The sequence below is a fragment of the Calidris pugnax genome, unplaced genomic scaffold (genome assembly GCF_001431845.1).
Source record: "Calidris pugnax isolate Ruff unplaced genomic scaffold, ASM143184v1 scaffold41, whole genome shotgun sequence".
Classification (NCBI taxonomy): domain Eukaryota; kingdom Metazoa; phylum Chordata; class Aves; order Charadriiformes; family Scolopacidae; genus Calidris; species Calidris pugnax.
This window is the reverse complement of record NW_015094509.1, coordinates 17,932,660-18,004,748: the sequence shown is the minus strand read 5'-3', so window position 1 is coordinate 18,004,748 and position 72,089 is coordinate 17,932,660. Positions and strand designations below refer to the sequence as shown.

Here is a 72,089-nt window from a genome sequence, read left to right as displayed (position 1 = left end):
ATGGAAGATTATTTGCTTTGCAGATCAACCAGTGTGGTGGTTACAGAGAGCACTAAGATGATGCTGTGTGAGTCAGTTTGGGCCAGGCAAAACTACGGAGTTTAGGCACAATGCCATAATACTGCTCATACCATTGTTCATAAGAACAGTTCAGGTCCAGAAGGAGTGGTGACTGTATTTCTCCTTTGGCTGCTGTATCTCTTAACTCTGCAGAGCGGAGAGTTGATTCTAATAGATTTCTGCAAAGCATTTGGCTTTGTACCTATATATGGGGGGAACAAATTCCACAATGAATGAGAATAAGAAATCCAGGTAAAAATTTGAGTCCCACCTTGTTATACTGGACAGGCATGTTACAAGAGTTTGGGAAGGATGCATGATGCAATTGGGAAAGAGATGGAAGCAAGAGAGAATATACCAAGCTGCCTTTCTGTGGAAAGGAGGAAATAGGGTAAAGAGAAATACATAGGGAACCTACAGAACTGGGATGAGCTTCTCCACTGGGTCTTTGAATGCAAATGAATGAAAAAGCATGACTCTAAGCAGTTTTACAGGTGAATCTTCAGAAAGACAATGAAGAGTTAAAGATCTGTGATGGAGAAATAGAAAAACTCACATTACCTTCCCTGAGTTTGGTACCAAATCCTTTGTGAATTATATAGCATGGAAAATCGAGTGTTTAAATATGACGAACCAAGTCTACCTCTTCACCAGGTTCACTTCAACAGAATGACATAAACTCACAATGGGAACAGGTATATGTAGAAGAACATAAGAATGGACACATGAAAGGTCTTTCTATCCCAAGTGATTGTTTTCGCTTACTTTGGAAAGCAGAAAAAGTACAGGGTGAATTCATATGACAAATAATATGATAAAGATAATGAAACTTATGCAGAAAGGTTTGTATCGCAGATAATTTTGTGCTTTTGCCCAAGAATACAATTTTGTGTCCATAAGTGCTTTCATTTTGGCATGGCTCATCAATCCGTATTAAGTTTGGTTCAGAAGTTTCTAAGGTTTGCAAAAAGGAGAAATCACAAAGAAGAGTTGTTACATTTAATGTTGATGAACAGCTTATCTATTATCAGCATCCCAATGAGGAAGGAAGGAAGGAAGCAATTTATTCTATCACTGCTGGAGAAAAGCTACATGTTGGATTATTCAGTGAATCATGCTGGAGAGCAGTACAATGGGCCATTATTCTCAGTACTTAGTCAAGTACACAGAATTTTACTAATTTGACCTGACTTTTAATTAAGACAGAAAATCTAATAAAAAAGAAAAACCGTCTAAATGCCAGATCTCAACTACAGAATATGTCTGTGTGTGAGAAGATCGGAAATTTTGTACTGTTCCTCCAACTGGAATAATTTTTTTTTAGGTCATAGATTCATTTGCTTACAAAAGGGCTTTTCAGCTCTGACGGAAAATTCCTCACTACAACTATTACAGTTGGTGTCTGTCAGAGAATGTGATGAATGTGAATGTTACTAATAATTCAAAGAATCACCCGAGAGTCAATTGTTTATACGGCTTTATAGATACAAATTTTACAAATTATTATCTTCTATGCAATTTCACAAAGCTGGGCTGTGTCTTCCCTGAGCTTCATGAGAAAATAGACTCTCATCTGCATCAGAGACTGAAACTGCATGCTCTTGACACTCACTTGGGAACTATTAGCATAACCTCTGTTTTTGTGTCTTTTATTTTTGTAATGCTTACTGACTGGAAAAATGAATAAACATGTAACTGTAAATGGCCATTTGGAAAATCCAGAACTTTCACAGAAGAGTCACGTGGATGATCACTTGTTCTCCATCTCTCAACTTTGTGGTGGTCTGGGAGGCAAAAAAGACCTTCCTTGGCAACCCCCAAAGATGGACAAATTAGAAAAATAGTTGTACTTGGGGATTTTGTTTCCTGACATCAAAGCTTCTTGGGAGAGAAATGTGCTATTTCGTGACATTATTCTTTTTTTTTTTTTTCTTCCTGTAAGAGCTGCGGCAGGCACTTAGCATTTGCTTTGTGTGCTCAAAATTCTGATTCATTCAGGGAGAGCAGATAAGAAACCTGCTGGGGGTTCCTCTCATCCTGAAAGCAGTGGTAGCACTTTTATTGGAATAATCTGGACCAGCAACGGGCACCCTATAGGTGGGTATGCACTAAAGGAAAGGAGAAAATGCAGGAGGAAATCCTTCTCCAACCTGGTGCACTGTGGTAGGCTGTATCTTATATTGCTTTAATCATCGGGGAGGCAGCTGGCCTACCTGCACACCTGGGAGCCCTGGCCCATTTCAGCATAAAAGGATCTTGTTATTTCATCCTGAGAAATTTTCACATCTTTGGTGCTTCCAACAGGGCTTTGAAATTCGGCTGTGTGAGGAGTGTGCACATACGTATGTGGCAGGACAAAAAAGAGGGAGCTCTTACTGTAGAAAAAAATACATTTATTTTGTCTCGCAAAATTGTTTTTCCAGAGGGAGCTGTGGCCTCTTGCCAGCACCACGCGCTGACACCAGCGTGCTGGTAGCTCCACTGCAGCCACTCTAGGAGCTCTCTCCACCCCTTCTTCCACCAGTTGACTCCACTGGCAATAAGGTGTCTGTGGCTGGCAGGTGAGGATGTTCATCTGGTTTCTGCAGCAGCTGCCTTCTGTGTGGCTACCGCAGTCAGCATTCATGTCCCGTTGATGATGAAGAGGTGGCTGTGCACGGCTCTCCTTAAAAACTAGTTAGCAACACACACTTGAAACTCACAGTTCATTTTTTAAGGTGGAAAATCAAGTTCTCTGAAGTTGGGAAATGCCAGATATCTGTCTGTCTGGCCAACCCAAATGCAGCCTGGTACAATGTTCATCTGCTTTCGTCATGGTCTCTTTCTTCCCCAGGGCCCTGATTCATATGAAGTTAGATCTGGTTACGAAATCAACACTTTGAAATTGGGAAGTACCAAACCTGGGGTTTCCCAAGTACCCTTCATTCTGCAACGTTGCAGCCTGCCCTTCTCCATTTCATGATTAGGCTGAACACAAAGTGTCAAAATTTAGGCTATCTGGGCACATGCAGATGTGTTATTTCCTAACTTCTGAAAGTTTGATTTTGCCAGTGTTGCAATCTCTTAATGCTCTTTCTTTGGTATGTAATAAAGAGTGTAGAAAACTGCCTATTGTATCCAACAGTCTGACCGGATCAGTGATGTGAATGGACTGTGGGCTCCCAGTAGAGCATTGCTGCACTTAATGGATCCGTTCTTCCATTCATATGTACCTGCCACTTTTCAAGTACTTAAATTAAGGGCTAGTATAAACTCCAAGGCATAGGAAGGAGAAAAACAAATAATGGGTGGGCTGTAAGCAGAAATTCAACCTTTGTACTTAACAGTAGAAAACTGTTGTAAGAAAACTGGAAGATATTTAAAAATCAATAGGAAGATAACCTCTCCAGCCCCCAAAACAAATTATGAAGAAGTTTTAAAAAACAACTTCGGTCATAAAGAAGACTAAATATTATAGACAATTTTTCTTATATTGGGTCTTGCACCAGGTTGCTGAGCTGAGGCTTGGCAAACCTACACCTTGTTTTTGGTTTTGTCACTGACCTGCTGCGTAACACAAGCAGACCCAGACAGTCACTGTTTTGCTTAGTTACCAAGTAGGCTTTTATGGCCAATTGTCCCTTTCCTATGACTTTTCCTCCAAGTGGATGTCTACCCCTAAGATTAATCAAACAATAACAATATATTAAAGTTTTCAGCCCAAATTTATTTTCCTTTTCCACAAAGAATCTTTTCCTGACATTTTGTGTGTTGCGGTGCCAGTGAGGTGAGCAGATGCAGTTGAACTACTGAGACAGAACCCTTCCCCAAGATGTAGTTGGATTGTTTAGACAGAGCCCTTCCCAAATGGCTCTTTTTCGTTGTAACCCGCTAACTAAATATGACACAGTTTTCTGCATCAACAGTGCTTTGCTGTGTCTGAGTGTGCTGACCCCTTCTCAGTAAAAGCTTTTTGACACAAGTGCCCGAAGGCATGTGAGTTCCTGTTGTTTGTAACTATAAACTACTGGTTAAAAGTGACTTAAATTTTGAGAGTATATTACTGTAAAATATTTCTTTGTCTGAAGCAGCACAGCACTTGACAACATTTTCAGACTAAATGTGCTTAAGCACCATTTTGATATATTTCAGTATTAAAGAAAGAGCTTAGTACCTCTAAGGGAAAGCTGTTAGGAGGGGTTTTGTTGGTATGTTTGGTACAAGATGAAAGTTACTCTCTTACTTGGAGAAACATACACCATGGCAAGAGGGGTAGCGCTGCTTCCATGTAATAGGCACCACATGCAAAAAAGCTCTGTGTGACTTTTCCTAAGCCAGCATTTTAAGTGAAATTGGTGCTGAAGTGAAACCCCCTGAGGAAGTGCAGGTGGAAAACCTGCAACACCTTTATTCTACCTAGTTGAGGGAAATAAAAGCTTGTAATCATCATTCCAGTACCACAACTGGCTGATTTCACAGACTGTCAAGGATGGGTTGGTGTGTTCAGCCTTGACCAACTCTTCCTTGTCAGCTTTATTATCTGTTTGGCTCTTACTTTCGGTTTTCCCTTAGCTAAAAAGAAGATTAGCTGAAAAAAATTGATTAGTTATTAAGGTGTCTCTTTCTGTCTTGGAGACCTCCTATAAAAGTTTCTCAGGTGACTCACTTCCCTGAACACCTCTAGTAGACTGTCCAATGAACTAGGAGTCCAATAGGAAACAAGAGCAGATTTAGATAAATTTGTTTTAAATTTCATATTCTTCAGTCTCTCAAGCTTGTAAGTTAAACAAGAAATATGAGTCAATCCTGATATAGTTATAACACAAAAACACAGCACCATAGTCTGGGCGCCCAGCCAGCTTCCCCACCGGTTTCACCTGTGGAGCTACCTCTGTTATTTGCAGCATATCATTTTCTTTTCTTTTTCTATTATTTTTTTTTAAATTTTAAATACTATTTGTCTTAGTTTATTAAAAATTACTTGCCAGCAATTACTACAACTAACCTTTATGGTAATTCAAACCTTGCAGGCCAAACAAATGAAAAAGATTGTTTCAGTAAGGTCTCTGCAAGCTTGATCAAAGCCTGCTAAAATTGATCTTGAAGAGCAGTTTGGCCAGGAGCCGAGTTGGAGAGAACTCTACTTTCCCCAGAAGGCTGCCATCCCGATATACAAAGAACTGGATCATCTCTCTTGGGGAGAAAAAAGAAAAGAAAGGTAAGTTTCAGCATGCCATATTATGTAACAGTTTTGCCACACTATATGGTGATTTTACACTAAAACTGGGCACTTTTAAAAATAACTCAAGGAATGAGATTGAAGCATGAGATCTGATAGATGCAGCGTTCTGAGGAGGGCTGAGAGGAGCAGGTCTGTCTGCAGTCACTTCCTTATTTCACTCAGGAACTAAATATTATACCTACCTGAACGGGGAATTAAAGTGTGCTGTGGTGATTTGATATACTCAGGGTGTTCTTATTCTGATATTTCCATAAACCAAACGGACTGCACATTAAGACAAAGAAAATTGTTGTCAAAATGTGGTTTAATGGATCCTGTTGAAAGTGGGATTTTTGTTTCGTATATGACTGCTACTGTTTATCAGTATGTACAGCTCAATTCAATAGGAGAGATGATAAAATGTTGGTACACTTGCTTGTCAAAACTTTTTTCTTTGATTTCCACAGACATATATTCCTTTGGCCTACAGCCCACTAGATCTGTTGGAAATGGCAGTTTCTTTGAATACAGGATGTCAGTTTGTAGTAACTGCAGTAGAGGATTTAATTAAGAGGCATAAACTCTACAAATAGGTTTAAGACACCTATGGGTCTTTCTTCCTTCATTGGCTTCCGTTTGCTTTTCTATCAATTTCTCTTGATCTCTACTTCTTGCAAGTTCTATAGTTATGATGTTAAAATTCAGGAAATATTTTTTCACTACCTGTTCTGTATCCCATCTCTTAGTTTCATTTTTAAGTTATGATGTGCATTTGTTATGCCTAAAGTTTTTTAGTACTTCTTATACAATTTTTGTAGCTATAGTAGACAAAATCAATATTTTACTATATCCATCAGATATATAATTAGGATTTCAACTATCCTCTTAATAAATAAGAGTTTCAGCTCTTCCTTTAACATACAATATACACAGTAAAATTTGTGTTAGCAAGTAGCTCTATGTATCAGAAGACAATAGTTTCAATTTCGACAAAAGAGATACCATTTTGTGAGCGTGTTAATGAGGGAAGGAACAATTCCTATTGCTGAAATGAGGGATTAGAGTTGTAGCCTCAGCAGACGAATTGCGTATCTACAGAAACATCATTCAGTTTGTCTCTGTGACACGTTAATCTTCTTCCAATAACTGTGATGTATATTAATTTTTCCTATTGTATTTACGTAAGATATTGATACTGGGAGCAGGCAAAAGGAAAATGCATGAGACAGCATTATCAAACCTATCTCCTTCAGATGGTAAGAGACAATTCTCTTTCTTAACTGCTTGACTTTCTTATAGTTAAATTGAACAAGAGCTGAGGGTACAAAGCATGCCTGAAATTCATTACACAACTGAGACGGCACTGTTTTCTGTATTAGGATTGCAATCTTTGTCCTTTCTTCTGTGGGCAGCTGTGACTCTTGCATGAATGCTAGGCATATGTACGGTGTCTATTTACTTATTTCGTCTATTAATTGTTTTTAACAATTAATAATTACTCTGGTCCCTGTGCTTGCTTAATAGAAATATAAAGAAAGCTCTGGAACTCCATGAAATTCCTCAGGTGCATAAAACCAAGCGTTTGACATTCTTCTCAGAATCAATTCCTTTGTCTTTTCCTTGTGTTCTGCTCTGGTATAACAATTTTTGACACTTAAACTCACCTTCCTTCAGAGAATTTGTGCAGAGAGTATATTTCTGCCACAAGAATATGTTTTTACTGCAGTGATAAATCCCTGAAAGAGGAGTTTGCAATGGAAATACTGACTGCTCCTTAAATGACTATGGAACCGGAAGGCTAGGCAACACTTAACAAAAACAAGGGCATGTTTTAAAATTAGACCTACCATTCCTACCTTTGTAAGGACTAGAGGAAATTAAATGGTTCAGCTTCAACCTGGAGGCAAAGCCAGCAATGCTGAGTATATTCAACAGGGCACAAACTTGGTCTGAGACCTTAGATATATTCAGCTTTCTAAAAATCTTAGAATCTATCTAGTATCAGGCAGACAGGGGAATCCTGGAAGGAAAAACAAAGTGCCACAGGAAGTGGCATTGTGATTCAGAAGATGGCATTCTTCAACCTGAGTCACACATGCCTTGCTGGGGTGCCCTCCTGCAGGTGAATCCCAGCCCTGAGGCTCTGACTCCTGACCACTCCATGCCATATAACATTGGATGACACTGGTCACAAGAATAGCAGCATGTATCCTGGCTTTTGGCTACATTACAAGCTGAGTAATTACCTTAAAATTCTGGTTGCTTTAATTGCCTTTGGTTCTTTATTCTCTACTTCCTTCCCCTTGGTCTGTGTCGTGTTGCTGGCGCTGTTATAACAGCTGCTGTGTTTCTAGGGGTGATGGTCTTTGCAGGATGCCCAAGAGGAACCTGGCAAGATTTCAGTGATTTCTGAGCTGCTTCTTCTGTGTTTTGCCTTTTTAGCTTGTGACACTGCTAAAACAAAAGCTGGACTGTCTTTCCTGTTTGGAAAGTGCCCAACCTACTGGGGTTCATGTCCAAGTAAGAATATTGCTAGCCTGAGGAGCACTGGAAATTTATGCTATTCCAGTAAATAAAAATAAATAAATAAAAATAATCTTAACAATCATGACAGGCACCAAAAAGCACATAGTACAATTGGCCGAAGATGCTATAGAAGACATACTTGGCTTGAATCAGTTATTATATTTTATTTCTCGTGCATATTTTAGCATGACCAGCAAATTGTCAGCCACATGTATCTACATCAGGAGTACTTAGCACATACTCATAAAGAATGAGTACTAAAGAATGACTACTCCCTACTCCTTTCCAGGTTATTTTTAAAATAAGGAGGCTTGCTCTTACAATTATGGAATAATAAGCATTGCAATTACTGTTAAGGACCAAAGTTTGCTACGTAATAAAAGCACAAATAAACCTAATTCTCCTAAACTCCAGTTGAATTTTTATTTAGAATGCCATAATAACTGATTTGATTTCTTTTCAATGGAAACTACTTTAGAATACAAATTTTAGAATTACTCTAACGTTCAGAAACTGTACACCAAATATCTGCTTTCAGTAGATTTTTTGGTGGTTTATAATGAAAAAGCTGACAGGACTTTATCCATCGCCTTGCTATCAAATGCTACTGTAATTCCAAATTAACATGCCTCGTTATCTGCTAGCTCAGCTGCTTTCTTTTGCATTCATTACGATATGTGAAATGCTGGTTCCTTGGTAATTTTATTATTTTTTATGTCTGAGAGTGGGTGTTTTGAGGTTCTTCTATTCAAAGCATATAGCACAAAACACTTCGTAACTGATTTGTTAGAAACCTGATCTCGGTAAGTACTGAGTGTCTTTTGACTTGATTCTGTTGATTTCAAATTGCTGAGAGTACGCAGTGACTCACAAGACACGTTGGCACCTGGCAGCATCATGCCCTAATCGATCTGTGTGGTGCTTGGTGGTTTCAGTTGGCAAGGAGTCATGCAGACTATTGCCTTTTATTGTATTATACATTCCAACCTAAGTGGTTTTGCAGGCCTTGAAGTTTGCTTTGAGCTCCTGATTCAAGTGTTTCTGAAGCATTAATGTAAAAATCCTCCAAGGTATCACATTTCCTGACTTTCATTATGAAAACATGCTAACTGTAAATTTCATAAAGTGTTGGTGAAAGAAAACGAAGCAGCGTTATTAAGGTTGCAACTCAGAGCAGGTTCAAAAGCTCTGTGAGTCTTAATGGACCTTTTGATATATGTGCTGTGAGTTAGGGCACTCTTCCTAAGCCCCAAACACAACACACTTCATGTAAAACCTGAAAGAAATACAGTGATATTGCCATAATCAGCAATTATTTCATTCACTTCTGTTTAGTAAGGGGCCAGCCTGCCTTTAGCTTTTGCCAAAACTTCCACTAAAGTCAACAGACTATTTAAGCACTCAGCAAGCATATCCTCTTACTTTACTTCCTTGGTTATTTTGAACATTTACAAGCTTCTATTGCATGTACCTGTGCACTTATACATGTCCTTTGAGTACCTTAATCTGAACTGGTTTTACACTGTTCTTTGGCAACGATAGCACAGCTGTCTAGTTGCTTATTTTGTAGATATAACATACCTAAAGATAACAAAGGATTCAGATGAAACCAGATCTTAAGGCAAGAATTTAAGGAAAGCTTTAAGAATGTCTTAAAATATGCCAGATTTTTAAAATGGAACCTGAGCTCCCATTTCAAGTATATATTCTTTGGAGATGGGGCTTGCCTGCATTGCAGAGCTGATTTCAGTTATCCTTTTATAATTGACTTTAAACCCAAATCTATATTATATTCCTACATTATGCATGATGGTGCTTTTAACTTGAGATATTGATCTGCCAGAGGGGTTAATCTAAGCTTCAGCTAACGCAAGTCTTCACTTATTAACAGGACACAAGCTGCCTCCTCTTCTTTGCTGCAAGTCTTTTACTGTTTGCCCAAAACTTCTCCCTCTCACCAGAAAGGCCTGGAAGTTCCCTCTCAATTCACACAGGAGCATTTCAGCCCCACAGTTCAGCTGTCCAAAGACTGAGGACAGGTAGCACAGCCCCAAAGGGCTTCACACCACGCACAGGTGATTCCAGTTCAAACTAAGCAGTTCAGGTGTCACTTCACAGTGTGGCCACCTCCATTAGCATGAGGCTAAATTGAGCTTAGATAACATAACTCTGAAGTCAAGTTGTTCTCCCATATTCTTCAAAGTGTTACTGAAAAGTCAGTGAGACTTACATCCTTCCGTGCTTTTTGGCACCTATAAATACCAGACCACAGCTCATTTTGTGCATTCATTTGTGCTGGATCAAAATTCAATGTTTTTCAATAGCAACCTCCAAGTGGGGAATGGACACAGGAAAGTATGTGTGCCAGGGCCTCAGCTACAGGTTGCATATTAAACAGTTTATAAATGAAAAGGTGGTTTGCTGTGCTATAAAATAAAGTCATCTTTCTGCAGACCTACAGCCCACCGGAACGAGGGGACAGGATGGAGTGTGCCTTTTCCAGTATTCCCCACCCACTGACCCAGAGCATGAAACCCACAGAGTTCTTGGAACTGCAAACAGTGTTTGAATTCAGACTAAAACTGGAAAACAGAAAAAAACAGAAACTAGCTTTTTTTTTTCTTTTCTTTTTTTTTTTGAGTCACATCAGTCAATGCTATTTACAAAATCGGTTTATGGAGACCACAGGTGGACATTCTGACTCATTACACATGAATACTAAATATATCCAAGACAATCTTGGAAAATCCCATAAAGAAAGAGGGAATAACCGTCTGATTTTTATATTTATAACATTGGGTTTTGGATGCCAGTAATGGAAATTATATTGTTTTCACAAAAAGCAGGTGAGGGACAGTAAGGGACTGAATGATTGCCAGACTGCGTGTGGCTGGAAGGAGAAGAAGGCTCGAAGCCAGACAGGGAGGAAGGTTTGTCATGCTGCCGTAGGTTGCCGTTCGCGTTCGTGGCAGGCTGTGGTGAGGTTAGCAATGCATTCCACAATTGTCAGGAGTTAAGCAAATGTTATGTCCTTTAGCCAGGGTGAAAAGCACACCTGCCCAGGAAGCTGGCGTAAAATTCGGTACTGCCTCAGCCCTACTTCAGTGCTACATGGAGAATTTGAGTAGTACTTTCGGCCTCATATCCTGCCACATATTTTAGTCTCTCTGATCTTGAAAACCAGGGAGGTCCAAGGTCTGTAATACATACAGGAAAGCAGATAATGGATCCCTTTATGTTTGTCATCACTGAATTCTGTTTTGATGGATGTTTCAGTGCCAAGGCTTCTCTTGTTCTCGCCGCTGAAGGAGAGCTATTGCTGGACTCCGTGGAGTCCCTAGCTTAGCCCTGAGAAATGTAACAGGCTGAAACTGAAACAGGACATAGCACTTCTAGCCTGAAAACTTACTTTATACATAAGCTGAGAAACAACAGCTTCTGTTAAGGTGAACTGAGGAATGAGTTAGTGATTCTAATTTATACCCTTTCCTGAATGACCAGTAAAGTGAATAAACTAGATGCCAAAATGCAAATTTTTAACTTATAGATCACCCAAACCTGTATTGGGAGTTTATGATATTTCTGGTTGTTAAGAACCCAACCCAAATTCTGTCTAGGCAGTGTGGGTTCATTCCTCACTACTCCAGTCTTTGAAACAGCCCCAAGACTAGAAAGAACTTCTCTGTCCATACTGTCTTGTTGGAAGTAGCAATATGTGGGTGGCTGTGAACATAGACACAATGATAAACCACTGATGCAAAGCCCAGTTAAGTAATAATTGTTCTGGTTGAAGCTGTATAGCAGAAGCGGTGTCACTTCTTTGTGAAGGCAGTTCCTATCAAGTGGATTGTTGATTGAGCAGAGGTAGTAGGGATTTCCTTGTGGACTTCCTTCCTACTAAAATTGGCTAATTTGGCTCAGTTTACTGATCCTTTAGCAAAATAGACACAACTTCAGAAAAGTCACTCTTCTGGTACCCCGAGTGACTAAAGTTCAGGAGCTGGAGCTGGAAATACCCGACCCAGCATATCTGCTTGGCTCACTGCAGTCAGGCTCTAATGAGCCCTCCATTTGTTCTGTGTGCCTCTGTAATGCTCCTTCCAGCCTGCTACTAAAGTACTTCTAATGGCGATTTTGGTTTCTTCCCTGCTGTCAAAGGAGTTAATCCTTCAGCGTATTATACTCATTTCCATCCATTCATGTTTAGTGCAATCTACTTGAATAGACTTAAACCAAAATAAAATGTTGCTTGAAATGTTCAGGATGTTGTTGTTGTTGTCTGTTGAATTTAACTCATCACCAGTGCAGAAGAGGCAAACAGCACAGCACAAATGGAAAAGTTTATTGCAAAACCAGAAGGATGGCAAAGTAGTATCCTTTTCTTTCCCCCTGGAAGAATGAGCGTCTTTGTTTCAACCTGAGGTCCAGCAATTTCTACCAGCTCACTGTCGGCAAATCTTGATTCTGTGTTGATCATCAAAGTCATATGAAATTATTTAACAGGTATTTTGTTGCCAAGGTCACATGAAATTAGTTAACAAAAACTTAAAAGTGAATTCGCCAGCTCATCTCTCATTGAAGCACTCTTTTGGCGTAAAAGAACCTGCTGAGTTGTAAGAATGAGCAGGATTGGGCACTTTCCCAATAATAAAATGGCAATAACAGAAAGGAATGCTTGGCTATGTTGTATGGTAAGCGAACAATGCATCCATGAATTTTATATGTTTATATTGTTAGACACTTCATGATGACTTAGGTCTGGGTCTAGTTTTAAATTACCCAGTGCAGGAAAATCACATGGGTGGTCTGCAGCCGTCGCTAAGACTTTTGTAAGTATCCCTAACAAAAGTAGAGGGAAATGTAAGACGTTTTCTGGGGGCAGGTAGAAAGGAAACTTTCACGGGGTAAAGGATAATTTTATGAGCCTATGTTTCATTTAAAGCTTTGCAATGGCTCTTCACTTCAACCCAGTTCCACTCAGAGCACACTTTGGTCTCTGTTACAAAGCAGCAGCACTACTGGAAGATTCACTCTTTCATGAGGTAAAAGGGTCAAAAGACAAAAAAAGTTTGAGTGTTTTGATACTGAACACCTGAAAGCTAAGCCCTGCTTCAGAAGCAGAGCTCCCTCACTGCTGAGTTACTAGCTGTAGGTCTCCTCATTGCTGTCTCTCTAGACTCATGCATCTCAAATTCAGGTTGCAGAGTGTCCCCGTTTCAATGAGAAGTGACAGTGTACTCCTTACTCATGGTGTCCTGTGGCTTCATGGTTAGGCTCTCTCCTGTGAAGCAAGAGCTGTGGACTCGGGCTCTATCATCCTAGAAGATCCACAAGCCATCTCTCCTGCATAGGCAAGTACCATAACCTCGGGGTTACTGTGTAACTCACCTCCTCCCGCTATCTTTAAATGAAGGTGGCGGTGGCTGCAGGTCTTGGTGTGAGCACACCCAATGAATGAAGCAGTTTCATCTTGTTTGAATCCCAAACAGCATTGGGCAGGAGAATGGCTTCTAAATGCTGAGCTCAGCCAAGGCAGTGGTTCTTGTGAGCAGAAGTATTAAGTATTTAGAAGTATTATGTGCCCATCCAGCCACAGATGCATATATAGATTAGATGCAGCTTTCCTGCATCACTTGGTTTCAAACCATGCATTTAATTGCATTTTTGGAGTCTTTTTCATTGCAAAGGAGGTTTGTCACTAAGTGTGTGACTTGTTGTACCCGTTCGCCTTGTTTTGGTACTAAAACACAAAACTTTACAGGACTTTACAGGACTTCTGAGGCTCAGAGTTCATCCAAGTGAGTAAGAAAAGTTCTGTATTTTGATAAACTAGGGATGAGGCCTTTCAAGAAAGAATCAAGCCTGTTCTTGTCTTAAAGGCAATTGCTCTTTGACTGCTCTGACTGCTCTGCATCCTTCAAAGGAGACCACACTGTGTCAGCAAAAGGACTGAAAAAATTGATTTTTTACCAGACAGTGTAAAGTTGGACTCTCCAAAGTGTTTTAAACAAAGTTGAGACACCACAAAGCTTCAGTTCAGTACGATTTGTTCTTTGTGCTGCTTCCACTAAGGAAAAACGCACAAGGTATTTCCTTTGCTGAACACAAAAATTCTTCTCACTTTTGCTGCAAGACATTTGGGTTTAGTTCAAAGGTTTTACTTTTTAAACCATAAAAATTTCTTGCTAGACGCTGTGTATGTGAGCCTGTGTATACCTTTATAATTTTAAAATAAATATATTAAAATTTTAACCTTTTAAAATTCCTCACAGCAGCATTCTACTTTAATCCCTTTAGCTCCATTCCCAAACCAGGCCAACCAAAAGTCTTTCTTGACCTGATAAGAACCTGAATAAAGTCCTCATTTGCCTAATTTCATTAAAGCTGGGAGAAGGAAGGTTTGGATTTGTCTTTGTTTTTTTTTTCCCCAATAATAAAACCAGAGTTATTTGGTGACTCAGTTCTTCCTTACATTCCCCAAGGTCATATAGAGACAATGTGGCAGCAATCAAACTTTTCAGTCCTGGTCCCATAATCTGACCATTATGTCACTTGGAGGGAAAAGGGGAAAAACTAACAATTCTTGTAACAGAAGAAGAGCCTTGGGGTGTCTGAGGAACCACCAATATCTATTGACTCCATTATGACAAACAATGTAGACAAGAGAGGACTTGTAACATACCTTCTGGTTGCCTAATCTTCTAAGCAAAGGTTTAGCCACTGAAATTAGTGGGAAAAGGGAAAGGGTGAACATCTATATGTGAACCTGACTGTTCACGGCAGAACATTTAGGTAACTCTCTTTAAAATCTCAAGGGAGTTTGAGAATTGAACTAGTAGGAACCAGAAACCATTTTCTCTGACTTGGGAGATTCAGTTCTCCTATTGTAGAAGACTCCAGCTGCAAAGAAGTCCGTGGCTGACCTCCTTATCAATAAATGCTTAAAGCAGTTGCTGCTGCAATTATTCTCTTGCCCCTCCTGCAGTGAATAATCTTCCCAGGCAGTGCTCCAGGTCCGTAGGAGCACGGCACACTGCCACTGTCTGAAGGAATGTCGAGGCCATCAAAGGCTTCCAGGCTGCACTGGGACCACCTGCTTGGCCTCAGCCGGGTGGGCTTCTCTGCACAGGAGCAGGGTATGGCTGAGCAAAGCAATGCCTCTGGGGTCCTGCCAGCGATGGCCAGTGGGCTGGATCTCCATCGTCTTCTCCAAAGCCAGAACGGGCTCAGCTGTGAGAGGAACACAGTCCGAGCTGGGAGACATTGCTTGCTGTGTTTGTACGAGGCAGCAGCTTCTGCTGGGGCTGGAACGACACCCTCCTTTTTTTCCTCTCTCCACTTAGAGCACTGATCTCAATCCATGAATCAGGAAAAGGACATACTACTGAAAAGCAAAGAGGCTGTGTATGTAACCCATGAACACTGAATTCCAGAAATTCCCTCGGCTCAAATCCTAGCTCCAGTGGTAATGACAAAAAACTAGCACAGCCAAAACCAGAGCCTGAGGACCAGGAAACGAGCTGATCAGATCTGCAGTGGCTGTTGTCCCCCGTTGTTCCCCTCAGGCAGCTATTAATCCCCGTTAGGCTGAAACTCCCAGGGACAGGGCCTGATTAACATTTTTCCAGAATATACAGGTATCTCCTAGGTGGAATATAATAATGTAATGCTGTTCATTCTCACAGAACATACTGAACACTATCTCGTTGAGGATACTGCACACTAAGTTATTTACTCAACTTTATTGGTTATATTTGAGAAATGCTGTACCTTTTTTTTAATCTGATGCATAGCAATGTTTTCATATTTTTGCGTGCGCTGTAGTTAGCAATGATTAACAGCATACATGTCTCAGCAGTTTCTTTTTTCTTCCTTACATTTTAGTTCAAATGCAATGGAAATTCAATACCCTGATCCGTATTCTCCCTTCTACCCATGTAATTTCTCAGAACTGTCAGATCTCATTCGCAAGCCTTCCTTCTTCTGTCATCAGAAAATTATGTCAATATTCCACAGCACCTGATGCATCCTGTCCACACTTTATCTAAAGATCAGAGAAAATGCATGTAAAGTACTAACCAAAGTGTGAACAATTACAACTGTGGTGCCTGGAAACAATGCAGTTTGCAAAACATGTTGTCTTTATTATAACTTACATGAATAGCCTCAAAGTGAAAAGGCTGGGTGTGTACAATGATCTCACACAACAGTTATTACATCTAAAATATAAATATTGACGGAGCTCTGGAAATGTGTTGTTTCCCAAGAGTATTGGAAAGAGTACAAGCATTAAAAAGTCTGAATCCAAGACCACACGTAGGGTTTTCCTGTAAGGTATCTATTACAGAGAACACTGGGAAAGCTGAGAACTTGTATCTGAGCTGATATCTGCGCTGAATTAAGAAAAAACCAAATAAACAAACCAAACCAACAAAAAACCATGAACCAAACCGACAAAAAGGAAAAAAACACCCTCTTAAAATGCAGTGGAATGCATCCTTTGTATTTATTTGTCTCTCCAGTTCCATGGAATGCAGCTCAGTTGATTCAGAATTAAGAGAGTCATCAACTGGGAAGATTGAAGGTCCATTAAGTTTCTTTACTGGAAAACCCTGTCATCAGTCAAAACTCCTCAGAAAAGGAGAAGGCTGTTGTGATTCCACTGTGAATTCCACTGTTTCATGAATTTAAATCTCCAAAGTTACTGATGAAATTTAACCTTGGGATACCTTGTTCAATACTTTTTTTGTAGATAACGAATGTCTGAAGAGAAACATTTTATATGGTGCAGTCTTAATATCTTTAATACCAAATTCACTGTGGTGTGATAGAACTGTGGTGAATGTAGGAAAATATGGGGTCACAGTTGCCCGTCCACTTCTTAGTTGTGGCCATTGGCGGGAACTTGCAATGGCTACAGCAATACTGCCAGCCATTCTTGGAAGAAACACCGCCACAGAGGGCAATTAATACTGCTTGTTTATTTTCTGGCAGCCTGCAATACGTACTGGGCCACTGAGGGAGAGCCAGAGGCTGCTTTAATCTTCAAGAATTAGCAATAACATGCCGTGGCAGAATTTTAGAGATCGGACTGAATCCATTTTAGCTTTATTGCGCTCACAAAACATTGAGACCACATGGCCACTAGTATTTTCCAGTACACTCATAAATGCCACTCAGATTCTGGTGTTGAACATCTGATTTTATCTTATTTTATTTTATTTTATTTTATTTTATTTTATTTCATTTCGTTTCATTTAGTTTCATTTCTTTTTTCATTTCATTATTTTATGTTTTATTGTTTCCCTCCCTGATTTACTTCCCCTCTCCTCAAGCCTGCCCCCTGAATTTCCTGTGACTGAAGAACACATTTCCTTCCATCTCCTGTCTCTGACTGTTTGGTAGAAACAGCCTCAAAATCTCGAGAAACAGACCGATGGACTGTTCTTGGTGTTTCTCCCAGGAATGAAGGTTTGGTTGCCAGTGGCTTTAGTTTCATTGGAAGAGGCAGATGCTATCCTACAGCCAAGTGGGAAGATTAAATGATTTGGGGACAGTGAGTTCACCCAGGAGAGGAGGGGTGGAGAAGACAGTGTTTTGGCACAGCAATACGCTTTTGTGTTGGGAGAGCAAGTGCCTGGACTGGACTGTGCTGGGAGGTTACAGACTAACCGAGAAATGACTAAAACAAATGGTCTTTGAAACATGATTTGGAGCAGAGCCTACAGCACGTCTGCAGTGCACATGAGATAAATCCTAGAAATGGTTGGAAGGGATGTCTGACTGCAACAAAAGACTGAGTCTTACTTTAAAGTGCTCAGAAAGGATGAAAAGGCCCACTAGAAAAATTGCATGCTAAGAATGACAGATGCTAAATGACTGCTGGGAAATTTAGTACCTGATACTGCCTGTGGGATGGGCAGAGGAGGTGCCTTGCTTAGATAAAAGCACTGTGGTGTATTTAAGAGCCTCAACCATCCTTGAACTCTCTTCCTGATTCCCCAGAAGGGATTGGTGGAGCCAGGGAAAAGATTGTTGTTCCAGATGTGCATCTGGGTTTCTCTCAGACTCTCAAGGCCTCCCCTGAACAAAGAGTCTATTAGAAGATGCTCCCCTGCCATTGCAAAGCTGCTGAGAGGATTTAAGCACATTAATTTTACAGTTATAAGAGTCCATAGGTGTATTCCCCCGGTATTGCTCTGTGCTTCCTCCCCTGGTTGGCATGAATACCTCTCCCGCTTTCTTAGAATAGTCATAGAATCATAGAATAATTTGGGTTGGAAGACACCTTTAAAGGCCATCTAGTCCACCCCCTCTGCAATGAGCAGGGACATCTTCAACTAGATCAGGTTGCTCAGATCCCCGTCCAATCTGGCCTTGAATGTTTCCAGGAATGCAGCATCTACCACCTCTCCAGGCAAGCCTCATTGTAAAAAGTTTCATCCTTATATCTAATCTAATTCTACCCTCTTTTAGTTTAAAACCATTAGCCCTTGTCCTATCACAACAGGCCCTGCTAAAAAATCTGTCTCCATCTTTCTTACAAGTTCCCGTTAAGTACTGAAAAGCAGCAATAAGGTCTTCCTGGGTCCTTCTCTTCTCCAGGATCTCCCTGATCATCTTCATGGCCCTCCTCTGGACCTGCTCAAATAGGTCCATGTCTTTCCTGTGCTGAGGGCTCCAGACCTGGACTCAGTACTCCAGGTGGGGTCTCACCAGAGCGGAGTAGAGGAGCAGAATCACCTCCCTCGACCTGCTGACCACGCTGCTTTTGATGTAGCCCAGGACACGGCTGACTTTCTGGGCTGCAAGCAGTTGTTGCTGGGTCATGTTGAGTTTCTCACCCACCAGCACCCCCGGATCCTTCTCCTCAGGGCTGCTCTCAAGCCATTCTTCACCCACCCTGTATTTGTACTTGGCATTGGCTTGACCCAGGCACAGGACCCTGCACTTGGCCTCGTTGAACCTTCATGAGGTTCTTGTAGAGAACCCCAAACTCAGCCCTGTGCTTTAAGCTCCTTGAAAATCTGAGCTTTGCTACTTCCCCCGTATCTAATCAAGCATTTCAAATCTGTGCTGTGCCTACTTGTTGTTTCTTATACCTGACACGCAAGAACTGTCAAGGAGATGGGAAGAGAAGCTCTACCAGGAAAGATTTTTCTTCTCTGTTTTCTGAAAAAAGCCTCTGGCCAGTATTAGGAGAAAGTAATTTTCTGTGTGTAAGCCTTCTTCCTGGTGTTACTGGCAAAAACAAGGGACAGGTTTAAATAGTTTCTGGGCGGATCTCCTTTTGAAACCAACATCCCCAGCTCAAGCTCTCTTGCAGACTGTGTGACCTCCTGATATGCCCCTAAATACAGCACAACTTTGCTGCTAAGTGCCATAATTTATAGGAGACAGGTAGAACTGTATTAGGAAGAAAAGGCACACAGGCAGGAGAAAACAGCAATATGTCTATATGAATGATAAATAAAAAGCTCTCTCCTGGTAACTCTGCCAAGGGTTCGTTAAGTTGGTTTCCTGTCTGCTGGTGTAAACATCCGATAGCAAATGTCCTCTAACCACATGACTTCATCCATCCACCTCTGCTAACCCTCTCTCCCAGTGTGGTGGCAGTGGGTATAATAGGCCTAAAGTCTTCAGGTGTACTTTGAAAGCCTCTCCCTAAACCTTTCGGAAATGTTGCGTGGTTCTCTCCTGAGGCTTTCATACCTACTGCAGTTCTGACTTCAGCTTCCCAGTTGATGGGGAGCAGAAGTGGACAGAGTTTGTTCAGGACTGAAGCTGTTCCCTAGAAAGGACCCTGAGAAGCCAGTGGAGACCTTCTGCTGTCTCCAAATAAAATCAACTGTAGTTGACAAAGGTTTATCTAACCTCTGCTTACACAACCCTACTGACAGTGAGGCCATAGCTTCTCCACATAATCTCTTCCAAGCAGAAAGTATTTGTCCGGAGTGCAGCCTACATCTCTCTTGCTGTCATTTTACTTGATTTCCTCCTCTTCTGTGCTCAACATGGGTAGGGAACAGCTAATTTTGCTGTTACTTTTCACTTTTTTAGGAGACTTGGCCCCTTCTCCAGAGTATGTCATCCCTGTTCTTTCAGTTCTTTCTTTGCATAATGCTGCATTCCTCTCTCATTTGTCCATTTGGTTTTTGGTTTGTGTAGATAAATAGCTATAAAAATGCTCAAAATGACCCTTGAGGGATTCTGAAGAAAAATCTTGTAATCGCTGTAGTCATCATCTCCTTTACCCATACTAATAAGGCAGGATGAGGTATGGGTAAAAAAACAAGCCTAAGGCACAGATAATACAAAACATGTGTAAAGGAGATGGCAAGCCTCTGGTTTGTAGCTGTGGAGTTGTTTTAGATATACAGCTATTTCAGTAAACAGATTTTCACAGAGAAGAGCAGCAACTCTGAAACTGAGTGAGAGCACCTGAGTCTAGCACAACTGGCATGCAGCCTCCACCATGAGCTCTCTGGCACCTCACCACGCTCAAGAGTGAGGGAAAAGTGGGGCTGAGTGCACCCAAAGGTAACTATGAGTAAATGCCATTTCCCATCCTTCATTCATTTTAGCCCAGAGCTTACGTTTGTGTGCAGTGGTGGACAGCTCTGTGGCATCTACCCTTCAGCCCCTCTCAGGGGTAGCTCTGTGTCTTTTAGAGCAACAGACCCAAAACTTCATTGGCCTGCGACAATATTGACTGAAACTATGTTCTGAAGCAACATCATTTATTGTCCTTATCAGCTTGGGTTTTGGTAGCAGCAGTTGTGCCTGGCTGCACGTAACACTGGAAGTTGGCGAGTCTGTAATATGGCCCACAGCCTCTAGAGCTTCAGGCTGCAGAGCTTGCAGAGCATTTGCTAGGATTTCATGGATTTGGCAAGGTGTATTTCTGGTTAAGACTCTGAAGATGCATGTTGTAAAGAATTAAATGCTTTCCAAGCCTGAATACATAAAATGTGCCATGCTGTATTTAGCATAGCTGCGGAGAGGAAGAAAGAACATTTACCAGCAGACTGGGTGAATCAAAATGCCAGGGTAGTTTTTGACAAACATTATTTAACTTGCATCATTGCTTATATGCATTTTCAATGTAGTATGAGAAATGCGAACTGGTCATATTTCAGTGTAACCCTCTATTAGGGAAATCATGTATAATTTCAACCCAGAGTACATGGGTAACAAGATAGCCCTGTTAGCAAGCTGTGTGTCCGAATGAGTCACAAGCCTCTTACACCATCATACGCATCAGAGGGGATGCAAATCGGTGAAGATTTCCCTTTGGATCTGTGGATTTTCTGCAGGTGCATCTTTCTATTTGCATCAGATCTCTACATGGAATGGAAATTTGAGGTTTGTGACCTTCCCCAAAGTGGGCCTTATCTAATAACTTTGCCAGACAGCTATTCCTCTTGAGTCTTTCGAGAGTGATTAAAGAGGTAAGCTTGCTTAGCCGGTCTGAATCTTCTTGTGTAGACATGTACCAGGCAGATATTTACCCTCCTTTGGTCTATACAGCAATATTTACAGTCATATGCTCTTGTTGCCCTGTTTTCTTTCTGATACAGTTGCTTTGGGAAGGGACACAGCGATATGTTCAAATGATCTTTTGAATACAGTTTTATGTGTGAGTTGACTCTTAAATCCCAGAAAGCTGTTACAAAGAAAGGAAGAAATGGAGGAGAAAAAATATTTACAGTATATTTTTATTCTACCTTTATTCTAACATTTTAAAATTGGTTAGCATAACATACAACGCTGGCAACAGAGAGAGAGAGAGAGATGAGTAACTGGGGAAGCCCGGACTCGTGCTTTCTCCAGGACACTCAAGAGTAGTAAAATCCAGCCTGTGCTCAGATGGATATGTCTGCTCAACTGTGATAGAACTGATAGAAGGTTTTCCTCCCTGAGACCGACTGGAAACCAGAATTAACTCTGCTGCCATTCATCCCATTACAGCGTTATAACCTACCCCAAAATAAAGTACTTTGAAATGTGTTGAATACTCACAAGTCTTGTCCCAGACATTTTTTAGCCTTAGTATGGCCAGACTGAAACTTCCCAGTCCTATTTTGACAAAATGGGTAAGTTGTATCATTCATAATGTGTTAAGGGTGAAGTTCCCCTTTCAGTGCAATAACTTCAGGAGTTAACTACCCCCCATCAGAAATAAAGCTTATTTTACATTACGTTGTCATGACTACACCTATAACTATTAAGAAATACCATTGTGGAGTGGAAGCTATTATATTTTTAGAAAGTCTCCATTAAAAAAATATCCTTTGAGTAACACCTGTTGGGAAGATCCATCTGTAAAATTATGATATACTTTGTCAATGAGGCTATAAAATGATGACTGGAAGACAGACAGATATCATCCAGTGAGAAGTGAAGGAGAAATACTCAAAACACTTAAGAGTGAGAGAGATTTAACCTTCACAAACTGCCAAAGGGAGAGAGAAATTCTCTTTCTTGACATTTTCACACCAGTGCTTTCCTGGAGGATTATGTTATAGTCAGACATAACTTATTGGCAGTAATTAAGTGAAATATAAGGACTTGTGTTATGTAGGAGACAAAGCTACATAACCTAATGGTCTATTCTGGCCTATGAATTGTTTAAATAGAACTAGTTATTTTATGCATTTTTTTTTCCAATTCAACATAGTTCAGCAGTTAGTCAAGATAGAATTTTGTTATTCCTAGTAAGGAAGTGATAGATAAATGTGGGTGATGTTTACTTGAAGATTTCAATGGTCTGCACATTTTGATGTGGTTTCTTTCATGGTTTTGCACATGAAGGACTCCGCAGAATGTGGGACATGACTGAGCTCATGGTCTGAGGTTATATGGTATGATAGCCAGTTCTTACCAAAAAATTGGCGGCTTCTTTGAATAGGCTGCAGGAATCCTTTTCCAGGGAGATCACCACAAGAGGTCTTCTCCTTTGATGTCATGCTTTTAATTGTGAAATTTCAATTGGTCATGAAGACAATAAACATCAAATTATCAACTGGGCAGAGAGTGCACATGGAGGGCACAGAAGGCCAACAGCAGCTCTGGTCTTGTGGTTAGCTCTGTAGCTGCCCTGGGTTCTGTGTACACTGCATGTATTGGGTACGCTGGATACGTTCCATACTGCCCAACAGCTACCAAGGACATGTAGGAAGCTTGCAGTCACTTTGTACCTATTTCTGTTCCTTTATACATGCACAGGAGATTACTCATTTGGAGGGAAAAAAGATTCCAGTGATTTGGGTACAGATGAGATGCCTGTTACAAATTTGCCTTTCAGTGCAATAGATAAGAGAACAGATCAGCATATAGCAGCCAAAAAAGATTATTTTTGGTTTTTTAATATATTTTGAGAACACATTCATCCATAAAACCATGAGAGGGCAGCATTCTCTCTAGCATTTATATTCTCTTTCTGCTGGAAAATTAAGAGAGACTTTCTTTAACATTCACCTCATAAACCACAGAGAAGTGTTATATATAATTCAGAGCTTGGTTCAATATTCTTTGTAATCAATAAGAATGTTTCCCTTGATTTAAATAGGTGTTGGACTGAGGCTTCAGTTGTTCAAAATGACATCAGGAAGAACTGTCTGCATAATTTAAATCAGAAGAAACTGAACATAAACAGTCAGGAAATAATTTTGGTGGTGGTTAACCATTGGAACAAAATAGCAAGAATACTGGTGTATTCTTCACTTCTTGATGTCTTTGAATGCAGACTAGATGTCTCTCTGGAAAAAGTGGACAAAGGCTGCTGGGTTCAATACTGAGGTAGTAGATTGGTGTTCTGTGAACTGCATGGCATAAAAGAGAAGTTGATGCTCTATATATGCAGAACAAGATAAACCACACTTTTTATGCTGTTAGTAATTAATCAGTGGAACAATACCTTAAGTTTTAGGGAGTGATTTTACAGACAAAACAAGTTGGATTTCCACACCATCTTCTCTAAGTCAGCTCAGACTTTCAGTGCAAAATTTTAAGCTCTCGTGATCCTTTGAGCAACATGCAATACATTACTGTAGCAATAAAAGACTGGGGTTTTTAGAATAATTAATTGTGCATTTTTTGCAAAATTAGAATAGTTTAAGATGGAGAGGGGTTTCAAAAAGAGGAAGCAGAATTGTTTACCTCCAAATAATTGCTTCAGAAATAACATAGGTCACAAGAAAGTACAGATTTTTAGCCAGATGAATATTTAGACATCTCATAATGTGGTTCCAGTGTAGAGTGGCAAGTGCTAATTAGCATTCTTACTTGCAGCTTCAGCAGAGAGGAGTATTTAATGAACATGGAAACCAAGCTATTCTTCCTATACTGCTTGACATGGTGACCCAACTCCGACCTCGGTGGGTTTGTGATGAAATAGTATTTTCTTATTTGTTTACTTCATCTCCTGCTGGTGAGGGAAATTCCTGTATGTCTCTTATTCACTGTATTTCAGTTATTTCAACACCCCTAAAATGATGCACAAAGTTTTTGCTGTGAATACCCTTAGGAGGTACCACAAGCTGTGGTTTCATAGAGAAGTCATTGGGACAAATGCAATGGTGGGCAAACGTACACGATTCAGAACACGTGACATGCCCCAGGCAAACACCCATCATGTGAGAAAGCAAAGGATCTCCAGAAGGGTCGACAATAAAAGAAACAAAAATGTTATTGGCTGAGAAACCAATCTACCTTTACATTTCACTTGCATATTCTTTCATTGATATGCACGGCTTTAAAAGATTTCCCAGTGTTTCAGGATGAAAGAAGTTGTGCCTATCTGTGATTTTTTATTAGGACCATCATAAAGTAAGATGTTAATTTTCTAGTTATGTTTTGAAGACTAGCAAAGGGTGTTAGCATTTGTTAACTTGAAATATTTTCACATTGTTTCCATAACAAAGAAAAATGTGAGGTATTATTTAATTTCCCGTAACTTGCAGTATAAAAATGAATTCAATAACAAGTGAGCTTTGCCAAGCCGGCTGTATATTTTTTTGGAGAAATAATGTAGCTGCTTCAGACTAGTCCACATTTTACATGGTGTTTGAATTAGCACTTTTTAAATGGTTTTTTCTCTGCTGTTCAACTTAATATGGAAGCTCCAGTTCAGGAAGGTGCTTCATAGTGTGGGTAACCCAGTTCAAAGTAGTGGGCTACTGACACACTTAAGAGCTGGACATGTGCTTATATGCCTCAGGAACAAATGCTTGGCATATAATGAAACTAGTTTGTGTGGGGAGGACCTAAGAGTCTCACCTAAGCTTTGATTTGATGTCCAAGATAATGTCTGCCGCTCTTAATTGGTGTGTGGGATGCTGCTGTCTCATGCTTGGCCTTACCTTGATCTTATTTATTCTGGTAACATCAAGTGTCCTCAGCCCCATTTTAAGTAGTGTTAAACAGGGAAGGATAAAATGCAAATAGTCAAGACCCAAACGAAATATCACAGCACACAAGGAAAATGATTGTAGCAGTAGCAGCAAGCAACATAATAGCTTTATGCCTCTTCCTTTCTGGATGGAAGATGAGGTGAGGTTGGGGAGGGAGGGGTGAGATAAGTCAAAGGCAGCAGAGCTGCTGGAAGATGTCAAGATAGAGGTAAGGAGCGGAAAAAACGCAGCTCTTCACTGTGGGGCAATGGAAATCCACTCAGAAGTGCTCAGAGGTCCTTGATCTGGGTTCTGCTCCAAACAGACGGTTTCACTCTCCCCTTCTCATTAAATCCAGCCTCTATGGCTGCGTGGCAGGGAGAGGGGAGGTGGAGAGATAACCATCGATGTCTGGCTTTTGCTGCTGCCAGAGTGGCTGATGAGTCTCCTTCCCCATCCCTTCTCGTCTGCCTGTCTGGCTTTAGTTTGCTTTTCTCTTTTTTATGCACAGTGCTGTTGTGGAAGGCCGTGGATTTTGACTCATTTTAACAGTCAGCTGATGTATTCAACAGGGAGCTTATTTTGCTAAATAAGCTACAAAGCAAAACACCACGCAGCATATTGCAGTGAAATAGAATACAGACTCAAATTGACACAGTAGTTTTGAATAAATCTTTCCATTGTCACCGTCAGCGCACTAAATGCCAAGGCCTGTCAGCACCACTTCTTAGTTACCTACCCAAGGTAATTATATAGCTCTTCTCACTGCAGAATCCAACTGCATCCCAATTTGAGGTATTAATCTGTTAGCAATCCCAGTTTATGGCTTTTTACCCAAACAGAATAAAAAACCCAGGCAAAAATAAATGACAGGCTCCATCTTGCAAGACAGTCGGATCCCACCTCTGCTTGCAGAGCCAAAATAACTTGGAGATCACAGTAGATGTCTCGCTGGGAGTGCGTGGGCGAGGCGGTGCCACAGCAGAGAACTGAAGCCGGCTCTTTCAAGAGGCTCACACTGGGCGACCCATCCTTTTGTGGAGAAAAGGCCTCAGGGAAGTCGTGTGCAATTTCTGCCTTCTCCTTTTACGTCCATACTCCCAGGCAGCCCCGGTCCCCACGGGCACGAGGCCGAACATTCTATTTACCAAACATTTGCAAACAGCCCAATGCCACCCACATGCGAGGTTTATAAATAGTAAATTTGCTGCGTTTAGTTATGGAACTGTGACGCTTTTCATCCCTCTACAACTTCAAACTCGGCGTGTGAGCGGGAACAGCAGCTGCTTTGTCCTCGGAGCTGCTCGCGTCTCTACAGAAGAGCGGCATCCAATGCAGGCTGCTGCTGAAACTTTACATCTGTCCTTCTGGGTGGCTACCCAACTGTATTTCCACTCTGAACATGTAAAATCACTTTATAGGCAGAATGCAAGGAAAGACAAACCCCCAGTTTATGAGAAACATGAGGCGGAGAGAGCAGAAAAGGGGATGTCATTGATTGCAGCCTTCTGCTATTGCAGGCCAGACATCACATGGTCCCTTTCAGAAAATTAATGGTTTAGTAAAAAAAAAAAAAAGTGTTCTGATACCAGTCTGGCCCCAAACCATGTCCTATGTACCTCATCAACTCCAGCTGGCATCTCTGGGTTGTACGTCAGATTGCAAGTAGGTCTTGAAACTAGAAGAAAAAGAAAGGCCTTTTGTGGTATTTTGTACAGAATAGGGTTAAATGATTTAAGTATTTAGATATTATATTGGGGGGGAAGTCAATTTTTTATTTTCTCAATTTTCTTCTGTTTTTCACAGGTGACCCCTTTCTGTTCTCCTCTTTCGCTAAAGGGCCAAAATCTGTCCTGGCAATTTTATCTGTAAAAAACTATTTTGTTCAAGATTCTCCTATTGTGAAGAAATCCCATTGTATTTAACAAGAAGCATTCAGGCAGGTCCTATGAAAAAGTATTATTCTCCTGCAAAATCTGCCCTTAAAACCTTTTAGAATTCATTTGTGATAGTCTTAGTCTGTAGGGTTTTTTTTTTCCCAAACTACAATATGGCAAGAATATAATTTTGTATTAAATTCTAACAGCTCAAAAAGTGTATGAAAAGATAATAATTTTCTATTAAATGCTAAAGGACTTTCCTCCATGAGGATACAAGCAAGCCCTACAGGAACGGGTAGTTATGCTGCAGAAGGATTTTTCAGGCTTAGCGAGCTTGGGGGAGGGTTTTTGAGTGCATTAGTATTCACTCCACATTCTTGCCTGCTGTTCCACATGCACTGTTTTGTGCCTTCATAAACTGCTCTGGATGCAGATCAAAATTATTTAAAAGAATTCACAGGGAAAAAAAAAAAACAGAGCAGCAGTTTCTATGTATTACCACATTGACTTCATTTTCATTGACATTTACTGTTAGCCTTTTATAGTAATATGAAAAAAGATGGCAGAAGCAGAGAAGGGAAAGGCTTTCTTCGATAAGAAAGGTTTTTTACATTTTAGAAAGAAGTTCTCACAACAAATCAGAGCGTTGCTAGCTTTCCTTGTGCAGTCAGCATCAACAATTTAAAGCATCAGCACTGAATTCTTCAACTGAAAGGGCACTTTACAATTATTATTAATCTTTCTTGTTTGCTGTATCTGCTTTTACATAGGAAAAAGTGTGTTCATCTCTTCTGTGCTAATCCTTTTTAATAGGGTGAAGATTCACTTCCTCTCTTTTTATTTTTCGCTTCCCCAAACTCTGGAGTCCTACTCCAGTCCAACGGCAGACCCAGCCAAGGAGCCGCGCTTCAAATCGTTTCTGCAGGAACACCTATTGCAAAATTTCATCAGTGATCAAGTGGGCAGGATCACCTGCAGTACATGGCTTTACCAATCAAGTTCTGCTTTGCTCCTGCTAAAAAGATAACCACTTCTTACTACAAGCTTTGGGGAGGAGCCTTTAGTTTGTTGGTCACTGAGACAAGCCTGGTTCATGGCCCACCACCACTGACTGTGAGCTCCTTCCTTAATATTTGTCTTGGGAGTGATACTCTCGAATCTTGATTCATAAGGAACGTGGTAATATGCAAACCCATCTCACCGTACACAGTTGTGTTGCCTACTCAGATACCAGACAGAAGAATTCTAGCATCTCTACAAATATGAAAGTGTATGGAGACCTCTATGCAAAACAAAACAAACAAGCAAAAAAGAGCAGAGGCTAGAAAGTTGAGGGAAAGCATTGAAAACAAAATTCCACAAACACTGGGAGCAGACAAGCTTAGAAGAAAGCTGAGGGGGAACCTTAGGGTTTTTTAGAAGGGTTAATAAAGGTAGATTCAGGGAAGAGGTACATCTTGCTCACATACACAGAGAAATCAAACAGCCAATGTTTAAAATTCACATTGCATGAAGTACAGCAAACCAACGATGCTAACTGAGGCACAGTACGGTAGATACAAAATCTTTAAATCAACAGCATTCCCTTGTGAACAATAGTCACTTGTCTCTGAGCAATCTCTTTAAAAGCCCTGGTCCCTGCTGGGTGAAGCGCTGGAATTTGTGTTGTTGCTCTCAGGGTGCCACCCTGCTGTGCATATGGTGATGGAGAATAAATATGTATGAAGTCGACAGCTAGTTTGGCTTCCACCAAAGCTTAATTTAGCTCACTTGTCAGCGCTGAATAAGAGAAATTAATAACAATAATTAATAGTTCTTTTAACACAGTGAGTAAAGAGTGGCATGTGATAAAAATGCTAACTCTGGGGAAACTTCAGAGCTAGGAGACAAGGACTGTGTAATGCACTCCACGTCGCTGAGGAGGTAAAACATACTTTGCAGGCACCAATGGACTAAACAAAAGAAAATGTCTGGTCAGAGGGAACAAAGGAATGTGCTGGAGCATCCAGGGAGGATGTAGCACAGTCCACGACGGCTGGAATGCATCTCCTGAGGAGGCTGAAATTCCTTCCACGTTCTCCCCCCTCCTTTTTTTGGTTTTCAACCTTCTTTGCCAAAAAAAGGACAAAAGCTTTATTATGCCTGAAGTTTGGCAAAAGCAAAAGTACCTAAAAGGTGCTTCAGAGCATTTAGTACATGAGCGTGTGCTATTTCTGCAGGGATGTGGCAAGCTTTCTGAGTGACTTTTGCCATCATCCACAAATTGCATATTCCCTCTGTGTTACTTCATGAAGGTCCCTCCTTTTTTTTCTTGGCTTGGACCACTGCATTTCTTTTGAAGCCAGAAGCTGAAGAGCTGACATTGTACAAGGAATTTCAAATTAATTCTGATAGCTGTTTTGGGGAGGAAATATTGGGTGTTCATTATTGATTTTTTTTATTTTATTGTGATTGTTTCTGTGTATAATCACAAGCAGAGCTTTTTATGGGTGGTACTGCACAAAGTCCGGGGAAGGCAGCATATTTTCTTAAGAAACTTTAAAATGTTTTTTAAAGTCCAGCAAGCAGAGGGCAGAGAAGTGCATTCCATTTTTATAATTTTTTCATACTAGCCTGGCCTGCCCCTCAGACACTCATCTCACATGGGCAGTGGGTTGCTCCCAGAGAGGGTGGAAGGACTAGAAATTATAGTCTTCAAACTTCATTCAAGAAGGGTGACCTATGAACAGAGGACAATACTGAAGAAGCCCTAGATGGTTGTGGGGAAATGGGCAAGCTGAGGCTGGCCTAAGTGGCCTGGTGAATGGAACAGGCCACATGAAAAGAAACATGAAGATAATCAGGAAGGGAAAGGACCATGTATCTCTCAAGGGTGTGGACAAGATGTTTTAACTCAGTTCAATAGGAAAAGGAGAGGCTGTTGGAGAAGTTCAAAGGAGGACAGTGGTGATATGCCAGAGGGCAAAGTCAGAAACTTTTTATACATAAGGGCAAAAGCAATGCTTTATGTGTCTGAAATTAATTTGTAATGCTATCTACATACCTAAAGGGACTGACATACAGATTGCTTGATATTTGCAGCTGCTATGATACCCAGTATTCTTACTTTGGTTGATTCCCTTAAAAGGCAACACTCCCTCGCAGTGCTTTTTCTGTCTAACCTCGGTAAAGTCTACACTTGAGGTTCTGGTCTCTTACCTCACCTGTGTTTGAGATTCTTCAGCATTCAAAGTCCCTGCTGTGCTGTGGAGGTTTACTGCCACAAGAAGCAGCCAAGGTCCTGTACCAAGGATCAGTCAGCTGTTTCTCCTGGACCTTAACTGCCTTTAACTGCTTTCCTGGTTGGATGTGGAGAGCCAAGCAATCCACAGGTGGTGAAACCATTTGGATGTAAATGATACAGGCTGTCTATCAAGCTGCACAAGCCAATAGCCAGTTCACAGTTGAGTGAACCCAGTGTTTGAGAAATTTAAATTCAGAGCACATAGCAAAAAAACCTCAGATGTCCATGCAAAATTCATTGAAGGCCGAGCACAGCATCGTTGCTGGCCTGACATCCTTGTGTATGTGGAAAACCAGAAGGAGGGAAAATTGGTGCTATGTTAATACCACCCAAATATACACAATGAAGTCAGACTGAAAGCAATGAAATTACAGCCGCTCCTCATGAGCTAACAGGACCATTTTCCTTAACCAGTGACCTTCAATTACAGAGTAGCAAGCAAATTAGTAGAGACAAAAAAGAAAAACCTGTTAGCCAGAAAATCTTACTGGCTAAAGCTTGTCTTGTTTCAGTTCCAGTTTCCGTAGCTTTCGGTAAAGTATGTGCTGTCTCTTTTGGAGTACTGGTGTTAACTGGAAATGTTGATTCTGGGAACAATAAATTTTTTCTTATCAAATGGTTGGGGTTTACAACTGAGTTTTATCAGAAGACCCTGAAACTTTCTGAGTGTGTGAATATTCTGGATCATTTCAAGAAGCCTCCTGATGCCACAGAGATCAAGTTAGGAACAAATTCAAGGCCAAAAAAGGCTAAGGCAGGAATGACTAGATGAAACAGCCATTCCTCAGTTCACAGCCCTCCAGCGTCCTTTCTGCTCAAGGTTGTTTCCCTGTAGGTCAGAGTGACTGTGAAGCAGGCTGGGGTGCAAATTTACAGTGCTCCAGTTTGGTGGCCCCAATAAAGAGGTAAAGAGCTTACTCACGACTACAGCCATCTGAAAGTTAGGAGTCTGATCCTACCCTGAAAAATTCACAAATCCAGATGAGTGATGTGGTATGAATTCACCTTGAAAGGGGACTGGAGAAGATAATGTTATCTGCAAGCTCAGGGTGTCCACACAGGAAACCAGCACTTCTCAGATTCACAAGCTGACTTAATTCCCTAGGTAGGCAAACCCTGAACAGTAAAGAATACATGGCCTTCTTAATTTTGAAGTTGGAGGAGCTGTTTGTGTTTAATTGCTTATGGCTGGTAACTTTATACATTCTGTTACTCTAATTTTTCAGTTCTTTCATTGCAACCTTCAAATCCTCTAATCCAAATTGAGCTCTGTTTTGACAGGACAAGCTCTGTCTTTCCTTCTCTGGATACATAGTTTGACAAGTGAGGTTTTCCTTATGGTATATTAGCACCTCGAACCTGTCTCAGATTTACAAAATGAGCCAAGGTCTCAATCAAAAAAAATGAGGCAAAACCATTTATAAGATAAAACAAGCCATACAGTTAAAACAAAGATAACCACTTAGGTATAAGTTTTCTTTTGACATTACTAGCTAAATACCTTTTCTTTTCCTTCAGTATATGTTGGCATGAACTCTCTTCCCTAGGGTTTCTGAGTTATATGACAGAAAAGGGATGGGGAAATATCACAGAGGGTTTTCATCTACTTCAGCAAAATCTGAAACGTACTTTCCTGCTACCTGCACACCTACACTGTCCAGAGCTTACCAGGTTTCCTTAAGCCTCCATTTTCAAAGTTTTCTCAGATAGTTCAGATCATCAGCTCTTACAATTTAAACAGAGAGATTAAGTTCTAAGGGACTGTGGTAACAGCATGGTAGAATGCCAGATTGCTTCATTTGTGCAGCTACTAACATGTTTGCTTTGAGGCGATCGATCCTTTCCAGATCCCTCTTACCTCTAGTTTGACAGAAATCTGTTAATGACAAAGCTCTGAGTGTTCTCTAAATGCAATGTGTGGTGAACTTTGAGTCCCAAACCTGAAGCCACAGTCTTCCCACTGTTGTTGCTTGGGCTCAAAAAACATCACACTGATATATTGAGGTGACTCAGCTACACAGCATTCACCTGCCAGCACCAACTCACTGGTCTGGACTTGTGAGTTTTTCCAGATAGCAGACAGGCTGAAAGAGCAAAGTCATTTATAGACCTGGTGATTATAATGATGCATGGGAACAAAAATAGATTTATAACAATCATAACATCCAGGACAGCAATACAAATAGTGAGGATAAAAACCAGGGAAAGATAAATACCTGTCTGGAAACATGACTACTACTGAATCAATAAGCTGATGTCCTACCAAAAGCACGTCATTACAGATTGAAGGCAATGTGGTATCAGTAACTTTCAGTCTTCCCAGTGAAAGTGATCCTTTTTCTCCGGTTTTATGTAGTGTTACAAGTTGCAGTGAACCATGTTAACCTGTTAACTAGAGGGCTGTCTCTGCATTACTTTTAATTAATGATTTTTAAAACAAGCTATTCATAGTCCTATAACATGGAACCGACTACTTAATGTCTATATCCACCACTTTAGGTTTGTTAGCAAAAGAAGAAATCCTGATTTATTTTTTTATATTTCTTATTATATCTTGTAAACTATGTTACGGATAATAAATAATTAAAGGAACTTAACTTTTAAAATACAATTTCAGGCTGTTTCCCTTCCCTGTAATGGCATGTAATCACAAACTTGGTTGTTTTAAACATTGCTGAGAACAACTTGGTTGTAGCACGGACAAGTGTTTATTACAGGGTTTACTGCCTTGTCCTATGATTCCATGCTCTGCAAAGCACATCTTAACTAATTCCCAAAGGCAAAGTGGCAACACTGCAAAGCACTTGTGAAAACATTCAAGCTGCAGTTTAAACCTTGTTAAAGCACAGTTCTTCTCTGAAAAGCGATACTAAAAATGGCAGTGTGGGATCCTGTATTTATTGTCCATTTGTGATTTCCAGATCAAACATGCTAAGTACAACTACATCCTTCCTTCCTAACATCCACAGCCAGCTCCACAGGCTCCAATGAGATTAGATAGTTGAAATTTTCATGTTCGTGTATCATTAAGACAATGGTCTCCTTAGCATCTGTCCAAACCTGCTGTCCTCACTGAAACAGATACACCTTGGCCCCCTTCCATTAACTGAATGAGCTCAAGGAGGATCTGTTTTCTTCTCATTAACCTGTGTGAGTTTTTTCACTGCTTATGGGAGTAAAATGTCTTTTCAGGCAAGTCTAATTCTGAACAAAAATATACGCAAAGAAGATGTGTTGAAGAAGATGCCACTTCTTAACCACAGCCACATTTTCAGCTTAAGAATTTGAATGGCTTTTTAATTTGTCTTCTGGTCTGTTTCACGGTATAAAATATTTCAATCTCTAGAAAATTCTGATATGAACAATATTCTCCCTACACATTAACCTGTTTGAACACAGGCTTATGAGCTACATTTATATTTCTCTAAGAACCAGCTGTTGTGTATTTATAGCTGGCACCGGCAATGAGAAGACACAGCCCTATCCAAGACCCATTGAAATTCAGTTACACTGATCAATTCATCACGGAGAGTTTGCTATAGGTTTGGTGCTTTTCTGTCTGCTGTATCTATCTGAGCAGGAAGCAATCAGCCTCAGCCACTTCCCGGGCACCTCTGAGTTGACACTGAAACTTGCTGTTCCCAATCAGGAGAAGAGACACAATGCTATGTCCAGCTCTGAGGGAATAAAGCTAGTTTGACTTAAATAACTTCTGCTGATGGAGTTTATAAAGCATTCTGGTTGACACCTAAAGTTGGTCCCTATATGGAGAATATGATACTCACACAAAGCTACCCTGACATAATCAAAGATGGCCATTTCAAAAACAGTCCTTCCCCCTACCCCACAACAAAAATATAGAAATATAGAGGTAGATCCTGTTTATTGGTACTACCATCCCTTTACCTGCGCAGTACATTCATAAGTATATCTAAGAATAGATGCTAAAGCACTAAAAGGCTCTGAAAAGATTACAGGGACAGTTAGAGCACCCATTCAAGGTGCAACAGTAATCGAGTGGTGACTACTACCCAGCAGATGCCAGCAATACTCCCTCGGGTGGTAAGGTTTCTGTGCTAGTTCTCACATCACCTCTTACAAAGAACTCATCACTAATTCAGGTGTCTAGAATTTTTATGATCCTGATGAGTGTAATCAGCATCTGTTTCAATCTTAGGCTATGCTTGATGGGTGTTCAAACGGTTACAGATGTGTAAGGAGGAATGCGCCTAGGCTGTCCTTCTTTAAGACGATGGTTTCCTGACTTAGCGTAGCTGAATTCTTCTGAAAAAACATGCAGGCTTTTTCCACCTCACTCTTTTGCCAATCCCGCACAGTCTTGTGACTCAAAGGGGCAAAACTGCGCAACCCAGAGCCAACGTGGGCCCCAGATTTCAAATGCTCGAGAGCTGGAATATCCAGAGCTGAGGTTTTGGTCTGGCCTGTGAAAAGGGAGAGAAAACCATCTGTGAAAACTGGAGGCACATCTGGGTTTGGCTTCTACCCCAGGATCCCACAGCCTCCCATAATCACTTTCTGAACATCTGCAGGTTGGGAGAAGAAATCCTTTCTCCGCACCTTTGCTTGGGCAGTCACGCTCAGCTCTGTGCCTGGCACATGCTAGCTGCCTGGGGCTTCCAGGGAGGCCTCTGAGAAATCCAGGGAGGCAAGACCAGCAGGGTTTGATCATTATGGCTATAGAAAAATGCTCTTTTCTAACTAAAAGCACTGACTGGTAGGTGGGGGAAGGAAGAACAGGCCCCTGTGGGGCCTGTACTGTGGACAAGGGCTTGCTGAAAACGCTAAGACTTCCTTTTTTCCGGACACTGGATGTCCCTGGAAAATCACAACCGCACGTGCAAAAGCCCCATATCGTTCCCCCAGGTCTCTCCTCCTCACAAAGCCCTGTGGGGCTGGGGCTGGTCAGCGGTGGCCCAGGCAGCTGGACACCCGTGGTGTTGCACAGGCCTGCCCTGGCAGAAGGCAGGGGCAACGGGGCCATTCCTTGCATTCCTGCCTCAGCAGGAAAGGGAAACCGGCAGGGATCCTCCTTCCCCTCAGCCTCCCCCTGCCTGGCCTTTGCTTCCCAGCCAGCCCCGCTCCTGGAAACCCCTGGGGAGCCGAGCCAAAAGCAGCCCTTTTCCTCACAGGGAAATGGCGGCCCCGGGTGTGCTGGAGAGCCCTGTGAGCAGGCGGCCGTGCTGCCCTGGGGCTGGGGCTAGAATTTTTAAACCATGTCTCCAGTGAGCTTGGGGCGCTGAGAGAGCTGCTGTCACCCCCGGGGCACACGTGTCCTGGCCAGTTCTTGGACTAGATGACCTTTAAAGGTCCCTTCCGACTCAAACTATTCTATGATTCTATAAGCCAGCTGCTGAGGGAAGAGGGGGGGGGGACAGACAGACAGCCAGACAGAGCCCAATTAAACCCTCCCCTGGCCAGCCCCTGACACTCCCTCCTGCATTTTCCAGTCTGTGGTTACAGCACTCAAAGGGTTCCATTAAGTCATCAAGTTTTACAGGTTCCTTAAAAAAAAAAAAAAGAGGGGGAGAGAGAGAGTGCGAGAGAGAAAAGTTTGGTCATGGTAGGGAATGAGTGATCAAAGCTGAGCCAAAGCTTCCTGTTACACCGGGACTATATATATATCGTGTCTTTAATGTTGGGGGATGTAAGCAGGCTGCTAGGAGACTGGAGCGGGCGCTGACTCTCTGCCTGATTTCCCAGCTCGCTGAGGTTTCTTCCACCGACCACAATGAACAAGTTCCTGTGCTGCACGCTTGTGGTAAGTCCCTTCAGAGAGGTAGATAGGCTTTACGATGCATTACAGCTTCAGAGATCAGGCTGTAAAGACAGACGGCTTTTCTTAGGGGTTTTTTGTTTTGTTTTGTTTTGTTTTTTCCCTTGTGTTTTTTTTTTTTTTGTTTTGGGCATTTTTTTTTGCCTTCTCTCCGTTTTCTTGGTAAACCCTTTTCATTTCATCATGCCGAGCTTTCCTGGTGAGGTTTGGAGTGCGATGGACACATCCAGCTCCAGGGAGGCAGCAGGGATTTTGATTCCATTCTTAAGGTAGTGACATGATTTGCTTTTCTTTTGCCTTTTTCCCTATCTCTCTCCTTCTATAAGGTTTCATTATAACGTGCTGACACAAAGCACTGTGTCTAGGAATGGATTTAGAAACTGTAGGCTGGGATGTTTGTTTTTGATTTACAAAAGCTCCATCTCTGCCTGCCTCTGTAATCTCTGCTGCACTGGCACTGGTCAGTATCTCAGATACTGGGCTGGCTTTCCTACCCGGGAAAACCACGGTGAACTCCAGCAAAAAGCACAAGCATGTGGTGCTTGTTTTTGCTTGCTTAGAAAATTCAGCTTCAAGTGCGAGAAAGTGATGAATTAGTTGCTCTGTCAGTAGCTATTACAGAAAAAGTTGTTACTAATTTCGGTGTAAGCCCTCACTTTAATAAGTTTTTGTTTACTTGGTGATTTAGCGAGATAGTTCCAGATGAAAATTTAGAGATGTTAGCAGTGCAGTAAATCTTTCAAAGTGTCATTTAGCCATATGGAATTGTGTATGGTGTCAGAGTAATTAAAACCTGTGTACAGACAAATACTGTGTAACATCTATTTGGAGGCTATTAATCTTTTGGAGAAGAAAGCATTCAAAGAAAAACATTAAAAAATAATATCCAGAACAGGCTGTCAGGCATATCTGCACGGTAGCTTCTTCCTGGGTTGTTTTGGTGAGTACAGTGGCATTAATGTTGTGGCAGCGCATTAGCACTGAGATCCATTTATTTTGAAGGCTCTTTATAAATGCAGTGAGATTTCCAGGATCCGATGAGTAATGCGTGTTTATTACTCTCTGCACAACTTTTTGAAAGAGCTTTTTGAGAAACAGACCCAAAGTAATTAATGGTGCAAGGGAAGCAAAAATTGTCACGCTTGTGGTCAGCAAATTGAAACAGGACAATTTTTTCATCTTGTATTTGATGTTGTGCCTTCTTTGTCTATATGAAAGTACAGGAAGTTAATCTGGGAATTTCAGCAATAGCCTGTTACAGGCTTGGCTTCTTATCTGTGTCTGTCATAAAATAATCACATCAGCATTTTGATTTTGATTAAATGTAATGTGCCTGTTTATGTTCTTCCATAAAGTAATAGTGTTTGGTGAAGTTCAGCATAATCCTCTGGCAGATGAGTCCCAGGGCTGAAATATGTCAGTGGCAGGAGTACATACCAGAGAGCTTCATCATTCAACTCTTTCTTTAAATTATTATTTAAAAGCAATTTATTTAAAGTTATTGTGAAGTTTAAGTACTGTCAGATGTGCTAGAACTCAGAAAAGTAGTTTTAGTACCTGTTTTATAAGAACACTTGTAAGAGGCATAGCAGCAGTTCAAAAGTTGTGTGTGTTTGGCTTACATACCTTAAGGCCAGTTCGGAGACACCATAGCTAAAAAAGGTTCTTTGGACATGATGTATTTTCAGCCTTCGCCTTTTTGCTAAGGTTTCAGAAAGGGACCTGCTGTAGTGGTGCACACATGTACATGTTGTTTGCTGGAACACTAAAACTGCTTGCAAACAGACAAGTGTTATGAAATCAGACTGAATTGAAAGAAATTCCCCAGAGCTGGATCTCGTTACTTGTCACGTAACTATCTTGACCCTTAAACTTGACCTTTCTCTATTTTGGATCTCTGGTTGCATGTGACATTCTTTTTCTGGCCTGCCTGTTGGGTTTGCTGTGTGTAGGCAGCAGTGGCTTTGCAGCCCGCGAGGGTAGGAGTTATCTTTCTGTCTGACTTGCTTTCTGTCTGTCTGCATGTGTCTTGGTTAAAAATAAAACACCAAGGTTACCAGAAGGATTTTTAAAAGATATTGACATAATTTAAGTAACACCCACTGTTCAAATCTCACAGAAACTTTAATTTTGTTCCTTCTATATTTAACTTTCATCCTAGTAGATTTACTACTCGGATGGTCTTCCTGGAGAAAAACACCTGTTTGTACATAATACTGGACATACTGTTTCTCTAGCTAGATGGTCAGTTGTTAGTAATTCTGTTTAGTGCAAAGACAGACTGTAGTCATGGTGGTAACATCCCAGGTTTGGATTCTCTCTAAATCCCACTGTCACTCTAGTGAATAACATTCCAAAATATGAGTTATAAGACACATCTTTTGGTGAGTAGCTCATTTGTCTTTTCTTCTTTCCACAAGCTTCCAGGCAAATGAAGCTCACATAAACAAAAACTTTCAATTTAACATTTCTTTTATAAGATGCAAAACTCCTCTTCAGTTGAATGTAATTTTCCTACCACTGAAAATGAAATAATATGGTAGATCCTTAAATTGCTTTGTGAGACCTAAGTTGCTTTGTGAGTGGCAACTAACTGCGTCACAAAGTCTCTAAAACATTTGAATTGTTGACGTATTGCTCTGCTGGTAGAGAAATGGAGACAGCGGTTGGTATCCTCAGTTATGAATACAGGTTGCTCTAAACAGTCACTAGTTATATTTGTGATATAAAAGAGCAGCCTGCACTTCACAAAGACCATACAGAAGTAGGTCTTGTTATGTCCAAGGTGAGCAGGTTGCATTGAAGCTGTTGGTGGAGTGGCGGAACAGCTTCATAAGAGAAGCTCAAAACAGCAAAAAAGGCTCTGATTTAGCTTTTGTCGTGCACCTGATGGTCAGCTGTGGTCTGCCCAAAGGTGCTTCCTCTTGGCTGTGCTCTCAGAGAGCCTGCAGCGACTCACGGGTTAGGCCATTCTGCTCGGCTGTCAGCCCAAAGAGGTTAAATTTGGTGATTGCATGGGGCCCCCTCAACAGCAAGGTGAGGACAATGAGATTTGAGCATCTCCCAGGAGGATAGGAGCCATTTCTCTCTAGACGACAAATATTTTATGATGGCTATTTGAAATAGACAACCGTGGATCTGATTGAGCATCACACTGTCATGTATTGAATCTAGAGATAGTGTTTTGATTTGACAAGCTATTGATTAGGAGGACCTCTTCAATATGATCGGTGCTATATTTTGTCACTGAGATTTCTTTGAAGACTGTGCATGATTTCAATGAGGTATTCTGCCTAAGGGCTGAGGGCAAGTGAAGGCCTCCTGCCTTAGCTTTCTCCAAATACTTTGTGTAGAAATCAAAGTAGGAGAGTTGTGAGGTTTTACTTTGAACCCAATGCAAACACTAGGAGCGATCTGACAGATGCCTTGAATGATTATTTATCACGCAGGAAAATATGCTTCAGAATAGTTGTGGAATGCAAAACAGAAACAGATTTATCTTTCTCAGCAAATTAAACATTCTCCTTTGGTCTACAACCCAAAACCGCAAACCCAAGCTATATAATAATATTTTCATATGCTGAAAAGCCACTTTCATTTCTCGCACAAAGCAGTGATTTAAGGGGATGATGCTTGAAGGATTTTTGCTTTATATGCTTTGTCTTCCAGTTCATTTTAATTCAACAAGAAAAAGCAAGTGGCTCTTTGCCTTACATTTAAAGATGAAAGAAAAGGGTGTGTACTTTTTTCATGCCCAAGATCTGAAATGAAATTTTACTATCACATTATTTCTCTTTCAAAAGCATCTTCTAAGGAGGGCTCAAATAAATGGACTGCACAGGCCTTTTATGTTAGCATTGACAATTTTGTGTATGCTGACATAAAGATGGTACAGAAAAATACAGCTTTAGGCCTGATGTGTTGAGTGACACAATCAAAGAATTACTTTTTAACCTAGGGTAACTTATTTTTTAATAATTTCTCAGTATTTACTTGCATGACAGTAACTTACGCTAGAGTTATATTTCAGTACTTACAGTTTATCCCAACTTCTGTCATGGATATGGCCATCCTGAGAGGTACTCAGGATTTAGCCCAAGGAGATGGACAGGGACTGAGTTTTTCAGTCCTTTCAGAACTGAGCCCATGACACTAGATGTAAATTTCATCCAATGAGGTGGTAGATAGATGCAGTTAATGATCGTAGGTTTTGTTTTGGTTTACTAATTATCTTGTGATAGTATTTCATTTCAATACTTATGATAGTATTTCATATTCATAGGGGAAAAAATACCACAACACATTAAAACATTCAGGATTTTTTTTAAAATTAATCTTTGTATTTCAGTACCCCTAGGAAAACCCTTCGCAATTGCGTGCGCTCTGAATCAGAGTAACAGCTAGTTTGTTGAGATGAACAAGATGAACAAGGCTTCCATTGGTATTGGGATATAAAAGATGTGTTTAGGGTTCAAAACTGAAAGAAACTTATTCCAGGAAACCAAATGGCTTTCAGAAATGTGTTGGGAGCTATATTTAAACTACTTGAGTTTCTTGCACCTGCTTCTCAGTAAAAGGCTGCTCCCAAACTTCCTCTGCTGCGAGAATCCCCTTTTCGTTTGACGGCATTATCCTTTAACAGACAAAGTTCTCTCTGTGTGTGTTCATGTCTACCTGTACTGAATATATAGGCACTGCTTTGAATTGCCAAGATACTGAACAAGTGAAGATCCTCTTAAAGGTGAAGCTCTCTGTATCCTTCCAATATTTCTTGATACCTCTTCTGGGCTGAAATAAACTTTCCTAAACAAGGATGAACAGAATTCTGTGCAATCATCTGAATGACAGATCCATAACTTGGCCAAGTGTAGAACTGGGAGACTCCAGCTTTGGTTTTTTTCGGGTTAAAGGGTGAACATGCTTATTCCAGCAAACTGAAGCTATACTTGTTTCTTTCTCCTTTAAAACCAGAATGTGCCACCTTCTCTAGCAAGTGCAAAAAGGCCAGTACCAGCAGGATTAGGGAGAAATCCTGCTTTCTGTGAAGCTTTGAGGAAGACCAATGATCATAAGATTATAGAATTGTCTAGGTTGGAAGGGACTTTTAAGGTCATCTAGTCCAACCTAACTCTGATAAAAACCATCACTAAACCATGTCTCTAAGCACTATGTCTACCCAGTCAGAACTAGATCATGGCATTTTCATGTATTCAAATAGTGCTATTCCTCACAGCAGAGATTAAGGTGTTTAGTAAATTGCCCATCTTTAAATATGGGCATTCAGGTCAATCAGAGGTTTTATGTGACTGAGAATTTGCTAACAAGTTGGTCCTAGCATGGCTTAGGAGGAGAAATGTCAGGAAAGACACAAAATGCATTGAATTAGCATTTTAATGTGATTCAGGAACATGCTTTTGAAGGGCCTTTTCTGATCATCCTTATTTACTGTATTTTAGTCTGCACGTTGGAGCAGACTTGAAGTGCACAAAGTGGATTTACAAAAGTAAACTGGATTGATGAAAGTAAATCCAGAGACAGACTCCAGAGACGCACCAGATGCACTGTAAGCACTAATGCATGCTCAGTCCATGAGAACAGACTGAAGTTAGTCCAAAATAACCCCCCTGAATCACGCATAATGTGGGTGTCAGGTGCTCAGCACCATCTGTTTTGCTCTACAAATCTGCTGTAACAGGTGACCCAACTTGCTAATCTAAGCACAAATTCAGTGGGTGTTAGACCAGTAGAAAGGACAATTTAGAGATGTCCCCCTCTAGCTTATTCTGTGAGCTCGGGGACAAGAAAAGGCTTTTCATGCTGTTCATGTCAAGTTGCTGCAGTAAAACTAGTGAAATTTATACTTAATTACCTTCCATCATTCTTCCTGCATTTTTGCAAAACTTCTGAAAAATAGATTGCTTCTACTTCGGCACTTGACATAGGTTCAAGGATAACTTTTGATTTTCAAGTTTCATATTAATATTCAGAATACTCCTGTGTTTTTAGTCTACATAGAATACAATCTTGCTGCTCTAATCTGTAAGTATTATTAAGTGACCTACAGTAGTCTTATGAAAAAATGTGGTGTTGGAGATCGGATTCTAGAAATGTGGTTAACAACATACTGATGGATGTACTGGATCTAAGAAAAAATGAATGCAGACAAACAGCCCTAAAAAGCCCCATATGCTGTCTATGGCAGGGGTTGAGAACTGGTGCATAGAGGAGATGGAAGAAAAAGGCAGAAAAATAACGATATTTTTCCAAAATACTCCTCCAGACTCAAGCAATTTGTGGTTTGGGATTTCCTGATCTAAAAGTGATGTTTATTTTTAATAGCCCTTTATTAGAATTTTCCTTCATCACTTTGTCCAGTTGCATTTTGAACTCAACTGTTTACAATGTCCTGTGGCAATGAGTTGCATAGCTCCCTGTACTAATAGGATTGTAGTAGTCAAACAGCAGTAGTAATGGCAATCTGGCTCTATGTTAAAAATTATGTATAAAGTGCTCTGGTAAAATACTGGAATATTAATTGCATTTATAGCTTTAGTTTGACTGAAGAGCTTTTTCTCATACTTGTTTACTAAATAAAAGAGTTGGATCCTGCTCAGCCACTGGTAGGTGGACGGATGGATTATAGCAGCTCCATAATGTGTGTTTCTGGGAAGGAAGGGAAGACAGGTGTGATGTGCTTTTCTTTTAAAAACACAAAACCAAAAATCAAATGCAAAGGCTGATCATCCTTTTAGTGATACTTATTTATTGATCCTATTGTTATGGTTATTGGTTATGCTTATTTAGATTAATAGTATTCTGGTTGCCATTAATAGTTCATAGCTATTGGTACTTCTAAAGGCAAAACTTTGCATGGTCTCAAACATATATTGTCCAAGTATGGTTTTGTTCAGTTTTTAAAATCAGTTCTTTTCAAATTGTGTTGAATTATTTCCAATTTTTATTGGCATGCTTCACATAGCTGTAGGTTCTTCAGGAAGCAAGTGCCTCCATTTTTCTTTACAAAACCCCGTGTTCTTGTACTCTGATCACTGGATCTGAATTATTTCTAATCCTGAATCATCTCCTGCAGCAAAACTTCTCACTTGCCTCATACGTGATTTCCAATGTAAATTGCTGAGTCAGGAAAATAGAGAAAATATTCTTGTTTTTACTCCTGCATGTTGCAGAGAGGACTTGGGCAGTCCTGAAATGGTCCACCTAACCATTTGGGACGTGAAAATGTGTGACCAAGGGCAGAGGCATGACCCAGAGGAGCAGATTCTGCTGCAGTGGCAGCTTTGGGTTCGCTGTGGGTTGTGCATTGCAGAAAAGGAAAACTGGCATTTCTGCACAAGGATGTGCTGTCTGTATCTCTCCTTGCTGTCCCTAATCATTTTCACGGTGTCAGATTTTCATCTGTGCTGGGTATTGTCTTGGGTTTCCACGGACGTCTGCATGAAATATGGGTTGATTCTTGTCTTTGTAGCTTCTGTGCCACATGTTACAGTCTGTTCTGCAAAGGGAATGTGTGTGTCCATGCAAGTCTTGGACTCTGGGATGCTATATTATCTGTTACACAATAAAAACTGTAGTAGAAAACCTGACCACATCAAAAATTAATGGGATTACCAGGAATTCCTTATTACTAGAGCAACAGCTGTAGATTTACCAAAGGTGGGTGTATTTTTCATCAATGGAAAGCCATTCACCATTAAAAAATGTGCTCCACCCTCTTGTTAAATAGATGGCATGAAACAGATCCAGTCATTTAAGAAAAATGGAGTGGTGCATTGCACTTCAATGAGTAATAAGGAATTTCTCACAGTGGAAGAGATTGTGCATTGAGACCACATGAAAAAGTGGGATCTCCACCTCTAGAAATCACAGATCGGACAAGTTACAGGGTTTAGTCCAGGGTAACTGGAAGAGGCTTTGAGGAATAGCCATACTATCTGCATTTTGTGCTTCAGCGTGTCTAAGTATAGCTGTATAAAAAGTGGATTCATAGACAGGCTACAGGACAATGCACTAAAGAATATTTTCTGAACCAGTAAGAGTTCCTAATTTAGATACCCAATATTACTTGGTGCAAACTCTGTGACTTGTGTTAATGCAGATGTAAATTAAATTGTCCTTTTCAACCTTAGTAAGACTATCACTTAAAAACTGCCATGCTGTGGCACAAGTGATGCCGTTAGAAAGAATCATAGAATGGTTTGGGTTGGAAGAGACCTTAAAGACCATCTTGTTCCAACCCCCTGCCATGGGCAAGGACACCTCCCACTAGATCAGGTTGCTCAAAGCCCCATCCAGCCTGGCCTTGAACACCTCCAGGGATGGGGCATCCACAGCTTCCCTGGGCAACCTGTTCCAGTGTCTCACCACCCTCACAGGAAAGAATTTCTTCCTAATATCTAATGTAAATCTCCCCCCTTTCAGTTTAAAACCATTACCCGTCTTCCTGTCGCTATACTCCCTCAAGACGAAACCTCTTTAAGAAACATAGAGTCTGAATGAATAAAAAGAGTTAATTCCAGTTACACTTTGGGGACATATGCATTGAAAAAGAGGAAAATATGTTCTTGCAATTGATTTGGCAACTTCGTATTATCTGGCTGGGATTAAAAAAGCAACAAAGACAAGTCAGCTGGATCTACAATTTGAATAGATACATTAAAAAAAAATCTTCAGTCAGAGCCAGTTTACTTCATCTTTATAAAACGTACAGGTTTTAGAAGAGAAGTGGCCCATCAGTAATGCAGCACTGGGACAGATCCGGGTTCTCAGTGGGGAGAGTGACCTGCAGGCAGACCCCCTGGGGCTCAGGGCAGTACGTAGGGGGTAAACCCAAGAGGGGTTTTTTTGATAGGTTCATGGAATCATGGAAACAAATTGTAAGGTACAAGACCAAAATGATGTGACAGGGAGGTTGTTTCTACAGAAGGACAGGACCACCTCAGCTCCTTAGATCGTACCAGCAAAGTGGACTGTTGCAGGAAGCAGAGCAAGGGTAGGGTCATGACATGTGCAGGTACTGAATCAGGTCCTCACGGCAGCCCTAAATCTATGATTTTAGATAGAAAGGGAAAGCATTAGCCTGGCCTCTGCCAGTTCACGCTATTAAGTCCTTAATATTCCCTTCCTAAACTGCAGCATTCTTTACCTCTGCATGAAGATGCATATTCAAACTCAATGTAGCTGCCACGTTTTATCCCCGGAGCTGCTGCATTTCAGTGCAAGATCAAATGAAAGGCATTAAAAAGGAACCTATATTGTTCTAACCATTCATTGCTAGTAAAAAAGAATATTGTAAGGAATCAGCTTTAAAGATATCCGTGGTAGTGGTGCAATACACTGGACAGATTTGTAAGTTCAGGTACCTTTTCTTTTGCATCTGATGTGGTACTTAAAAACACAGTCATGCATAATCCCTGCCTTGCTGTTCATCAAGCATGTTGCCAATGATATTAATAGGCCAGATCCTGTGGTGCCAGGCAGTAATATTAAAAGTGATATTAAAAGGGTAAATGGGAGAAGAACAGGATCTAAAAGTCTGGAAGAACAAGGATGTGCTTATGCTGGGAAGATCCTAAAATTTTCCCATTCTAAGACAGACATGGGAGAGTCCAGAAGCTGGGTAATATTTTAAAAATTTCTAACACAAACATTTTTTTGAAGATAATGATATGATTAGACTCATAAACTCATTAAAGCGTAGGTTTCTTCGTGACTGTGGTGCTCCCCGGAACTAAAGCGAGCGATGGTTTGTTTCCCTGTTGCTAGCTCTTGGACATTTCGGTGAGGTGGACCATCCAGGCCGACTCTCCCCACAAGTATTCCCACTATGACCCAGGGACCTCTCGCCAGCTGCTGTGCGACCAGTGCCCTCCCGGGAGCTACGTGAAGCGGCACTGCACGGCCAGCAGCCCCACGCAGTGTGCCCCGTGCCCGGATGAGTACTACGCCGAGGAGTGGAACAGCAACGAGGAGTGCCAGTACTGCAGCGCCGTCTGCAAGGAGCTGCAGTACGTCAAGCAGGAGTGCACCAGCACGCAGGACCGCCTCTGCCAGTGCGTCGAAGGCAGGTACCTGGAGCTGGAGTTCTGCTTGAAGCACACGGAGTGTCCTCCCGGGTTCGGCGTGGCCCAGCCAGGTACGTACCCCTTGTCAATACACCCAGGCTTCATTTAGAGCTCTGCCGCGTGGCGGCTGCTCGTGTGGCAGTTGCAAGATTAGAAAAGAGGCTCCTCCAGATGAAATTACAGGACAGTAAATTGTAAAGCCAATTGAACCTGTTCCTAGCCTGCATCATTTGGACTGTAGCCAAAGGAACATTTCTCAGTGGAATATCCTGCTCCTACAGTAATATATAACTTAATGGCAGTAGCAAATGTAGCAAATTGCACTCTAATGAGAAACATGATGGATTACCTCTTTTAAAGGAACATTATCTGGAATGTAGTATTTCTCTGTGTGATAAATAATAATGTTTTTTCATTTTGAAATCTGCTGTTTCAAGCAACTGTATATCTTGACAAACACCAGGAGCACTACGTGTTTGACACCAAGTGTATAATTACAACAATATTAATATAGCTCTAGCATCACAGCAATATGTGGTAATAATTAATTATCAGCATCCTAAGTGGAACTCTGAGGGAAACAGTTACTATTATCAAACAAACAACCATTTCTTTGTCAAGCGGGCTGGCATTGTGCTGTAGGTCTGGTGGGGTTACAGAGCGAAGCGGTGCTTTTCAGCAGAGTGTATTCTTCATTTAAGACAACATAAATTGTTAAACCAATAATAAATTCTTCTCTCAAAACAAAATACATCATTTCTCATTTGGCAAGTGTCATGGGCCAGTTTAGCTTCCATATTTAATACAGCCTGAAAGAATTGTAAGCTGTCATTGTAGCGGAGATTGATAACTGCCCGGAGAAGAGCAGTGAGGAAGGGAATCAAAGTACCTCAGCCATGAACCCATAGGCAACCAGTCTCCAAGCTGCAGAATTACTTCTCTAGGAATTATGTATACACAGTGAGAAACACTACAGCTGGCCTGTACAATTTAGACCTACTATGAATGACAGGCCAGGAATCCTTTCTTGGGTGATGAACATCTCTTTGCAGAACAACTTTTGACGTAAGGAGTAACGTTGCTGCTGTAGCTGCTCACTAGTCCCCGAGTAATTGGTTAGCTAAGCATTACTCTAATGCCCTTGCCACTGTTAAGCATTTCCACTGGCAGCTACCACATTTCCATATTATAAACCTTCATTAACCTAAATCGTTATACCCAGGAGCTTGGGTTAATGTGTTCCGCTGTACCTCAGCAGCAAGTCAAACGGGGATAGAAACAAAGTTCTCAGAAAGACATTTGGGAGACGAACAAAGTATAAACTGTCTGAGCAACCAGCCTGCTGCATCCCCGTGAGCACAGTGAAACCCTGGCAGACAAATTTGAATCCTCATTTCAAAATGAAACAAACTTTGGAAGAAGATAAATTGTCTGATCGTGTAATTTATTGGAAAGTTGGTTTCTAAAAGACCATCAGAATGAAGCAGCTAAACCCAAGCAGACCTCGAAGAAGAAATGAAAACATTGTAAAAATAATTGCATCCCTCTGTGTCAATAGCGAGTTTTTGAGATGAGGCATCGACTAAGAATTTAATAATCATGGCCCATAATGTGTTCCGGGTTTCTGCCATATGATAGCCTTGAACTTTGCAACAATGTAAATTCAGGTGAAATAAAACCCAAGTGTAGAGAAACATGCTTCCAGCACCACACAGGGAGATGGTGAGCTCCAGTGTCTCATTCAAAGCTTAAAACATTAGCAATCCGTTTCCCCACTGCCGGTCACTCGTGATTGCACTGGGCAGATGGCTTTATTTTGGCAGTCCCCTTTTGTGAGTGCAGATTAAGGTTCTGTTCCTTTCTGCCACGGTGGGCCCTGTGCATGTTGAGAGTTTTTAGCAGCACTGTGCTGGGGAAGCAGAGCCGCTACGGGGCTGCACCAGCTCCCCGGCGGCGGCTGCCGGTTCCCTGGGGAGGATGGGGGATTCCAGGAGAACTGGAGGGAGCGGCAGAAGGGCCCCGAACAAGAGTGGCCAGATAAGCAGAAGCTGGCAAAGCTGGGAGGTGACTTTATGCTCGACCCTGAGAACACTCGATGGATTATCCGGGTTATTTCCCTCTCGTGCCGCAAAGGTTATAGAAGGAAGCTCTGAGCGGAACGACGCACCGTTTGCAGGGACTCTCCTTTCTTCCCCTTCCTCGCTGCCAGAACACAACAGCGGCGTGTCTGTAGCAGGGAAAGTTGCTAAAAATTCAGACTTCTCAGCAAAGCTAATTGCTGCCCACTCAGGTGCAGGTGCAGGCTGGAGTTTCGTACAGCCCAGGGCTGCAGCAGCGCACGTTGGGCAACAAAATGCAAGGGCAGAGGTTGCTGCTGCTGGTTGGGTGCTGGCTGCAGAGGGTGGAGGATTTCCAGGGTCTGGCAGTATACAGGGTCTGTGATTTTCAGACACACAACTGAAAAATTCTCCTTTGTTTCCACTTGATGTCTGATGAAAGAAGTGCTAGGTTGGGTGTATGCAAGTATTACACTTTATTTCACGGCTGGTTGAAAACTGGAGATTGATACTCTTTTTCTCTAAGGAAATGCCCCAAATAAATAAAATTTACTTAAAAGCTAACATTAAAATAATCATCCACATGTAAATACTTCCAAAATACACTAGATGGAGGCATTTTCTTATTCAAATATAATTTCCAATTTTTTCCAAAAAATTTTGAGCACATGCTTAAGTTCATGTTCAATAATGAAATATTAGCTATTAGACTTTAGACACTTGCTTAAATGTTGGCTGAATAATGATTAATTAAGAGTGAATATACAGCATTTCTTGGTGCTGTTATTTTCCTGCCGCTGGTGATTTGACTGTTTGCATTGTTTCAGATTTCATGCATTTATTTTCTTCCTCTTTGTCAATGCAATAGAAAGATATACTGTTATTCTATTGTTATATCATATATTTGATTCTGAAGCAAAACTATGCGTAATTAAAACACCAAGTAAAACATATATATATATTTTAAATATTTTTGCTTATTGGACCATGTACTTTCTTTGCTTTTAATAATATTTTATTCAAGCCCAGAAAAAAGTTCAAAAATGTTACTGAAATTCTGTTTTCCTGTATAATTTAATATTTGAGTAGAGAAAATACTTTTCATAGGTTCTTTAGTCGATACTTAGTTGAGTTATATTTTTAGCTCAAAATAAACCCATTTGAGTAAGGTTCTGAGCAGGTATTAGAGCACAATTTAGAGCAGTTTCTTTTGCTATTTAATTATTTTGTGGAATATTTGTACAGTTGCAGGATGAAGGTCAGACATCATGTAATGTCTGAGTAGACTCAAGTAATTACTGATTTAAGGATATTACCTTACTAAATTACTGATTTAATCGGCAATTACTGATTTTAAACTTGGTAACAAGTGTATGTAAGCATGCTATTTACTTTCTTACTCCAGCAGGAACATCATTCTCTTAAAGAATCATTTTTGATTTTAAAGATTAAAGTGTTTATTTTTTTTCCTAAATGTGATTCCTTCATAAATCAGAAATGTGAAAAGAAGCAGCACGATAATTTTGAGAGGAATATTTTCTTTTATTTTTGTGGTGGTGCATTTTTTTTAAAGTTGAAGTTATGCGTAATTGAATGCATTGTTCTCCTGTTTCCACAGGTACCCCTGAGAGTGACACTGTATGTAAGAGATGTCCAGAAGGATTTTTCTCAAATGAAACATCGTCCAAAGCAGCCTGTCTAAAGCACACCAACTGTAGTGCACTGGGTTTCAAAACAGCCTTGAAGGGAAATGCAGTTCGTGACAATGTCTGTCAGGAAAATACAGATACAACACCTCAAAAATGTGGAATAGGTATGTATCATATTAAGGAAGAGCGCACTGAAAACATACCTTTAATTACAGCTAAAAACAATGTATCAGCATTTATGATAAAAATATCTAGGTTCGTAACCATTTGACTGCTGTGGTGATGGCCACAATAGAGTTTTAATTATTGTAGGTCGGACCAAACGCATCTCAAGCACAGAGATCAACAGTGCTGTAAAGACCACTTTGCTTTTTAAGCACGTTTTGCTTATCAACCTTGCTACTTGCCTTTTTTTTTCTTTTTTCAGAGAGAAGCAGGGTAACAGAGATCAGAACAATTGACGTACTCTTTTTTCTCATTTCAGATGTAACCCTGTGCGAGGAGGCTTTTTTCAGGTTTGCTGTTCCTACTTTTCTCACACCTAACTGGCTGAACATACTAGCAGACAGTTTGCCTGGGACAAAGGTTAGCACAGAAAATATCGAAAGGATTAAACAAAGGCACGGAACCCAAGAGCAGACCTTCCAGCTATTGAAATTATGGAAGCAGCAAAACAAAGAGCAGGATATGGTCAAGAAGATTATTCAAGGTACCTTGTTTTGATAGCACATATATTAAAAGCAACATTCTAAATGGCATTTTAAAAATTGTTTGGGATTAAATACCTCCTGGTGATACGTTATGCTCTGAAGAGGACTGCAGGGCCTAATTGAGATTTATTGATGCATTAAGCACAGTGAAGCTGAGGCGAAGCAGGAAGAGAATTCAGCTCCTCCTGATCCGTGGAGAACTGAATTCTTCCCATACTTGTAGCCCCCTTGGAAGCATGTGTGGTGTCACATCCGAGATCCTCTTTTGAGACTGCACAATATATGAAGAATTTTGATCAAGTTGGGAAACTGTTATATCTGAGCAGTGGCTGTTCAAGTTAGAGGCAGCTGGATGCCTGCAGCTGAGGGTGCAATTTCTTTTTCTATAAAGTGGAGACTGACAGCTCGGACTAGGACTAGGTCCCCATTCATGGAATGGGGACGCATGGGAGTGAGGAATACGCAGACAGGCTTTCCCTTCTTTTTCCCTTCTGGTACCTATTTGTCATGCCAATTCACCTCTTTGCTTGTGCTGAATCTGCCAAGACAGGTGTCAAAGGTGAAATAGTGCTGCAATGTTAGCACTGAGGTTTTTGTGAGAGTCACTGAATTTTCACTGAATTTCACTGAATTTCTAGAGTTGGAAGGGACCATAGAGATCATCTAGTCCAACTCCCCTGCTGAAGCAGGATTGCCTAGAGCTAGAGCATGTTACTCAGGACTACATCCAGGCGGGTTTTGAAAATCTCCAAAGAAGGGGACTCCACAACCTCCCTGGGCAGCCTGTTCCAGGGTTCCGTCACCCTCACCGTGAAGAAGTTTCTCCTCATATTTGAGTGGAACCTCTTATGTTCCAACTTGTGCCCGTTGCCCCTCGTCCTCTCGGTGGGAACCACTGAAAAGAGTCTGGCTCCCTCCTCCTTCAACCCTCCCTTGAGATACTTGTAGGCGTTGATAAGGTCTCCCCTCAGCCTTCTCTTCTCCAGACTAAAGAGTCCCAGCTCTCTCAGTCTCTCCTCATAAGGGAGATGCTCCAATCCCTGAATCATCTTTGTAGCCCTACGCTGGACTCTTTCTAGTAGTTCCCTGTCCCTCTTGAACTGGGGAGCCCAGAACTGGACACAGTACTCCAGTTGTGGCCTCACCAGTGCAGAGTAGAGGGGGAGAATGACTTCCCTTGACCTGCTGGCTACACTCTTCCCTATACAACCCAAGATACCATTGGCCTTCCTGGCCGCAAGAGCACACTGTTTACTCATTGCCATTTTACTGTCCACCAGGACCCCTAGATCTTTCTCTTCAGTAGTTGCCTCTAGCGGGTCCACCCCTAACCTGTATTGGTGCCTGACATTCTTCTTCCCCAGGTGCAGGACCCTACACTTTTCCCTGTTGAACCTCATGAGGTTCTTCTTTGCCCAGCCCTCCAGCCTGTCCAAGTCTCGCTGGATGGCAGCACAGCCCTCCGGGGTGTCAGCCACTCCTCCCAGTTTGGTATCATCAGCAAACTTGCTGAGGATACACTCTGTCCCCTCGTCCAGGTCACTGATGAATATATTAAACAGCACGGGTCCAAGTATTGACCCCTGGGGGACTCCACTGGTTACAGGCTTCCAACTTGAACCTGCTCCATTAATAATTACCCTTTGGGTCCTGTCACACAGCCAGTTCTCAATCCACCTCACTGTCCCCTCATCCAGCCCATACTGCCTCAGTTTCCCAATGAGGATGTTATGGGAGACAGTGTCAAAAGCCTTGCTGAAGTCAAGGTAGATGACATCTGCTGCCCTCCCCTCATCCAACCAACCGGTTATGGCATCATAGAAGGCTATCAGATTGGTCATACATGATTTACCCTTGGTAAACCCGTGTTGCCCACTTCCAATAACCCCCCACTCTTCAACTTGTTTGGAGATGACATCTAGTATGAGTCTCTCCATCACCTTCCCAGGGACAGAGGTGAGACTAACTGGTCTGTAGTTCCCAGGGTCCTCCTTCTTGCCCTTTTTGAAGACTGGAGTGATGTTGGCCTTCCTCCAGTCCTCAGGCACCTCTCCTGTTCTCCACGACTTCTCAAAGATGATCGAGAGTGGTCCAGCGATAACGTCTGCCAGCTCCCTCAGCACTCGTGGGTGCAACCCATCAGGCCCCATGGACTTATGAATGTCCAGTTTGGCCAAGTGGTCCCGAACCTGGCCCTCCTCTACTAGAGGAAAAATTTCCTCTCTCCATACCATCCCCCTTGCCTCTAAGGCCACAGATTCATGAGGGGTAGTCCTAACAGTGAAGACTGAAGAAGAGTCAGGCCAACTCTTTTCATGTAAGCCACTATCAACAACTGCCACATTAGAATGACCTTTTGTCCACTTGGAATAGATTTGAAGATGCTACAGAAATTGTTTTTTCTCCCTCTTCTTTTTTAATATGCGTGCTTATGGTAGACTCTGAAGCGTCTAGAATACTTCAAAACCAAAAATTACTATTTTAGAAAACCTTGCCTGGACATTTCTGAAGAAGAAAACCAAGTATTAGGATTCTCATCACATAGCATTTTACAACATAGATGAAACAAGCATATACCAGTAAATACTTGCTGCTAACTTTGTTCGTAATTTGGGGTTGTTTGCATTTGCAAAGTTAATTAAATTTTCAAGTGCTTTTCATCTGCTTAGAAAAAAGCATTGCTAAGAGAATTACTTGAAATAACGTGAAAAAGGAAAGAATATTCACCTTGAAATGTGGATTTTTTTTGCAGGCCGTGCAGGTTGTAGTGCATTCTACTTATCTCTCTTGTCTTTTCACTTCCTGTAGATATTGATCTCTGCGAAAATAGTGTCTTAAGGCACATTGGCCACCCGAATCTCACCTATGAACACCTCAATACGCTCATGGCAAGCTTACCAGGCAAGAAAGTGGGAAAAGAAGACATTGAGCGCACAATGAAGCTATGTCAACCTACAGAGCAAGTTCTGAAGCTTCTCAGTCTGTGGAGAATAAAGAATGGTGACCAAGACACCATTAAAGGTTTAACGTATGGACTGAAGCACTTGAAAACATACCACTTTCCAAAACCAACTATCCAAAGTATGAAGAAGGTGATTAAGTTTCTTCACAGATTTACAATGTATAGATTACACCAGAAACTCCTTTTAGAAATGGTAAGGAACCAAGTTAAATCAGTGAAAGTAAGATGTGTCTAATTTAAGGTGTTTTTCATTCTCCACTGACTATTTTTCCCTAATTACTGCCAGCAGTAATTAAACTGGAACGTTGTTTTCCTACATTATGTCTTACTATTTATAGAAATGCCTGACTGGAATAGCTCTAAGTCTTTTGCAGTGTTTTTGGAAGTTTTTTTTTAATAAAATCACTTTTGTAAAAGCTGTTAACCTGTTGATAACACTAAGAGCCTGATTCTGTATTTTTGCACATTCAGAGTTGAAAAGCCCCACTATAGTCACTGGATGAGAAAAGAATGCCGGACCAGGCTCTACTACAGTATTTGCTATTTATATTCTTTGAGGTATAAACATTTTTGTTGTATATATTTATTAAGTTAAATGGAAATTGTATGAGACTGAATTTTAGGAAGAGAAATGAAAAGCACACTGTATATTTTCTAGTTAAACAAAAATGATCCCATATATTTTTCTGGCAAAATTTTGTAGCATGCTCTAAGAGTTATTAATTTCTTTACATTTTGTATTTAAAAAAAATATTATTGCTTAGTTTTATTTGTATAAGTTGTGGTATCTTTTGGTAGGGATGTTTTAATTTATCCAATGATTTTAATTCAAATATGGTGAAAATATAGCATAAGTGACCTGAATATTTAAATATTCTGTGAGGAAGTGAATGTACCATATTTAAGAAGCTGGATTTTTACATAGAATTTCATAATCTTATTTTATAAAACAATTAAATTTTTCAGTTTACTTTTTGACTGTTGTTCTACTCTTGACTCAGAAGCGGGAACTAATAACAAAGGCAGACCATGTGGATTTCAGTCCTTATCTTGGGCTTGGCTTCTCTGCTACTCCCTGTCTGGTCTAGGAATTAATATGTGAGCCAAGTAAACAATGACCAGCACGGGGTTTTCACGGTCACTGCACAGGTGTAAAAGAAGGTAAAAAGTATTAAAGGTTCTAGTTCAGGGGGCCCAGGCAGTTGGGATACAACTGATTATAGCTCCATAGACACATTTGGCCCAGCATCACTCTTGGCCCAGTGTCATTCTTGGAGAGCTCACAACCTTTGCCCTAACCACAGCTTGTAATTTCATGGAGAAAAGATGATGCAGGACCCGGCCGGACTTGGAAAGCCTCACATATTGCCACTGTGTTTAAAGGAAGGGAGCACAGAGAGGTCACATAAAAAAAAAAAAAAATCATTTACCATTGCTCTCAGCTGCAGAATGAGGCACCTGCAAAGACATGGGCCCCCAAAAAAGGGAACAGAGAGTTTATGAGCGTTGTTATCAGAAGGTCACATAATTTTAAGGACCGGTGATCATTCACTGTACACCAAAGGCTTCAGTGGCTGCAGAGAGACACCGTGCTCTTGCTTTTTGTTTAAATCACGTGAACAGAGCTGAAGTATTCAACGTATTCTTTTCCCTTGTGTAAAGGATGGAAAAGCCATCAGCATTTAGCCTTGTATGACAAATACTCTTCTGTTACAGCTGAGAGGATCTTAAGTAAAGAATGAGAAAAAGATTCCTGGTATATATAGGTGCTCATCAGAAGTGCTCTCCTTACAGAGAGTATAAATGGGTCTACTTTAAAATACTCGGGTTTCATTTTTCACTGAATTCTCACATCACTTTTTGTATCAAAAGGAATGGACTCCCTTTTATATTTCACATCCTATATATTACCACCTCATTTATCAATGTAGCTGAGAAATGGTGCTGAACACACACAAAAAATTCCTAGTTTTGTGTTGATTCATTTGAAGTATTTTAAATATTTTTACAACAGAAACTGGTTTTACATATAATTAAAGGGCTTAAAAGATGATAACAACAGAGTCTCAAATCTGCAAAATAGAGACCAGATGTTTCCATGACTCTGCCTGGTGTGGAGGTTTGGGGTGTTGGAGGTATTAAAATGAGAATAATAATCTTACAGGCAGCGAAAAGAAGAGGAATCCCACATACTTCTTATAAACATTTCCATCCTAATCCTTTCTACATTAGCTCCGCTTAATACAACAATTTAGCAATTGGTGGCACAATTACAGTATCAAGTAGTAGTATAGTTAAAATATGTATCGGTGGAATCACTTCAACAGAGCTGCTGTCTAGGGAAAAGCACAGCTGCTTCTTAGTACATGACACTGCTTTTTAATTTATACATTTTGGCTTCCATATTCCAAATAATTCTATGTAAGTCTCATTGCGAGCAACACCTTGAATGTGGTCCTTCATGAATGATAGTACTGAAGAAGGTGCTCAGAGCCACAGCCATGGCCACAGTATGAACATGCCGTATTTCACTGCAGTAGAGCATAGCCTTGACTGGATTTCCTCTGAAACTTTAGCATTAAACTATTACCTGTGCCTTTTAAAGTAGGAATACTTCTTTTTTCCTAAACATGAAGTTACACCTGTTCAATTAATTATGCCTTTTAAAGCTGATTCAGCTAACCAAGTGCCCACGCTCAGGTAGACACTTCTCAGCCAGTTTATGCCTCATTTATCAGTTCGGCTTTGCTCAGCTGGAAGGAATCGAACACTTCACATCCTGAGCAGGCAGCGCTTAAACCGTATTCCCTTCCCCAAAGAGCCTCTGGCCCAAAATAGCCAAGACAAACAAAAGCGAGACCCGGGATAATGAGGGAGAGGGTGAGGCAAACAGAAAGTGGGAGGGTTGCTTGGAAAAAATGTGGGTTTGGGGGTGGAGGTTTGTTTTTCAGGGAAGGCTGCAGGAGGAAAGAAGAGTTGTGCGGTGGCAGCAGGTGGGAGAGGGGTCCCCGTGTCCAAGGCATGGAGGAAATGCTGCTGCGGGAGGGACGGAGGGAGGCACAAGGGCTGGGGACAACCAGCCAGAGCTGGGCGACAGGAAGAGGGATGCTGTGCTCAGGGGACCCCGACCTGCCAGGGTACCGGTCCCTGACCTCTTCCCAGCCTGGCTGTGGACCAGAATCAGGGGAAGGCAACCATTTTGCCAGCCCCTGGCTAGCGGCGAGGCTGCCCCTGCCTTGGGGTGGAAAGGAACAGGGAGAGTGTGCTGCCTCCTCTGCCTCTGCAGCCTCGGCTGCCCCGGGCAGGGGCAGGGGTTGTCCCACTGTGTCGGCTTCCCCTTTGCTGAGAAAAAGGAAAGGCAGTTTCAGGAATATTTGAGGGAAGTGGTGAGATTGGCTTTAAGGCAGGCTCTTCAGCTGTCATCTGCCCAACCACGCTCTCAAAGAGTGGAAACAACCCTCAGCCACCAAAAAACACCATGGGTTTAAAGCAGAACCTTAACGGTTTCAAAATCTTCTACAGCGCTGTTTTTCAGATCTTTTTTCATACGCACTTGTCCTCCAGGGAAGCGCTCTCTCAGGTCCCAGAAAATACACGATGTTTTGGAGTAGGAGGGAAATTAAAGAAGAAAGTAGATATTAAGCTCTTTAATCATCTTTCTTTACGCTATGCACATCACCAAGCACAATAGAAGCCTGGTTCCTGACTGTGACTCATGGATGCTCTCGTATAAAATTACCAATCAATAATATAGTCTGCTGTAGACTGAACGTTTTGAAATAAAACCTGCTATTATTTAGTTTTTTAAATGTTTAGAGAGCTGGATAATGAAGGTTAAAAGAATTGGTTAGGAATGCACACGTCTGTAACTGACCACCACACTCACACTTGCACACACGCACGCACTCACGCACTGTACACCAGGAATATAGCTTGTACCGGGGACTTGGACAGGCTGTGGTGAGGAACTCAATTCAACCAAACCCTTCATTGCCCTCAGACACCCGTCCTGCCCATCCCCAGCATTGTACGGGTCAACATCACCTCCTCCTAGGCAGAGGTGTCTGGTTTGCTAGTGAATCGCCTTCCAAGTGCCCGGATTTTCAGCCTTGAAGTAATTCAAAATTGTGGCTCAGAAATAAGTAAATATTTTTAGAAAAAAAGAATGAGCAATTTCTGCAGAATATCAGAAACTGTTCAATTTTGGACAAATGTCAAATATAGGAAATACCCACCCTCCAAAATATATCTTTGTTGAAATATTGTGGAGAAGCAAAAAAAAAAAAAAAGGACAAAAATAACTGAAAAAAAGAAGGTTTTCATTTTTCTTCCTTCACCTTAAATAGATGGTAGAACCAATATTGGCAATAAGCTCAGTAGTGAAGATGGATAAAAATATCTACAAAGCTAAGTCTGCAGTCATTGTGTGACTACTCCCAGTAGAGTCAAAGGATAAATCTATGGGAAAGGGCTATAAGAGTGGACTCAGAATTGCAATTAATTGAGAAATTCTATTTTTGTACTGGAGTGTTGAACTGAACAAAACTCAAGTCAAAGTAAAGCAGGTGAGTGCAATGTGAACGCAGTTTATTCCACTCATCATCATCCTCATCCCTTGTATTTATAGTAAGTTTGCGTAGGATTCCTCTGTTTGTCTTTTTGCATTTAAAAAAAGTTCTTTCATACTACCAGGTTATTTTTTTAAAATCATCCTGACCTTTAGTACCTAGGAGGTTATTTAAAAGGAACCACATGATGAAAGATTGTGGCTTTGGCAATATTTCTTATATGAAGAGGACAGGGCGTGGTTGAATAACGGTGAAGACAGAACTTTCTGGAGAATATTTTTCTCCTTTTTTCTTTCTTTATCTATGAACATAAGTCTACATCCACTTTTAAATAAATAAATAAATAAACTTCTGGCAACTAGGACGTATGTCATGCTGGATGTGCAGAACTTTGTCAGCACACAAACCAAGATTTCTGTCTGTTGATAGTATCGACGGTCGGGAGTTGGTATTGTGCTTCAGCTCTTCCTTATGGCACTTAAGATGAGTGAAATGATACATCCTAAAGGATGTAAAGTAATGGAAACTCAGTTTCGGTAAGAGATGGATCAGGCCCTTGTGTTCTTTGAAGGGGAGAGTCATCAAAGATCAAGGTGACTAAATACCAGCAGGGTTGCAGGAGCCTCCCTTGGCCGGAGTTAGGGAAGACGAACATAGACCTGCGTTTTCGGGAAGGGTGTCCACACTCAGGAGATGTGTCAATGCTTGAAGGAGGGTGTGTTTTTTGGATTGCAACAAAATAAGCTGAGAGTGGCTGGCAGGCCGGTGAAGCCAGCGGGAAACCGGGCTATTCCCGTCTGCCGGAGGTAGAGAAGAGCAGCTTGGTTTTATGCCGCGTGGGTTGGGAGCCAGCTCAACTACCCATACAAGGAATGGGTAGTTACTGGTGTTGAGACGTGTTTTGAAAGCCTAAGAAGACTGACATGCAGAAACCTCAAGAAGTCAGAAGAATGATGCAGGAAAACTACACTTTGTGCCTCAAAATCAGACTTTGTCTCTTGAAATAATCACCAAAGCCAAGTAGCCAGAAAACAAATCTCTCGTCTTTGAAAGGAAGATTTCTTTAATGAGCAAGATGCCATAGCAGTATTTGGGTGGCTTTGTGTTGAGAGAGGATGCTCACAGGCAAGTGATGGCAGCACCACAGCAGTGACCCAGTGATGCTCCCAGGCTCTCAATGTACCTTGCAAGGGCTTGGACACCTGAGACTCAGCACAAGGATGCTCAGACCCACCAAGGAAATTGCTAGAAAGGCCTGTGTGCTGAAACTGGATCCCACCCTCCCTACCCCGTAACTGGCTTAGATGTCTCTGTGAAACACAGTCTGATAGCCTGGCTCTCCTTCGTGGTACGATGCACCCAAGTCATCCCTTTGGATGCAGACAATTGCTTCACTTTCCTGCCATGCCTGGAGCTGCTGGTCCCCACCTCTCCTTGCCCAACAGTGCGCACAGGCAGGGAGGCAGCAGCAGGGGTGGACTCCCTCCTCCCCAGCCTCAGGGGCTCCTACCCACCAGCTGCCGGGAAGAGGCCCTGAATCAGTGTGGAGACAGGACAGGATGCACCAGCCTCCAGCCTCCGACCTGGAACAGGGCCATGCCAGCAGCTGAGTGTGTATTAAACAGTGAAATGGGCAGGCAGGGACTGCATTTGCATTAAACAGGAATAGAAAAAAGTGTGGGCAGAGGCTGCATTTGTAGTATACAGGCATAGAAAGAAGCTCCTGCTAGGACAGAAAATGATGGCCAAGACCCTCTCTCCTCTTCCCCAGGCTCTGAGGAAAGCAGACTACAAGATGTCCCACCCCACATGACCCACCACTTGGGCATGTACTGCCTCTGCAGTGGTTCAGCCTCCAAGAAGGAGGATGGAGGGCTGTGGCTGGTGACCCCATGCTGAGGACATGGTGTTCTACCCCTGCAGCCCAAGGATGGACTGGAGCCATGGGGCTGGTGGAGCCATGAGCTGAGCGAGCTCGTGCAGGGGCCATGGGTACATGGGGCAACATGTGCATCTCCAGGACAGTATTTCTCACCCCCTGGCTGCAGCCAGAGGCCGTGGCCTAGTTGCCCCACGGTTTGTGTCTTCACAAATCAGGGTGACTCCGCACAAGTCAATGGAATAAGAAAAACACATGAAGCAGAAATCTTATCCCAGGGAACCCAGCAGCCAGTGGTTCTTCAGAAGCAGGAAGGATACCTTTCACTCAAGGAGGGGTGGATTCAGTTATCAGCCAGAGTAAACAGTTGATTCTGTAGCTAATTTTGTAACCCTAATATGACAGGAAACCTGAAACTACCCCACATATTCAATTTTAATTAATAATTCCATGACATAAAGCATATCCTTTTCAAGGGAGCCTGTGAAGTTGTATTCAACATACAGAGTTTTTATATCCTAACTTAGGGGTTTGCAGCAGGGTGGGCAAATGCTATATTTTACAAAACTGCACAAATCTGGAAGGATTTTAAGGCCTACAAGTTTGCCCTTTTTTAAAAAAAATATGAAGGGAAAAAAACCCATCTCTTTTTATTTTAACCATAGTAACCTCAGAATAACTCCAGAAAGCTCTTAGAAGAACCTTTCCCTGCAATAATGTGGGACATCAAACTGATACCAGCGCAATCTGCAGGGAGTTGTCTGACAGACTAAGCAAGCAGTCCTGGGAGAGTCTGTAATGAGGCCTGAGGTTTAATTGAAGGAGTTCTGCCCGAGGAAGTATCAAAACCCCTCTGTACAGCACTGCAAATTCAAACCGAGAGTCAGCTACCGTTAATTTAGGGTTCTCTTCAATTAAACTAATTGTAGAGTGTTTCTACGTGCACAAAGAGAAGCATTTCAAAAAGAACAACATCAGGTGAAACACACACAGGTCTGACTGTTCACGTCCCATCCTTCTGGTTCCCTTACAACCGTTGTGATCACACAATGGCCCACTTACTGCTGTTTCTGCTTTGTTGCAGTCCACAGGTTATTGATGTCATTTCTTCCTCCAATCTGATGGAGTAAATGGCTCTGCCCTTACCCTTCGTTTCACCCCTCTCCCTTACAGCCACATTGTCTTCCTCCTGTCACCATGCAGAAAACCTGCAAGGCACAAACTGAGAGTGCAAGGAGCAGCTTTAGCCCCAGAGCCACCCCACCTGAAATAACTGACCCTACTCAAAATATTTTGTCAGTGCAAAGGCTCCATCAGCGGTGAACAGGACGGTGAAGCACCCGTGCTATTGTTCTGTGCTACGCTGTACTTACAGAAATTGCACCTAGTCCCACACAAATCTCCCTCTGACACCACGGTAAGAGGGTGGTTGCTGCAACATCCCACAATATAATCCTGAAGTGTATAGGACAAACTCAAACACCCACAGAATACAGAATAAAAGAATTCTGACAACCAAAAAGCCTGGGTTATATGAAGGGTAATGACTAGGAAAACCCTTAAGCTAGGAAAATACAGTCCTGTGAAGAATCATCATTGCTCCCACGGTGCAGGTATTATAAGACACATGCTCCAGTTTTGCTGGAGCAACAATAAATCTGACACACACACGCACACACACACACACACAAAAGCATCAGTCCCATTGCCTGGTTAGCCTTGCTTAAGGCTAAAATACCTACAAGCCCATTCAGCATGGGAAGTACTTAATCAGCAGTTTCCTGGGTTTGCTCTCATGCCCCAGAGACACCATTCATACGAAAGTTTAACTGTAGAAATAAATGTATACTTCCAGAGTTGGCTAATTAAAGAGTAAATTAAAATAATTACAATAATAAGACTAAAAATTTCTACAGTTCTTTAAGAGCTACTTGAGTTCCTCTTTTGTAGGAGAACATCAGATTTCAGATTCAGCCCTGGATATACTACTCACTCTTGCTTCAGAGTAAGTTAATGTTCAATTCAGAGATGCCTGGAGGCAACCTCTTGCCAACACTGGAGGAGGCTTAGAGTAATTTCCCCACCTCCTGAGCAGTTTACTACCTTCTTGGTAAGGTATCCTTTGGGGAGATAATGGGTCTTTGGCCATCGTCTACATAATGCTTAGCGGTGTATTTTTTTTATGTTCCAAATGTAAGGTGTTTTCCAAAAAAATTCCCATTGAGGCATAACAAGCTGGCAGCATTTCCCTGAAAAATCCCAAGTACTGAATCTTGTGGGAAAGGGTGCTGACTCACCAATACTGATGGCTCAATATTGAGCTCTAGTACAAAGAAGCAGGACAGTTGTATTATTCAGGCAGGAAGAAGAAAGGAATAGAAAGGGAAAGCAAAAGGGAGGAAAAGACAATTTTATGTTTCCTTATGATTGAAGACATACTGTAAGAAGGGTGAGTTTAGGCTCATTTGTCATACACAAGTTTATCTGATCTGCATGAATGTGTTTTATTCAGATTCTCTGTGTCGTGCTTAAGTTCAACCTTAAATTTTAATTTGTGGGGCATCTAGCTCTGCTCTTAACCCAACCCATGAAGAAAGTCTTTCTTTCCTTTTTCTCCACCAGACTTTGAAACCCATGTAATCCTCCTTTCTCTGAGTAAAACCCAAAAAGGATGAGAAAACACTTATATATAATGGACATTTTAGAGCTGCCCTTTCTGGGAGGGCATCTGATTTATGAAGTATGTCACTTCTGACTTCAGTTGAACAGCTTATGCCCAAAAGTATATGTCTTACTTATTACATTCTTTTACATTATGATTTAAGGTTTATGCCTGGTATTCTTCATATGTCCAAGGCTTATATGTTTCTGTTGGATTTCTAAATGCTTTAAAGAAAAGAGCTACTGAAAAATTAAATTGCCACAGGCAAGTAAAATAGAGTCAGTCTGCACCACTGTCAGCATAGATAGTCATTGCTGCAGAAGGAAATACTTTCAGTATGACAGCTACAGTCTTCTTCAGACAAAGAATTATAAGGAAAAATGCTATTTCGGTGTTTATTCAGAGTAAGAAAATCTTGCTTCTGGAAAGATGGGCTGAGGAGAAATGAATACAACTTCTTTTTAGTGCAGCTATACTGTGCGGGATTACCCGAGGAAGAACCGCAGCCGCCGGGAGCCAACCCAGCCACCCCACATCCTGTCTCCCAGCCATTCTAATCCCCCCAATACAACACTGAGCACCAACCAGAGAAATTCTTGTGGAAGCTCAGATTTCAGATCCACTGGCTTTTCACTCCTCCCTCCCAGGCAAGCGTTTGCTGGTTGTGCTGGAGGGGAATTTTGAGCCCACAGAGACTGGCACCTGATTGCCCGAAGACTTTCTGGGTTACGCTGATGTGTCTGGTTTCAGTCTGGTCTCCACAGATTTTCTGAGAACCCTGTTTCAGTTCCTCTTTTCTTGTGAATTTCTCTGGGAAGAGAAATTGAATTTCTCGGTGGACAGTTGATTCTGGTCTTGCTTGGACTGGTGTTGCGTAGCTCTGTATCTTAATTTGGAGTTTTATTTTATTTACTGAAAGCGTAAGAAAATGATGGGTCTCTGCAGCCTACCCCAGACCAAACTCTCTCTTCACATGGCTACAGCTCCACCAGTGGAAAGGGGCCACAGACAGTATGAAAGAGTAGGAAACGAGATACATAGTTCCTGAAGATGCATTTCCAGCTAGAGGAGAAATCTGGGGTTACTGCTCGAAGCAGCAAACTGGGAAATCCTATTACCAAGGCTTACTTGCTACTGGAAACAGCAGGAAGCTCAAATGAAATGGTTAGTGCCTGCTTGCTGATGGCAAGAGCAGAGAAAAATAAAATCAAATCAAATCTCAGATTAAGTCCATGGGTCACTTCTCCAGCGCTACTTTGAGACAAGTTTGGTTTCCTTTTAAATGCTTGATTAAAATAATACCAATGCGCTGCAAAGAGAAGAAGCAAAGTATTTCATATTGTCACTGTCAACTACCGTGTCCAATGCCTTTGTGCTCAGGAAGATTTGGCACCGTGGTTTGTTTGAATATGGCAAGAGAGAGAGCTTTGGCATGGTTGTTGGCGAAGTGCCTCTGTCTGGCAGGATGCTCCCTTCCTCTCCCACGGCCACAAAGCCACCTCCCTCGCGGAGCCTGCTGCCGCCACGGGCGGTGAGCCTGAGGGGCCTTCAGCATTTCATCCCATGTGAAGCTTCCCCTTATTCTGTCAGGAACCCCAGCTGAGAAAGTCAGAGGGTTTAGATAATTCACATGGGAACATTTGAGAACACTCTCAAACTCAAAGCCAGGGGGTTAAACTAAGCTTTTCCTTCTGAAGAGACTCATTTATTTGAAGTCAAGCAGGCAATTCTGTCTTCCCCCTTCCCAAACCAAACAAAAGCAGATGTAATATGTTCAATTTAAAGCATTTTAAATTAAAACAAAAGAAAAAATATTCTTTTCATAATCCTGTTTTTATTTTCTAAGCGTAAAAGAGCTGAACTTACATGGATGTCAACCCCACTTGACTGCAATAAGTGGAGTGGTTCCAGTTCACACAAAAGCTGTATATGCCTGTAAAATCAGGGGAAAACCATGTATTTAAACCTTCAGAAATAATTAAATCATGTGTTTATGATTATACAACAAATGGTTAGATCTGATTGCTTAGAAGGCTGGGGGACAGAAAATAAAGTGTTATCTTACACTGTGTATAAATATATTGTGGATATATTTTCTGAGATTAAATGGATGCAGAAAACATTTCCTGTAGCAGGCACTGTCACAAATAATTTGTGGGGCAGGGACAGAATCACTTAGTTCCTCTGTGTAAAAAGGACAAAAAGTACTGGCCTCAAATTCCCTGCTATGAAGAACGACTAAAGAAAAAAGGGACTGAGAGAATGTCTAGGTTCCTGACTGTAGCAGCCCTTTTCTATCAGTTGCCTCCATCTTCTGCCTGAGACCATGGTAGGGAACAAAACGTATCTTATTTTCCCATTGGTTTAGATCTGTTTTTTTAAAAAGGCCCCAATTTGTTATGTTATGGTACATTTAACTTGTATAGTCCCCCTTTCTACCCTGGTGCATCCCTGTCTTTCTCTGCCTTGCAGGCTGCTCTTTGTGGGATAGCTCTGTACAGCCCCTTAATAAAGTCAGATTAGCAAATCAAACACACTAATCATCACATCCAAAACAAACAGGGCCCAATGTTGCAAAGTAAGAAGGATTTTGCCTGCACTCCTTCATCTCTTCAGAAGAGAAGCCAAACTTTTGAGTTGGCAGAAAATATTAAAAGGAGCTTTTTTTACCAAGTGAGAGCAGCAAGCGGGTGTTGAAGTGATTGCCTTCAAAACAGCTCAAAGACAGACATACTTATTTGGCTTTTTTTCACCTGGGTTATCCATTACTTTTTTTCAGACAAAAATTACTTGATTCATGTTCAACAAACAGTGAAAGCGGCTTTTATTTGGCATTGTACAAGATTGTCTGTTACTCAGAAGTGTAGTTCTTTTTTATGGCACAAATGAATAATTGTGACTTCTGTGGAAATTCTGGAAGGAGCATGCAGGGAGGAAATCAGTTATTTAGCTCTTTCTGGGAGAAAGGCCCTTCATTTCTTAATAATTGCTGATGTTCCTGCTTGAGCAGCCAATGTGCATTCGTATGGCCCTGAATCAAAAAGGGCCTTTGCACTTGGGGAGTGTAACTTGTCCTTCCTGTGGGGCTGGAATAGGTGGTGAGGAATGATGTAATGAGGAAAAGCTTCAGAAGAGCCGACACACTAAAGAGAGTTGACCCCAGACCTGTATCCTGGATCTGAGCCACCTTTTGATTCTGGTGCAACTGCGATTAGGGACAAGGCTTTCAGCTCTACCCCCATGCCTATGACTGGGAACACCAAACCATCTCCCTTTTGTCTCCTACTCATCCTCTCCTCAGTGTGGGGAAAGAACAAAATCCATATTTCTAATCTGGAGCCTCATTCAATTCACAGACAGGGAAAAACAGTGTGAAACATGTCTTCTGCAGGCACTTCATCCAACTGCCCATGTTGAGCAGCAGCTCCATGGCTAAATAATCTCCCATTATAAAATGGCCGAGAAGCAAAAGAGGTCTGAGGGAAGTTGGGGTGTGTAGGACCACAAAAAGAGGGACTAAGAAAGAGGAGTAGGCAATGGTGAAGGAGTAAGTAGGATAAAATAGAAAACAGTATTGGTAAAGGAGCAGTTTGGTGTAGCATGTTGTGTCCTAACACTCACAAGGTACATCTCATGTGTGTTAGATACCCTGCGTTTCCATGTACATACCCTGCATTTCTATGTCTGGTTTTATGTTGGCCATAAAAGCGCTCTTCCTAAGGGGGTTGTTGGTGACCTGCATGCTTAGAGCTGAAGACAACAACTATACCCCAAGAAGGAAAATCTGGAAGAAAGCAGAAGTGGCACATACTGACAAACTGAAATAGAATCCAACCAGAAGGAAGAAAGCAGCAAATTTCACCTTCTTTCACCAAAAATATACAAGCTGAACATGTATTGACTTTATACCTACCCATTTAGGATATGACTCCTGGGTTTCTGAAGGCTTAGCATCCACTCAGGAAATTAGAAAAGCTGTTTATTGCCCTACAGTGTGTCAAACATCAGGAATCATCTTCCATTAATAGCTGAGATTAGTGAAAGTCTTCTCAATAGCAAAATACCAGACAGACTGTCCCAGTGGGCAACAGGCACAAACTGAAACACAGGAGGTTCCCTCTGAACATCAGGAAACACGTTTTTTTACGGTTACCCACAAATGCCTCCATTTTTGGAGGCATTTGAAACATGTCTGGACACAGTCCAGGACAACTGGCTCTAGGTGGCCCTGTTTGAGCAGGGAGGTTGGACCAGGTGATCTCCAGAGATCCCTTTCAACCTCAATCATCCTGTGATTCTGTGATCCTGTGTATGCCAGTAGGTATGTTCGTGCTCTGAAACCTATTGGACCTTGACCAGAAGAAGCAGAGGCTGTAGAGGGTGTACGGCAATGTCATCAGGGCCTGTATCACCTGGGACTATCTCTGAAGAGATTGTGGCACGTGTTTCAGAGCCCCCATTCTGCTGTGGAAGCAGCAGTACAAGGCATTGAAGGTGTCTGCACTCCCTTTTCCTCTGCCTTTCTGAGATCGGTTTTCCCTTCCTCAGGAAAGCCACCTGCATTTGCTTTTAAAGTCTGCACTTGAGGAAAAATTCATCTGTTTATTATAACAAAGCGGACTTGAAAATAGATGATGTGCACATATGCTTAGGTCAGAAGTGCACTTGCCTCAGCTGATAATTACTCTGTATTTTTAGCATCAGGGTGGACAAATCTTTCTATTTTCTCCATTGGACAAAAAAAAAATATATTTATTTCCTTCCTGTTACACACCCAGAACTCACAATGATTGCTATGCTGACGGCACTGTCTACTTCGTTAACGCATGCATGAAAGTTGCTTTAAAGCAGATGGATAAATACAGCCTGGCTTTCTTTTTTTTTTTTTTTAAGCTTCTCACTTTCTTACTAATGTGAAATTTCAGCTCTGTTAGAGTGATTGCTAAACTTTGCAGTCCGTAATCCTTCAGTTCAAATGCTGCAGTTCTAATGTAGAGCTAATGTGTTCAGCTCAACATTCACAAATACACACTCAGGTATATTCAGAATATGCTATTGTTTGTCTTGATTTTACTGTTAAATAATCCTCAATTTTTCAATTTTCGTGAGCATAATTTACAAGAAAATCCCTCATTTACTTACATAAAACAAGATTAAGTATATATCTATAAACTATTTTTGTGTTTTCTTTATTTTATTAAGATAAAGTAGTGATAAAAATGAATTAAGAATTAAATAATTCCCCACAAAAGCCTTTTTTCCAGACAGTAGAAGCTTCCAGAGATTTAAGATGAAGGGATTCTACCTTATTAGGCCGCTAAGTCTTGCCAATCTGTTTACAATGAGAACAAATGAAATACAAGAACTAAGATGGTTTAAAAATTCAAGTGAAACAGCTCTGTAAGATGTTACACAAAGCAACGCAGTTGGAGTTTTTGTTGGAATTCCTATTATTAAGACGTGACAAATCCTGTTATCTGGCAAAGTGACCCCAAATCCCAAGCTCTCCAGTCTGGTGGTAGGGATTTCTCCCACTTATCCAGCTGTGGCATGTGTGACCTTTACCAGACCGAAGCCCTCCGCAACAGCTGTGGGACAGCGCTGAATGACCACACGGCTCATGCCAGCTCTTTGGTGGGCACACAAGGACCAGGTGGACATGAGGGGTCTGGAGCTCTGCCCTGTCCTGCCTACAGGCTCAGACATCGGAAGAGAATTAGGTCACTTCCCCCTTCCCCCAGGTATATTAGTCTTTCCTCCATTTCTCACCAGCTCTCTTTATGAGTTGTATTTAATAACACCCCTGGATAGTTTTTAAAAACATGCTGTTTTAATGTTTCTTTAAGAAAACACAAATTCCCATCAGACATAATTTTATGGTCCTATTACTCATACAAATGTTGAATTCCCCTCATTATTCCTATTGACCTTGGCTTTACTTAAATCCTGTGGCTGTGCATTAGTGCTTCTGCATAATATAAAATCATTTCCCTTTGGTAAGATTTACACTACTCTGCTTTAAATATGATTGAATATCTCCTTGTTCTTGCAAGAAAGCAAATAAGGTGTCCTTTACCTGACTGTCCATTCTTATTTGTTTCCAAATTAAACAGTCCTCTGATTATTTGCTCTTATGCTGTAGTGCTTTGCATAGCCCATGAAGATCATTTGCAGATTAGAGCAGTGGAGCCAGGCAGGAGAAGAGAAAAATGGACTGGAGAGAGATGGAGTGTGGAGGAGACAGGCTACAACTGTCCCTTGAAACTATTTTTCCCCGTATGTTCTTTTGGCATAAAATTGGTTTCTAGATGTCTGTGCATAGACGCTCCCAACCCAAGCAGCAGGTAACCTCCAGAGAGGGGGACAGAGAAGCAGACCAAAAAAAAATTGGATCAGGAATTTGAAAATTTGGAAATCAAAAAGTGAGGGCAGAAAGATCTGTTGCCTGCCTGGTGCAGAAGGATGTAAGTATCTGGTCACCAAACAGTTGCAAAGGGACCCCTGACAAATAAGGGTGGGAACAGACCAACACTATGTGATTTTGTTCATCAGAAGTGAGCGTGAAGTTCAGACAGAAATGTGACTCGACACCTTGTCTTACTCTTTGACCACAATGCTCTTGGCTCTGCGTGTTATGAATGCTGCATCTGCATTTCATTTTTGTTTTGTTTTTTTTTGAGTTTTGTTTGTGTTTTTTTTTTTTTTTTTTTTTTGTAATTCTTCTCATTTTCTTAAGGCACTGGACACTAGTCCCCTGTCTACTCATGCGAACTGTGCTCAAGTGGCATCTCTGCAAGTACAGGACAGGCATGGAATTTTCCATTTTGTTAGAAAGTGTGTATTTGTCAGAAACAGCCAATTTCAGTGGGAGCACACTCGCCAGCTTCCTCAGGAAGAATTTTGCAGCACCTACCCAGAATTTCCAGTGAAAACAGCCTGCTCTGTCTCCATGACAGCCTGTTTGTCAAGGCGCATACTTGGGGTGTGAGAGATCCAGAGTCAAGTTCTTGGCTTCAAAAAAGATACCACTGGTGATATAAACCTAAATTGCTCTGAAAGGAGAGACTGACAGAGCCTTAACTGAAGAAAGACAATAATGTGGCATGAAGGCACTTGCAATGGGGAAGAACAAGGTTCAATTCCATGGTTTGAATACAAAATACAGACTTCAATGAAGTCTGCTCCATCTCATGTGTGCTTCCTAGGCTCTAAGGTGTTGAATTATGGTAGTCCATTTCAGCAAAGAACATTAAAAAAATTTCAACACCCCCTATAATTCGGGATTAACTGGCTTCCGTGGGCATTACTAGCATGAAAAATAATGTTTGAGCCATGCAAAGTGATGGTATTAACACAATTCTACACTACAAATGCAACCTTCCTCAACATTCCTTGATGGTGCTACCATGCACTACCACTTTGGGATTTATTGTCTTTTCTATGCAAGAATAGAACTCAAGTGAGCAACAAAACAGACTACAGTTGAAATTACTCCTGCCTGGTAAGGCAAGACTTCAGAAACAATATAAGCTGAGAGCCAAGAGTTAGATATATTTGTGATGACAAAGCTTTTATGTCAGCCTTGATGTTACTAACATCGTCTTTTTAGTTAGGAAGTCCTTAAACAGCGTGCTTCACAAAGAACTGATTTAAATTTAATTGAACTTAATGGCATAGCTGCCACTGAACAGTAGTGATGTTCATTTAGTTTCTATTGAGATGCCCTCAAGAAATGCAACATGGCTTAATTTACTGTGCCCGTCTCAGTCTGGGTTGGTTGTGTCTGCATGTTTCTCAGCTCCTTCCAAAAGATAATTCAGTCAGCTCTTCCAACAGCCAAGCCATCCAGAGGCCATGATGCTACCTTTCACGCTTGTGCTACTGTACTCAGCTCCCAGGAAAGTACTGATTCCTGTTGTCAAAGTGCCACGTGCCTGCACAGAGACACAAATAACTTGTTGCAGATCCATTTATTGCAACAGCAACGCAGAGGTCTATGAAATTTTCTTCACGTGCAAATGATTATCTACTCATCATCACAAAATTTTCCTTTAACATGAAGGGCTACACAATCTGTTGACTCCACCATGTTGTCCACTGCATTATCTCCTTAAAATAGTCATATCTGAATGCTCAGAGAAGCAAGTGGGTGCTGCAACCACTGAAGGTAAACATCAAGTTTGTTTCCTGAGAAGATCCGAAACAATGAGTTGGAGTCTTTTGCAATTTCTTGCTTTCACTCATTTCTCTCACCCTCCTTTTGCTGCTTCTGTCTATATCTCATCCACTTTGTCAGATTCTTTGAAAGAACAGAATTTCTACAGCATGAAGGAATCCAATAAAACCACTTTCTCAGCTGCTGACAGCTCTGTTCCTCGGTGGACCTGGAAAAATCAAGCTCTCCCCACATTCTTTCTTTGTCCTCTTGATAGTCAAAACTGGTGTTTACAGTCTATACAGACTACACCAATTACTATTGCATGAAGGTCTGATGACAAAGTCATGGTTTGAGCCATCCTGCAAAACAAATCTCCCTTCTCCCAGGAAGAAAGTATGTATTTCTTCCAACTGATTCTCTCTCTTGGTCTCATATCATGCCAAAATCTTCTCTTTGAAAAGATATAGAAGGTGCATCTTTCTGGGAGTGTTTGGACCACACTGGAATCAAGATACGCTCCTGGCACCAGACAACAATTTCTCCCACTCTGTGGCTTCCATCAGCAATTAGAGACAGGTTTGAACATCAACTTAAACTGTATTTCAGAACTATAATGGAGAGTAACACTGATTTTCTTAATCGCATGTCATACTCATCTATGACTGAGTATCATATTGCAAGCAGACTGAATGATGTTCCTTGAAGCATCCCCAAAATATGACTAAATACCCTCTTTCCCTGTATTTCCTGAAATACAAATGGGCTTAGTTATGTTTTCCCTGTAAGTCACCAGTAGCACTACTGGAATCATTGCGATAAGACCCTAAAGGAGAAGATGCTGTGTTAATAATGTACGTCACCTGTCTCATCCTTTTTCCAGAAAGCCCTCTTCTGTAAATGAAAACCCCTGTAATAGCATAATCTCCTACTCATATAATTTCCTTTGCTTGCATTGCAGTGCGCCTGGACTTAACAGTGGTGGGAGAGGATATGGTAAGCTTTTAACCTTACTGAACCTAATGTAAGACTGACATTGAAACACTGAGTTACTCAACTTGCCCATTAACTGAGGAATATGCAGACATATGTGTGTGTTGTACAGTAACTCTGAATGCAACTGTTGGAGTAAAATACCCCAGAAAGGGAAGTTATTTTCATGGCTTTCAATGTTTTTTCAGGTGGCAGCGTAGCATGGCTCCCAGTTCCACACTTCCTCCTCCTGCCAT

General features: G+C 41.4%; 1 protein-coding gene across 1 annotated transcript; it reads left to right on the top strand.

Annotated features, from left to right (window-relative positions):
- Nucleotides 1-35,795: 35,795 nt before the first annotated feature.
- On the top strand, nucleotides 35,796-54,571 carry TNFRSF11B (tumor necrosis factor receptor superfamily member 11b). The gene is made up of 5 exons (XM_014965144.1): nucleotides 35,796-36,121; nucleotides 45,920-46,289; nucleotides 49,894-50,088; nucleotides 50,409-50,633; nucleotides 53,443-54,571. Exons 1-5 carry the CDS (start codon nucleotides 36,092-36,094, stop codon nucleotides 53,829-53,831), a joined length of 1,209 nt encoding a protein of 402 aa, XP_014820630.1. The 5' UTR covers nucleotides 35,796-36,091; the 3' UTR covers nucleotides 53,832-54,571.
- The last annotated feature ends 17,518 nt before the right edge of the window (nucleotides 54,572-72,089 follow it).

Bases quoted from the DNA above. Each gene is read 5' to 3' on its own strand.
- TNFRSF11B (XM_014965144.1), top strand. From the start codon at position 36,092: ATGAACAAGTTCCTGTGCTGCACGCTTGTG. The intron at 46,290-49,893 runs GTACGTACCCCT...CTGTTTCCACAG, and splicing joins GTTCGGCGTGGCCCAGCCAG to GTACCCCTGAGAGTGACACT. The intron at 50,089-50,408 runs GTATGTATCATA...TTCTCATTTCAG, and splicing joins ACCTCAAAAATGTGGAATAG to ATGTAACCCTGTGCGAGGAG.